This window comes from Homarus americanus, unplaced genomic scaffold (genome assembly GCF_018991925.1).
Source record: "Homarus americanus isolate GMGI-L3 unplaced genomic scaffold, GMGI_Hamer_2.0 scaffold9741, whole genome shotgun sequence".
NCBI classification, from domain to species: domain Eukaryota; kingdom Metazoa; phylum Arthropoda; class Malacostraca; order Decapoda; family Nephropidae; genus Homarus; species Homarus americanus.
In genome coordinates this window covers 73,418-143,672 of record NW_024747359.1, presented here as the reverse complement: position 1 = coordinate 143,672, position 70,255 = coordinate 73,418, and the positions used below count along the sequence as shown (strand labels likewise).

At 41.5% G+C, this 70,255-nt stretch overlaps 1 protein-coding gene across 1 annotated transcript; it reads right to left on the bottom strand.

Annotated features, from left to right (window-relative positions):
* Nucleotides 1-29,818: 29,818 nt before the first annotated feature.
* On the bottom strand, nt 29,819-45,347 carry LOC121879579 (galactose-specific cell agglutination protein gsf2-like). The gene is made up of 4 exons (XM_042386252.1): nt 45,306-45,347; nt 35,355-35,475; nt 31,821-32,350; nt 29,819-29,989 (listed from the first exon to the last, which is right to left on the bottom strand). The coding sequence occupies exons 1-4, from the start codon at nt 45,345-45,347 to the stop codon at nt 29,819-29,821; spliced, it is 864 nt and encodes a 287-aa protein (XP_042242186.1).
* Between the last annotated feature and the right edge of the window lie 24,908 nt (nt 45,348-70,255).

Sequence of the window (70,255 nt, the reverse complement as noted above, 5' to 3'; positions counted from 1 at the left end):
CTCTCTTCACACAAGCACATTTATCAAGGGTGGTTAGGTTAGGCTAGAGCATTAGGGCGGTTAATCTTCAGATGAAATAATCTCTGGTGCCTAATCAAAGTGAAATAATCTAGGGTGCCAAATCATCAGGTGAAATAACATAGGGAGCCTAATCATCAAATTAAACTCATCTAAGGTAGCTAATCATCAGGTGAAATAACATAGGGATCCTAACCATCAAATTAAACTCATCTAAGGTGGCTAATCATCTGGTGAAATAAACTGGGTGCCTAACCTTAGCGTGAACCACAACAAACCACTTCCCTACAACACCACTCATAAATTCAATAAACCAACCCTCAATAAAGTGATTGCCGCTACTGATGATGAAGAAGACCCACACCTGCAGTAATCACACAACTCCAGCTCTGAATACACCAATCACTCACTCTTTCAACTCCCAACACCATAACAACTTGAAATGATTGGCGGTGTGTGTGTGTGTGTGTGTGTGTGTGTGTGTAGAAGTGTGGGGTCACGAGTTCACTAACCTTACGTAGTCAAGTCGATATCCAGACTGAGGTGGTGGGGGTGATAACCTTCCCAGACTGAGGTAGAGAGGATGATAACCTTCCCAGACTGAGGTAGTTTATTTGTAATAGTTTCCAAGAAGCTTATCATTGTACGGTGAAGGTTGGGCTGGGTGGGGGATTGAGGGATAGGAGGGAGATTGAGGGATAGGAGAGGGATTGAGGGATTGGAGGGAGATTGAGGAATAGGAGGGAGATTGAGGGATAGGAGGGAGATTGGGGGATAGGATGGAGATTGAGGAATAGGAGGGAGATAAGAGGTGGAATAAAGGACAGAAGGGGAAAAGCAGACGTAGAAACAATAGCGACCACAGACATCATCCAGGACACCTACCTTAACTATACACAGACATATGAACACACACCCACTTACCTACTACATAAACGGGTCAATATAGACAGAAATGGGTTTAAAATATGAAACTATATAAAGTTGGTTTACAAAGGTGCCAATAAAAACGGAATGAATGGAATGAAAAAAAAAAACGTTCTGGCCACTGTCAGCACGGTACTCAGAGCCGGCCATAAAATTCTAAATGGAAAGCTCCTTTTTTTATTCTTTTACACACCTCTATGATTCCTGCCGTGTAGGGGGAGAGTTGGTGGTGTGTGTGTTTTAGTTGAGGTAGAGGATACTTGGGTGCACTGTGTGTGTATGTATGCGTGTGGCTGGGAGGGAGGGGAGGGGGAGGGAGGGAAGGGAGGGGAGGGGGAGGGAGGGGAGGAGGCCTGATTGTACTGTCTTACTTCAACACACAACAAAGACGAAAAAATTACTTCCTTTCGTCCGTGGCAAGGCTAAAGATTAACCCGTCCGTCCGTGGCAGAAGTCAGTCTTTCTTCCGTCCATGGGTGGTGCACCAGGCTGGCACCAAACACGTCTAGACATGTCTTGGCAGCCTCGCAAGGACGTGGGGAGAGGGAGAGAGAAGGAGAGGAGGGGGGTAGTTGGGAGGGGTCGGGGTATTGACGTCCTAACCTCCTCCTCTTCCTACACTTAACTGTCGAGGTCCTGCAGGGTGTCTCTACTCACTGTGTCATGAAGGTAACAGCCAACACCTTCCATTATGATTTATCTATACAATCTATTCCATCACAAACTCTCATAACATAACATAACATGGAGGCTTTACTTCACCTGTCAGCAATAAGTTATAGATATATAGACCCAACAATATAAACTCGACAAAGGGATTATACTGTGTGTGACGTATGTGCTCGTGATCATCTTCATGTTGCCGACGATTACCACTGCAGAGCCTTTATAAGAAATCAATATCACCTCGTTTTAACATCTTCATCAATGTAACTCCCTGGTTATTGTGGGATTTACAGGTTTACTAATGAATAAAACAAAAGAACATCAATGACACGAAAAATGGAATACTAAACAACAAAACAAAAGAACATCAATGACACTACCTAAAAGAAAAGAGAAGGCGTTTCATGGTGGCTGGTCCCTACAGTGTCAGTAACAGGACCAGCAACTTATCACCTAACCTGATAACGCGAGGCATTCTAACTCAAAAAAAAAAATTCTAAACTGTCGAGAACTCGTTAAACTACTAGCGATCGTCAGTTGGTAGAGGAGCAGACGAACTATCCCCACCTACCAACCTCCTCCGTCCTCCCTCCTCCATCCACTCCTACTTCCTCCTGGGGTAAGTATTTCCTCCAGGACGAACAAGAGAACGTGATTACCAACAACGAGGGAGTGACACCCAGTATTTACAACCAGATGGAGTAGGTCGGGGGTTCACTGTCTCCAACTCAACTTGAGACCTTTATTACATGATATTTTAACAGCTGCAGTTATTTAAACCCAGACGGCGTTAGCTTCACCACTACTACTGCTTATCTATCACCGTGGTAGTCGTTCACTTTAATCCATATCGTAAACCCTAGAACAGCCATTTTTGTAAAAATTATAAATAATGGACATCTAAATTATTCTGGATTGACAGTAAGTTTTCCTAAAGTTATTTCATTTATGGCCATGAATTTTAATAGTTATATATACTGTCAGTCTTCACAAAAGCAGACACATCCGTTATAGAGGACTGAACAGTACATCTCGACTACTTGTATAACTAATGGGCAGTCTCTCTTCCGGAGTATGTACACAAAGGGACCTCTACACACACACTCAGGCATACATACATACATACATACACACCAAACATGTCTAAAATCTCGCCTGACAGAACTGCATTCGTGACCTTCTCTCTCAGTCGAGTCATGGTCTTGCCCAAACACAGATACAAGTCACTCAACTGGACTAATTGACGACTTCCTACTGACTCGGCTTTGACCTCTCACTGACCTTGACCTTGATCCAAACATTCCTAAAATACCCCTACAAATACAAGACCTTCAAACACACAGACAAACATCTCTACAATAGCCTCCTGAGCTACAATACAGTACTTATCTTTTACAGTAACTAACATATACTAAAACAATGCAACATATTAAGAACATCGCGGCTTGTTAAGTACAGTAGAACAAGATCGATCGTCGACCATTACACTTGAACTCACTCTGGTATCATCCACCACCCATCCCTACCATAGTATCATCCACCACCCATCCCTACCATAGTATCATCCACCACCCATCCCTACCATAGTATCATCCACCACCCATCCCTACCATAGTATCATCCACCACCCATCCCTACCATAGTATCATCCACCACCCATCCCTACCATAGTATCATCCACCACCCATCCCTACCATATATCATCCACCACCCATCCCTACCATAGTATCATCCACCCATCCCTACCATAGTATCATCCACCACCCATCCCTACCATAGTATCATCCACCACCCATCCCTACCATAGTATCATCCACCACCCATCCCTACCATAGTATCATCACCCATACCCACACCATAATATCACCCACCTCCCCCCACCATAAGCTATAAAATAAAACGACAGTCGGCCAGAGTTTAATTGGCGTATATAAATGTTAATGCGAGAGACCCACTATTAATGCTGGGCTGATGAGTTAAGTGGTCGTTATGAAATAATTGTGGTGGTGGTGGTGGCAACGGTAGATTGGTTGTGGGTCAGGGAGTGTGGGTTAGGGTGGGGTTAGGGTGGGGTCAGGGAGTGTGGGTCGGCGGATGGTGCGAGTCAAAAAATGTGGTTCAGGGAGTGTGGGCCAGGGTGGGAGTCAAGGAGTGTGGGTCGGGGGTAGCTAGGGAGTGTGGGTCAGGGAGTGTGGATTGGGGGATACGGAGAGTCAGGGAGTGTGAACAGAGAGGTGGGAGTCAGGGAGTGTGGGTGGGGATAGAGGGAAGCCAGGGGGGTCAGGAGATGAGGGGGGGGCCAAGGGGTGTGGAGCCGGGGAGTGTGAGTCATAAGTGTACGCACAGTATATTAGTCTTCTTTCTTACTGTAGTTTTTTTTATCTTAACTCTAAATTTACTTCTCTGGTCATCAAGTCCTATTAACTGTTTTATTCTGTGTGATAAAGACGTCCGGTTACACATTATTATTACATATTTTCTAATCCTCCCCCCTAAAAAAAATCTACATCAAACGATTTTACGCCGTCAACAAATTATTACCTCGTCTTAATATTTTTTTTTTATCGCTGATGTGATAGAAAAAAATACGTCATATTCAGCTATATTTTCCTGGAGAATTTCATATCAAAGAAACGTATTGTCATTTTAAGAGCGGTCGTGATATTTGAACTGAGATGCACTGAGGAAGGAACTTTACACACACACACACACACACACACACACACACACACACACACACACACACACACACACCAGGGCATGTTTACAGTGACGGCGGCTCCATTCTTGACGAGGGGTGCTATAGCGTGGTGGGTGCCATTCAGGTGCTTGTATGTGTGTGTGTGATGGAGGAGAAGGAAGAGGAGGCAACCAGCATCATCTGTCAACACTAACGCCCACAAGTGTTGACAATGACCCACTTGGTCCATCTCGGTGTCCCCTCCTCCTCCTCCCACCCTACACCAACTCACTCCCTCTCATCCTACTACACCCCCTCACACAGCAGCCACCCCCCCGTCTTCCATAACCACCTCCTCTAATAATTTCTCTTCCCCCACCACCTCCCTCACCCCGCCACACACACACTTACTCTTACCCCAATTTAGTAAACACTGCTCCCTCGTACAAAGGGAAAGAATCAAAACCCTCTCTCCCTGTTCCTCTCCCTTTAACGTCAAAAGTTCCTCACCCTGTACCACTGTAAGATCAAAAGACCTTCTCCCTTTACCTTTACAATGAGATCAAATGCCCCCCTTCTCCCTGTCCCCTCTCTCAACCAACCTACCACTCCTCTATCTCTCCCCTCGGATCACCGTGTATTCAGCCCTCCCCTCCTACTTCTCTACGTCCATTCCACTCTACTCTCCCTTTCCTCCTCTTCCCCATCCAGTAGTCCCACTCTGTATCTAACGTGTTGGTATGATGTTTCTCTTCACAGGGGCTTTCAATAACTTTATAAATAACACCTTGAATCACCTGAACATTTGACACCCCGAGTATAATTCACTTGGAAATTAACCACCCTAACATTAAACCTATTTTAACCTCCCCACCCCCAAGTTAGGGTGGTTAATCTTCAGGAGAAATAAGCTGGGGTGTTTCATCTTCTGGTGATATGAACATTTCCTTCAATCATGAAAGGCGAAAGAGAAGAGAAGAGAGATAATGACAGCAACAGCGTACCGTATGATAACTCACCCAGACACAACATCATGATAACACACACACATCTGGGAGGGTGATGGAGGGAAGAGGAGGGTGGAGTTAACATAGGTGGAGGAAGAAGCGTTAACAAAGGAAAAGATGGAAAGGAGAGAGAAAAAAGGGAAGAGTGAAAGTGCGAGTGAGTGGGAGGGGTTAGTGATGGAGCAAGAGTAATCAAGCCTGAATTGGTGAGTGTGGAAATGAGCTCGAGTGAATATTTCATTGTGCATTTGTACACTGTTACGTATATTCACAGTATATACAAGCAATCCCTTCCTTTCTATTCGTATGACCGACCTGTAACACCCAAACAGAGGCAAGACATAAACACTATTTTCCCGCCCCCACCCCCACACACACACACACACACCATGACGCTTCCGACAGGATATACTGTACTACACTGACACGTTTATCACGGGTCATTAAGAGTTGAGTCACGACATGATAATGCTCATACAACTGTGAGAAAGTCTATATTTGTATAGCAGTCGGACGGACGTGAAATGCCAGAATACGTTTAGGCTACGAGTGGATGTCTGTCGTCGTTCTCCCAGCGAGGCATCTGTTTTCTCACACTCAAACGTTCTTGAACTTTATCTCCTTTGTTTATTTTAACCCAAGATGTTGGTTTGTTTATTGTTAATATTTTTATTTATTGTTTAATTCTTACTTGTCTTTTATTTTATCACCACGTTGTTAAATCACTTTTTTTTCTATTCCTACACTATTCTCCGTTGTGTCTTATTCAAATTATATATAAACGTCAACAGCAACAAGACTGACAACGTGTACTGTACTTAATACCGCGGATGTTCACGTCAACAAGCAAGAGGACGTCACGCAGTCACCCGGGAGACTCGACCACCCACACACACACACACCCACACACACACACACACACACACACACACACACACACACACACACTCCTCCTTTATCCCAGGAGAATGTCACCAAGAGCACGATATTCCCTCTAATAGAAATACCTTATTTTTTCACCGAATAAACCAAGATGGCAGCGATTTTCATAAATAAAATAAATCGTCTCCATCGAGCTATACCATCTTGAGAAAAGATTTCCTCTTCCGACCGGTAATTTTCCCCATACAAAATAAGTAAAATTACCATCGATCTATCTCCTCCAGGGAGAAAAAGTATACTCCTCCAGAACCATGTAATTTTTCCCCCGCCTCCGGCACCAGGTAATTTTTTCCTCCAGGATGAATAGTAGTATTATTGGTTGTCATTATACTGGGAAAAAAAGTAGCTGCTCCCCCACGCCCGGCCCAATAGATTTTGGTTCCTCTAGGATAGGACAAGGGTATCAGTAATTACCGTACTGGGAAAAAAAGGGGAGAGTTGTCCCCCCTGGCTAGCTGGTGTCAACAAGTCCTGACTACACACCTTGCCGTAGGCTGCACACTCTCATGAATAAGAAATTAGCGAGCTGGTAAATATGTCTCCCCGTACAGCGAGGACACCCTGGGGGGGTGTTGTGTTGTCTTGAGAGGCGGAGGGTGGCGTGTGGCGACCCTAGACTTTCACAATGGGCCATAGCTTCTCACAGCGGTTCGTTGATTAGATTTGGAGATCACGGATTCTCTCTCACGACACACACACACACGCATAGCACACTCCCTACCACCATGCACACACCGACACACACACACACGTGACCACCCCCACACACAAAATAAGAATTATGGCACCAAGTTAAATCAGTAAAAAAAATGGATAGACATTTTAAATATGACAAATCCTTCATTAACAAAACAACAAGGATATTTATGACAAACTATTTCAACATTTACACGCCTTTATGACCAAGATTTCAATATTTAGAGAGAGAGAGAGAGAGAGAGAGAGAGAGAGAGAGAGAGTGCTCCAAACACCCATAAAAGGTACACGTGTATTCAATGTTGTCAAGGAGAGCATAATGGAGAGACCTAGAAAATACCATAATATTTCTCGATAGTATTTTGAGTAATCATTTTTTCTTTATTTCAGTCATCATTAATAATCCCAACCTTTTAACTCTGGACCACAAACTGTTTTCTCCCGACCTTACCGCTGCCCATCACTCTACCATCAACCATAGTACAGTACAGCGTTCTACCTCACAAATTTCTAACTAGATTTTGGTATGAAATATTAAATAAATAAAAAATTAAACAGAGCCCGTCGTTTGATGTAAAATAAAATGAACCAGTGAAAAAAAAATGGGGGGAAATAAACAAAGAATAAAATTTTCCATCCCATCCTGAATTAGTGTTCCGCTTTCCAAAACATCACGACAATAGGGACATAACGTAGTTACTAGCTGCTGCAAATTACTGAATGTGACGCGAAAGTGACGGCGACTGTGATTCACATTTTAGTGTTGTAAATTGACTCGCACACTGGCCGTATACTGTCACTTGTTACTATGGTGGTGTACGCTAGTGAAGGGAGGTGTATCACTGACGCCCCCAAATTACCACGTCCAATTACCTGAAAGAATAGTGTTGTGTTAATTTAGAAGCTCTTAACACAACACAATATGAACCTAATACACCTACCATAATTAAATTTAACCAAGAATTAACTCAAATTCTTTAAGTAATATCTAATACGTGATATATTCAAGTGTTAAGATATTTAGGAAAGAAAAATAAATTCCAAAAGTAAACGATAGAAAATAACATATGGCACTTCCTGTTGCCAAAGTATGTCACAGAATGATGACATCAAGACCTTCCTGAGGAGTTGGACCACTAAGTAAAGAATAAAAATCAGGTCGGAAATTGTCACACTATACTGGAGTAAACACGAACATACATTCTCCAGGATGAAGTTCTTGCAGAAAAAACCCGGCTGAGATCATCAGTGTTTGCCTGTTTGGTCAACACACCTGCACCAGACACAGACGGCAGGGATTATATAACGTCACCTGTCCTTTTTTATTATTGTTTGGTGCGTCGTGTGTGCGCGTGTGTGTGTGTGATCACCATTATTCACCAGACGATATAGCCAAACTAACTTTCCTATATCTCCAATTGGCAACGATGGTAAATCCAGAAATACTGCTGCTGTAATATATTCAAGTGCTTCAACTGCTCCCAGGATCTTTTAAGTAACGTTCACTAAATTTTCCCACACTAAACGACAAACAACTTCACAAAATTAAGTTATTCTTGAAAATTTTCTTAGACTTAGAGTGAAGATATGAAAAAAAAACTCTGCTGGTTATGTCGCTAAGCACAAAGTTGAGGCGAAGTTCTGCGGCAAGTGGCAACCTCACAACAACGGTCCTTGACACTATTCTGTAAAGTTGAATTAAGTGACAGTCACTCTCTCGGGAATACTGCTGCTCCAGTCTCTTCTCAAATTTACCGTAATTCATAAAATGAGAGATAATTTATCTTTCGTCACTACAATAATAAAGAGTTTGGAATCAAGCGTTACATTCAGCAAACTAAAAATTCACGTTGAAAATTATCTTAAACATTAAATGCACTCCATGGTAATCTTATGAAGTCACCATATTTTTTTTCCTCAAAGAAGTTAAAAATAAATTAGTTTTAATTCCTAAGTGCTGGTAACGGGGCCATGGCACACCAGCCAACACTGTCCCGTCAACCCCCACCATGGCAGACACAACATACACACTGACTCAGCTTAAAAGCTTTATTGCACTAAACGGGTAGAAAAAAATGCTGAATATTCCTGACAAAGGTCCAACGTCTTGCCTCACCTCACCCAACTATACTGGTGACGTAATCGGGATGAGCTAAACCTGGTGATTTGTGCTACGTCAGCTAGGAGCGAAAGATGGGCATAACGTCCCTTAATAGATTTGTGATTTTAAGATATTCAGTTTACGTCTATTCTTAAATTACACAATGACTAACAAATAACAGACTACTAACACACATCACACAGGAACAATAAGCTGTAGTGAATTACTTAGCGAGTGAAGAGTGGACATGTGGTGTTGTGCCGTTCAGTCCAGAATGACTCACCGTCAGGAGGGTAGCTGACCCACACTGTACCCGCTACTCAGCAATACCGGCCGCCCAGGGGTGAACAGAGGTCATTTGGTGCACGATTTAATTGGGGTCAGACATTACACGACTCAGTCAGGGCGAGAGGAGAGGCTGGGTGACTGGTGTGGTGTGGGAGGAGACGGTGGGGGGTAAACACGGCAGGTAAGGTAAACATCACGAACCAACGGTGTAACCTACTTGTGTCTGCAGGTGACGGCCACACAGTCTGAATTTGAATCTAACACCTGATTGCTTATTACGCTTTTCAGATCACACCAAAAGATAAGGCACCCCAGCTTATATTACTTGATGATCAAACACCCTAATGCTAACCTAACGTAAACTAATCTAACCTTAACTTAATCTACCCCCCCCCCAGGTAGCGTGATCCCACCTTTCTAATAACCTCTTAAAACATGAATGTGTAGAATACTCTATATAATTATTATGATACTGATACACAAACTAATACATAATAATGCAAATCATGACAATTAAAACTCCACATAACATAATGCCTTTCACATAACGAAAAAGTAATAATTATTTTCATATAATAATATAAAATGCGTGATAAAAAATTAACCTAGTAGTAAATAATAATAATAATAATTACTGGTAAAGAAAAATAACTAACTGTTCCACAATACTCATCATGATATTCGTGACTCAGGACAACTAACTCAGCAACAAGAGAGAGGGAGGAGGAGGCCTGAGGAAGTAGACACCATACCAACATTATTTCCACTTCCTGTACTGGTTGTGACGTCACCATGATAGCCTCCCACTACATGTACTGGCTGTGACGTCACCACGATGAACTCCCACTTCCTGTACTGGCTGTGACGTCACCATGATGACCTCCCAACACGCCCTAGTAACCAAAGTATGTAACTCACTCGGCATTTCCGGGGAAGAATGATTCGGGTAGCAAAGTTGTACCCAGTGTTGTAGTGTTTAATATTTGCTGGTGGGAAAAAACTGATGGTGCTGTATTGCTGTAAAGAGTTAAAGATGGTGTCATGAAGGCACCACTCAGCTAAGCCACTGGGGGGAGGGGGTCAAATGTTTAATTGTTGTTGTAATATTTTCCTCCACTGTAAATTTATATCAAATGGTAAAACATCTATTCGTCTTTTTGCTTTTGTTTTTACTTTTATGGTACGTGTGTTAAGACAGCTTTAATACAGGAACTGTTTTAATTACACTGTCCGACGCCACACAAACATTTAATGAGTATGACTATAAAATTTCATATAATACAAGCATTCGTTTTAATCTTTTCAGTTCACGGACGTAAAAATAAAACATCACATCACCGCAAGTAACAATCATTGAGCTTAAACCATTATTGTGCGTTACTCCGGCGTGTAATAACTTATTGACACGACCACCCATTTTGTATTCTACTTGTAATAATAATAATAATAATACAGTATAATACTGTATAATAATAATAATGTATTACTGAAATCCCTCGGCAGTACAGTAGTAGAAACATTGGTGTCTGTCACAAAATAACTTTAAACGGGTGTATATTAAGACTTGTTCCAGCATATGTTAACGCAAGAGCTTCAGACGTTCTTGTCAGCCTCTGTTTCTATAGATGTTGTGGTATTAACCCTGAGTTTCTTGATATGCTTACTTGATGGTATAATGTGTTACTGCTATTCGACAACAAAGGCCTATAAGCGTGTATTCTAGATTAATAAATATACTACAGGTATCAAAAAGTTTGGAAAATGACCGTAACACACACACACACACAAACACACACAGTAGAGATGTTGTTTACCTGGGAGCGTTGTAACTGATGGGCAGCGCCTCATATGCTTCACCATACCCTACACGCACTCGTCCGTCTCTCTCCTACGGTAAATGGTCCCCCACACCTCATAAATACCCAGTAATCTCCAACCTGCTGTAGGTGGGGGACGTTCCTGACGGCGTTTTCTACAAACTAACACCAATCTTATCGAGTCTTCAGTCACCAAATTATAAACATTCATTGAAGTCAAGTTTTTGAACAATCCTTTGTTATATAACTATATACAAACGGCCATATCATCCTCGTTTCAAATAAATTACTGTTTACTTTCCTTCTCAAGACTGTAGACGAAACAGTTAAATATATGATATGAACCACAATCAATAAAAGGCCACATTAATTTTAAGACACACAACAGTGCCCTCCTCACTCTTAAGCGGCACGAGCAGGGGCAGCAGAGAAGATACAGCACTCGCCTCCTGTCCTAAGGGTCCCTGGTTCGATCTTGGGACACTGTACTGTATATGGGTACCTTGAATTTACAGTTGGGGAAGTGAACGTGGTAGAGTACAGTGCCGGCCACGTTGCCTCCTTGTGTACCAAAGACTTAGTATGGACATTCATACCTATAGAACCGATTGATATTATACCTTATCATTAACAAAATTTAAACAAGTTAAGTAGAACAGACTTACATTAAGACGAATATGATATAATTTTACATTTCTTCTTCTGTAAACAGTGTTAGGAGGAGAAGCGAGGGCAAATATTTACGACCATCCTAGATTATGTTAAGTGAAGAAAAAGTGCGAGTTACGTCAGATTAACATAAAATATGTTATGAATTATCCCGTTTTCTTTTGTCCACGTGGCTCCATGTGATAAACAAGAAAAATACTGGAGTCTTTATCTCCAGGAAGAAAGAGCCGCTTTAAACAGTGATATTCTACCTAACTTGTTCAACAACTCAGGCTCACTAGCACGATACCTTTCTCGGTAATGTTGTAATGCTGACATCCACATAATATATCACCACCCGGTATTATAAATTCATATACAAAATATCTCATAGCTCTTGGAAAAACCTCCAAATTTTAAAGAAACTATTAACTTGGAATATCATTTAAAAATAAGCCTTTAGAAATACAGCGCCTCAATTTTTTTTACACACTGCCCAATAGATTTCCGTGCAGATGTGAGAGGTGCCCCCAACAAGTGAAGATAAAATCGGACCTAAAAAGTAAATAAATAAATAAAAAAAATCACTAGATCTCAACGAAAATATATAAGGCTGTGTAAATATGTATATACAACTTTTTGAGACAGGCTGTATTCTTAATGGTTTATTTTTACACCAGCGGCTCAACTCCGTATAAAGATTCTGTGAGTAAGAGATAACACAGCTCATGTGGTCTGGCAGGCACCGTGAGCCAGGCCAAGGTGAGGCTTCCAACCTGTGACTGCCTTATCTTCAAGCCAACCGCACAATTTTATCCGCTTGGCACTAAAGTATAATAATGTTTTGCTCAGATCTATATTTGCACGTGAAGGAATGAAACTCCACTTGATGAAACACTACACATTTATTTACGATTATAATCTATCGCTTTATAAATTTTCATAACAGGCTTTATGAACTACCGTAACAGGCTTTATAAACTACCGTAACAGGCTTTATAAACTACCGTAACAGTATAAACTATCATAACAGGCTTAATAAACGACCGTAACAGGCTTTATAAACTATCATAACAGGCTTTATAAACTACCGTAAGAGTATAAACTATCATAACAGGCTTAATAAACGACCGTAACAGGCTTTATAAACTATTGTAGGCCCGTACATCAAATCGTCCATGTAATATACGACTTCTTCAACCGCCAGTGCACCAGCAAATTACGACGATGACATATATTTTCATCCGGCCGCACATTTCTGTCGAGTTTTTGCTCAGCAGCAGCAGCCCGCACATTACCTACCATCCACAACACCCGCTTCACCACCCCAGAATTTTTGAAGATAAAATGTAAATTTGAACGCCAACGTTATTAATGGCGCTTAGTGGAAGTGCCTCTGATGTTTTTATACAATATTTATTGGTTCACTTTATAGTGTGTTCTGATTTTCTTTTGTTTGTATATCGATAATCATTCATTCGTTATTATTTTTAGTTTTTATGGTAAAGAAATATGAAATGAAACGTATTAGAAAACGTGGATAAACAGGCAAAAAAAACAAACATTATTTTTTAAGGTACATTCATTATCATTACAAACACCATAACGAAACTGAAATTTATACACATTAAGATGTCAGGTGTAAAACAAACTTTGTTTACATGTAAGGCGGACAACATAGCTGCACTTGACAGGCGAGGCTTGTTATGCATAATAAGCATGAAAGGCATTTTGATCACATTTTCCATCCAGTTATGATACAAATTTTTCCAACAATGACATTTTAATGCTCCCACTGTCTATATATTCTAACATTTAACTTTACGGAATTACCCTTGTTTCTCTTCTAAAGTAGAGGGATTTAATTTTTTTTTCAGGAACTGTAAAAAAAAAAAAAAAAAAAATTTCTCTCTGATTTTTTGACCCAATTTCCAGCACAGCAGCTTAATTTATACACATTTTAACTTCATGGAAATCAAATCCACAATCAATGTTTTGAAAAAAATAAATTAAAAAATGACACAGGCAGACGGTAACCTCTACAGCCACCTGATATATATTGTATATAAACTCAATATTCACCTGATATTATTTCCGATACGATTTTTTTCTTGCAATGTAATATAATCTTCGTCAGTGCCAGTCGTCCAATTGAAAACAAATGCTGTTAAGCTTGGCGTTGTAACTAACAATACTGCTGGCAATTTAATTAAAGTAGTCAAAGTGAGCGTCAATCACTAATGCATTGGAGCGTGGCCTTTGTGATTAACTGAAAATTTCTATAATTTTGGATAATCTCATATTTGTATTATCACAAACACCCACGTCATTATGTGTAATTGGTTTTGAACATTTTAGTAACAAGTCTTATCATCATTCAATGAAAATAACATCAGTTATAATTTATTAACTCTTGAAACTTGCCAATTAAGTTTGATTTTGTGATATATTAATCACTCTGGCGAACCTCGAACTGTCTGTGCAGAGGAAGAGGCGGAGGAGTGACCACTGACCACTATCAAATACATTGAAGAACTGGCCTATTTGGTAAGAATATTGAGTGCCCATTTGATTATCTCTAAAACCAGTTTAAGTCTCCCTAAAGAGTGTTAAAATATTTATAATACTCACTCACACAATCTTAATTTCCGACCAACATCTCTCAAAATTTATCTTGGGGATTTATAAAGGATAAAGTAATTTCAGAAGAAGGTCAAAATCCGTCATAATCTTCACTTACATGTTCACAGTGGAGTCTGACTCTGGCTACAATGTATGCTAAGAGTGTGTATCACGAACTGGCAGGTAATCAGAGTATGTCAACACTGCGCATATTGATCTTCTCATGTCTGGGGTGGAGACCTACCCAGTCCTGACAGTTTTTGCTTTTGCTCCACAATGGTGTAAAAAAATACAATACTGTAATTTAGAACAACCTTGAACTCTATACATTTCTTTAAATCTGACTATATATATAATTAAGTTTTTGTTCATGGACAACTAAAAGTTTTCTTTCTTTGTTAAATATATGAAGTGTCGACGATTCCGATCTTTACTCGCTGAACAAAGAACAGATTGTATGAACCATCCTACCGAGAACTCATCACAAGTTCCTGCACAGTACTGCAATATGGAGATAACTCTACCCTCCTCCCCTCCAAAAAAATATATACTGTATATAAAAACTCACACAAAGAAAAAAAAAGGTGAAGTGAGCCAGGCAGGGTTTTAGTGTGGAGTTGGAGAGAGGCAAGAGATGGTTGGTGTGATGTTGGGAGGGCAAGAGATGGTTGGTGTGATGTTGGGAGAGGGCAAGAGAGGGCAAGAGATGGTGTGAAGAGGGCAAGATGGTTGATGTTGGCAGAGATGGTTGGTGGATGTTGGGAGGGCAAGAGATGGTTGGTGTGATGTTGGGAGAGGGCAAGATGGTTGGTGTGATGTTGGGAGAGGGCAAGAGATGGTTGGTGTGATGTTGGGAGAGGGCAAGAGTTGTGAGAGAGAGGGCAAGAGAGGGGTAGGGGGGTGGTGTTGGAGGGGTTTAATGTAAAGTTGGAGAGGTCTGTCGTGGAGTTGGTGAGGTTTGGTGAAATTGAAGAGGGCAAGAAAAAACAGTTTGGGTGTACTGTAGTTAAAAATAAAAAAGAAAGCAAGAGCTAGGTTGATACAGACTGGCAGTTCCCGTCGCTCTAAGCATTAATAAACTCCAGTCTACAATGCAATGTCGCTGGAGAAGTTTAAAAAAAAAAAAAAAAGTCACCCTCCAAAAACACAAAAAAAAGACAAATGGTTACGCTGTCGAGGTCGGCCAAAGTCCTCAAGTTTTTCTTTAACACTTTCAATATGTTTGTTTATGTTTTTGTACCCCAAGCCTGAGCTGTCTCCCCGACGTTCATCTCGCACCAGAGGGAGAAGGATATGTGAGGAGACCTGTACAACAATAAGTTATTCTAGATAGGATTTAACTTCTTGTATTAACTTTAAAACGTCATACAAGTTATAATACGCAAGTTTTTTACTAAATACTCTATCATACGTAAAGGTTAACTTGGTGTATTAACTTTAAATCATACAAGTTATCACACACAAGGTTTAACAGTAATTAATCATGGTTGTACTTTGACACAAACTCAGTGTTCAGTGATGGTCTTGTGCTATAATAATTACCAAGTGTTTGAACCTCTATCCATCCCACCTTGCTAACCTCTCTTCCCTCTCCCTACCATTCCCCCCTTGCCCTTCATAGTCCCTCTCCAACACACCCCCCCCTTTACTGTCTACCTCCAACACTCTCCCTCCATTAATTCGTACTAAGTTATATGATTCTGACTTGATACAGAATAACAAGAGTAAATAAATTTTAGTTTTATGGAAAAGTGAAGAAGATAGAATAGTTATTTCCAGAGTTACAATGAATATGAACACAGACAAAGAGTTAAAGCAGAGAAAACACATTATTGTTACATAATAGTTGATAATAAGAAGTGTTTATACGCACCGGTTAAAGACATTGTATTAAATCGCCCCCCACTTCTTTTTTTTACATAATATGAATTGTGTTTGAAGTTCCTGTAACAAGTAATTAAGGAGAGTAATTAACTCACCCGGTTTTACTACACAAAGCTGTCACCACTACTCAAAGCCACTGACTACCGCCCCACTGGTGACATCTGGACACACTGCTCTCCTCTTCACCCCCTCCTTCTTTCTTTCACCTCTAACAACAAAGAAAAAAAGTTTAGTTAAGGGAACTTTTTTCATCAGTCTAACATCAATACGGCACATCAACCGTAACCCACCACCACCGTATGTGATTTAAGTTTACCTCTCACACCGACCCTAACTTCAGCATCGCTCGGGGTTAAGATGAGCCAGCCTTTCTCTGAGCTGAGATGACTAACATATCGTAGCTAACATCATTACTTGTACAGTAGTTCGCATCAGTACTCGTCGTATAATATTAAGGTAACAACATTTATAGCTAACATAGGTACCCACAGCTAACATCAGCACCCACAGCTAACATCAGCACCCACAGCTAAATCAGCACTCACAGCTAACATCAGCACTCACAGCTAACATCAGCACCCACAGCTAACATCAGCACTCACAGCTGCTAACAGCACCCACAGCTAACATTAGCACTCACAACTAACTTCAGCACTCACAGCTAACAGCACTCCACGTACATAAACCACCAGCACTTTAATATAAGTTCAATCTCAAGGGAAAGTGGCGAGAAAGTGAACCAACTGTGATACTAACCACAGAAGCATCACTAAGAAAAACATGATGACAACGTGCAGGGTGACTGGGTGAAAATACTCCCGCGGAAAATTCCACCAACAGAGAGAGAGAGAGAGAGAGAGAGAGAGAGAGAGAGAGAGATTGAACCAGAACTCAGAGAAATCAAGCATTAGAAATACCAAAAAGATAATTATTCTAAATAGTATGATAAGTAGAAACCGTTTAAAAAAAATGGGGGATATTAAACGGTATGTTTTATGTGTGGGATGTGATCATGTGACATATGGCCTGATTGATGAGTTGACGGGAAAAAACATCACGAGTAATCAACACCAACTGGACTTTGTGTCGTCTCATCTGATGTCAACAGAGTCATGTGAAGGGTGTGAAGAGGTGGTGGTCTCATCTCTCACTTGTACATACGAGTAATAAGCCTGGTGAAGATTAAGAAAAAATAGTAATGACATGTTTAAATTTGAACGTATGGCTAACAATTGGTGACCTGAACATATAACAATATTGAGCTGATCATGCAACAAGGGTGAGCTGAATTAACAAATGTGACCTGAACGTATAAATAACAAGAGTAGCAAACACAAATATCAAGTCAACTAAAATCGGCTATTCCCGACACACAAGATGCATCATCACGAACTGGTCACTGGCTACGTTAAGACCCACTTAAAACAACAACAAAAAACATCCCCAGGAGAGAAAAACGTTATCAGTTATGTCGAGAAAAACTAGAAAACGGACCCGCCGACTAGACTAAACGCGGATCAAAAAACTCCCACTCGAGAGAAAAATATCCTCAGTCAGGTCAGGAAAATGAGGGTACTGGGTGAGTCTGACTTACTGTACGCAGCCACACAATATATATCTCGAGGAAAAACCCAGATGTAATATAAATGATTAATGCCAGTATATAAAAAGCCGACCTCCTGAAGATTATCCCCCAACTTACTCCATGTCTAAGATTAACCACTCTAACGCTAACCTAACATAAATTAACCCAACCTAACAATAACCTAACCCCAGCTTATACTAACTTCAGAGTAACAACCCTAATGCTAATCTAAACCAACCTAACGGTAATTTAACACCGGCTTATACCACCTTCAGATTAACCACTAACTCTACAGTAACCTAATCTCCCCCCTCCCAGGTAGCGTTAGGATGTTTAATCAGCAGGTGAAATAAACTGAAGAGGAATTAATCTTTAGGTACTCGAAACAAAAACAAAAGAAAACAACTGATATTAACAACCCAGAAACGTAGCGTCTTACAGCTAGACCAAGGAAGGCGGGAAAAAACTATACCATCAACAAAAACCACCCAGAGGAGGGCGGTGCGCGCGCACGCGCACCTGCCCATAACAACCTCTCTATTGTTTTAAACTGTATGTGTGTGTGTGTGTGTATATACTTAACCTGGTGCACTCGTTAAACCTTCTTACTCACAACAAACACCGAAAAGATCGTTTACATTACCCTTTACTCCGGCCTCTAGCGCACCCGTTTTTCTTACAAGTGTTGCAAAATAGGTTTGACAGGAAATCCGGTCCATTTAGAAAAAAACTGACAGGTATGAAAATATCCTTGTGTTGCTTTACTCTGCTGGTGGAAGTACACGGTAATACAGTTTAGTTTTCTCTTCCCTAATCGCTTCAGTATGACGACGACACTTAGGGATTTTTTTCTAGCTAACACCTAACGATTTTATCAAGCTGACAGCTAGCCCTTGCAGTGATGGGGTTAATGTACAGCTGTGTATCACTGTCATATATGACCTGTTTTATGATTGCACAGCATAAATGTAGTGTAAATGTCTAGAATAAATATTGTTAAAGACATTACATTATGTAAAGGTACTAAGTAACTGGGAACAATCTCCAAATTCTATCATCCATAACAGATACTTATAATATTTGTAAATATATAATAAACAGATCATGAACGTTTACTTTTATATTCTGCAGAAGAGACCAGGATCTGGATATAACTGTATTAAAAGTTCCGATGAGTTTTAATGAAAAATAAAATTACATTTACAGTATTTAAAAAAATTCCACAGATTGGCAACATTGTTCTACTTAATAAATCAACGAAACAGTTTTCATCTTAATATTTTGATGGACTGTGAATTATAATGAGACTTGAGGTGAATACCATGAAGGTGGTTGACAAGTTTAACTGTTCAGGCTGAAGTTATGAAGTGAACATTTGCCTCACCTTCTGTTATGTAAACATAAAACAAATGTTTACCTGGTGTGTGTTAGGCAGAGGTGCAGTGTTGACGTCACCAGTCTATCCTTTTTCTTCCACCATCCTACTTTCTTACTGTTTCTTCATTTGTCTTCTTTGCATCCTGAGGTGAAGTGACATAAAAATACTACCCATCTGTGTTGACTACAACACAACACAGACACCAGGACATATCCTGTAAATTTGTGTTAGTAGAACTGATCCCTAAAGCTGAACATTTAACAAGCCTGGGTTTGTCTCAGCACCTGAGGTTGGCACCGTTATGCGTTTCCAGCACTGGCGGGGCAGGTGTTAGTACAGTACAGTATGGCAGGCAGAGAACATCTAATATCCTCCCCTGACACACCAAGGCTCATGGGTCAACAAATCACAAATTTGTGGTTTATGGACCTGTAATATTTTATTTAAATTCGATTTTAATAATATATTAATCTTAACAATTAATTGCCTTCAATTTTGGATATGCAAATTTTAAAACTGCATCACAACGCAAAGTTACATTAATCAATCAACTTTCTAAAATGGTAAACTTGCATTTACCTTAACCCTTTCTTGGTGCGTCGTGGACATGTTAGTACTGTATCTCAGTCTTTGGTGCCGCAGGTAACTATAGGGTGGCACTCAGAGTTCACCCTTTAGGTGTTCTCTATATTTTGGTTGCTTATTAATTCTTGACTGGTAATTACTTCTCACCCTGAAAAACAATACAATATTAGATGCAGAATTTATTTGTGTTCGTCAAAGGGGCTGTTTTAGGAATCAAATATATGGATTGTAACTAAAACAATATATTAAGAAAAAAATCATTTCCCAGTGACAGGCTCTCATACTCATCCTACCAATGTCACTCAGTGTAAACTTACGGCTAAACTAAACATGTTTGTAACTAATGGTCAAGTCAATGACGTAGGTTAATTTAGTTGTCATAAGCTGCTAAAACCTATCAAACCTACTTCATGTAACCTTCATAGACTAAAGTCAACGAAACGAACTAAATTGGGTGAGACATCAGCTCAACACAAACTATTGTTACGGTCACTGTTGTAGAAAAAAAAAGTTTCTTCTGACCTACAGCATCTTTTTAAGTATACTACCAGCAATGAAAAGCAGGTCCCACAGACATGACTACCCGTTAGGGACAGTGTGGGATACAGCACACATACTAAGCCTTCGATACACAAAGTGACAGCATGGCCGTTGCTGCACTAGACCGCATTCACATCTTCGGTATCTATTTACAGCTAGGTGGACTGGGAGTGCCCGGGAATCGAACCACCGACCCAGGGAACAGGTGGCGAACACTGTACCACTCAACCAGCAGTAATATCACCCTGCAAAAACAACTATTATTTAACACGTTTCTGTAAATAATTTATGAAAAGGATTACTATAATAATTCTAATACGTGTCATTAACCTGTAACATGTTATGGTTCCTATGGTAGTGATAAGGCTACGTGTAACTACAGTACAACAATATTATTTCAGGTATTAGGTTACTCAGTAGAAGACTGGCGGCTTACCGTTCTTGTTTGCATCTGGTAATCACTGATGGCATGTTCTATGAATATAAAATAGGATCATTATTTCAAATTGGTTATGACAATTTACTGGAATTTTCTTAGCATTCTGATTTTCCTGTCAAATATTTACACACACACACACACACTCCCTGCAAACAAACTGTATCCGATTCAGACAAATACAAAAGGAGGTTGAAGACAAGAATATCAATAAATTAATAGAGCGACATACCTGGACTTCACCTCACACCTTCCGTATCTGTGTCAGTCAACGTGTCATCCTCATACCTCCACGCCTTAAGTTTCCACCACACACTCAACGTCACACGTATTTGTTCTGCGTTGAGTGACTGATCCACCGAGATAATTTATCTCCTCCTGCCTATAAGCGTGGTGCTGCTTGGTGTATACGATTATCTCTGTTGGTGGATCCAAACGATTTGATTAAATGTTGATATTGTTGCAGCAATTACCCTCCCCCGTCTCACTCTCTCTCAAGTAAAACAGAAATATAAACAGATCAAGAGTGAGAAACGATAGATGTTGTGTTGTCAAAGTAATAGAAACAATTGAGACACTATAATTATATGTAAATGAGGCAGATAGTCAGTCAGATCAGCAACCTGGGACTTGGTCAAAATTTTGGGATGCCATATGGCAGCAGGGTCTACCATTAGACAACACATTATACCTCCAATATCTTGCCAGGCGGTAGTACCTCCCTGTTTGATAGCTGCCTACTACCTAGACACAGCACACAATATATGGTACAACAATACAGAAATGGAATACAATACAGAAATAAACGGTTATACAATACAGTTTTACAGGCAGTATGTTAGATAATACAGGTATAGGGTACAGAATTACACGGGTATATGGTACAGAAACACACGGTAGAGATATACGACTCAATAAGACATAAATCAAACACAAGTACGACGACAGCTTTACGACTTCTGGGGAAAATCCATAAAGTGATTAATGGTACTTGTAGGATTTTTGTTGGACGTAATCAATGGCTCCTCATCCATCTTCCCCCCCCCCCCACCGATAAGGTAAATAAATGAAGCCGAACCTTTAATTACACTTTTTTTTACCAAACTTTGAAGATAAAAAGAAAAAACTGAAAGAGGGGACTAGATTTTTTACCTAACCATAACCTAACTTTCACATAATACTTTATCTAACATTCACCTAACCTAACCAAACCTAACCTAGCCAAACCAAATCAAACCCCCTCAGGTACTAGCAATACGGTGATTAATCCCCATATAAAATAAGTTTAAGTAGGGGGAAGGAAGAAGGGTGTGGGCTATCTGTCATTAATTTTATCTACTGTATATCGTCAGTTCCTTATATAAAACAAACCTAAAATACTACGACTAAATATCCTTATGAGTGACGATACATGACATTCATTAAGTGTAAAACCTAACCTAACCTAACCTAACTACTAAATTGTAATATATCTCTTTAACTGTATATCGTTAACTGGAGAAATGATTTAATGCCGTATAAATCATAGCATTGAAATCCCACTGTAGAAGATAACACACACACACACACACACACACACACACACACACACACACACACACACACACACACACACCCACACCCACCCCACACACCCACCCACCCACCCACCCACCCCACAGGTCCACAATTCCATATTTAATCCATCAGATCCAGCCTCCACCACTAATTGAGACATAATTAATTCAGTGTCCCTCATTCCTGTGTAGTAACCAAGAATTATCAAATAAAAATCGTATTCTTACTTTTAGATTTATGGGAATTCAATCCTAATTACCATGAATTCTTAATTACCAGGAGAGAGTGTGTGAGAGGGAGAGTGAGAGAGAGCAGTAGCGGCACGAAGGGTTAAAGGGAGAGGAGAAGAGGAAGAGGAAGGAAGGAAGGAAGGAAGGAAAGGAAGGGAAGGAAGGAAGGAAGGAAGGAAGGAAGGAAGGAAGGAAGGAAGGAAGGAAGGAAGGAAGGAAGGAAGGAAGGAAGGAAGGAAGGAAGGAAGGAAGGAAGGAAGGAAGGAAGGAAGGAAGGAAGGAAGGAAGGAAGGAAGAAGGAAGGAAGGAAGGAAGGAAGGAAGGAAGGAAGGAAGGAAGAAGGAAGGGAAGGAGAGGAGGGAGGGAGGGAGGGAGGGAGGGAGGAGGGGGAGGGAGGGAGGGAGGGAGGGAGGAGGGAGGATGAAGGGGAAAGGAGAGTGAGGGGGGAGGATGAGAGAGGAGGGATGGAGGGAGAGAGAGGAGAGAAAGGGAGGGATGGAGAGAGGGAGAGAGAGGAAGGAAGAAGGAAGGAAGGAAGAAGGAAGGAAGGGAGGGAGGGAGGGAGGGAGGGAGGGAGGAGTGAAATGAGGATGAAGGGGTAAAGGAGAGTGAGGGGAGGATGAGAGGAGAGAGAGGGAGAGGGATGGAGAGAGGAGGAGGGATGGAGGGGAGAGAGAGAGGAGGAGGAGGATGGAGAGAGGGAGGGAGGGATGGAGAGAGAGAGAGAGAGAGAGAGAGAGAGAGAGAGAGAGAGAGAGAGAGAGAGAGAGAGAGAGAGAGAGAGAGAGAGAGAGAGAGAGAGAGAGAGAGAAGGAAGAGTGAGGGAGGGGAAGGAAGAAGGAGAGGAGAGAGAGAGAGATGGAAGGGAAAAGAGGAGGAGGGAGGGAGCAAGAGGGAGAGGTGAAAAAGAAAATGACGAATGAAAGAAAGGAAGGAAGGAGAAAGGGAAGAGAAGAGGAGAGGGAGGGAGGGAGGGAGGGAGGGAGGGAGGGAGGGAAAGAGAGGAGAGAGAGAGAGAGAGAAGTGAGTGAGAAGGAGGGAGACAGTCTGCGGTGCGCGCTACCCACGTTAGGTTTACTGCTGCTGCGGGTTAAACTAACTACCACGTAAACTACTAAGTCCAGTCTGGAGTTTTTCCGCATCACAAACTTTACAAATGCCGAGGAAAATTAAAAGGAGAAAGTTTCGTTATTTAAATATACTCAGTGGGTCATGTAAATAATTATAATGAGGTGAAATACAGAGACTGTCATAATTATTACACAAAATTCAAAATAATATTGGGGCGTGAATGATGAAGCTAATTACAGTGTTATGATTACACAAGATGCAAAATAACATCTACTAACTCCGCTTGTTCAATCCAATAACTCATGTAACTGTGTAGGGTGTTATTGCAATAAAATTCGTTATTACCATTATCACTAACTCGTCTCCCCCTGCAACACGTAAATACTTCCTACACACTAACTATATAATAATTATCATATATATTGCATAATTATACAAACGATATAGATCTAGGCAGAAAAGGAGTATAAATTCTACTACTACTATTGGTAACTATAACTACTACTCCAACAACTACTACTACTACTACTATAACAACAACTACTACTATTACTGTACTACTAATACTACTACTAATAATAATGCAACAGTAAGAGAATTTTAATATATATTTTCATTAAAATCATCAAATAATCCAAGTAAAACTAAACAGAACGTATAACTAGGAGTCAGAGTAAACTTATTAGCACCAGGAATTACACAACTTGGAAAACTTAACAGGGAAACTTATTTGTGTAATATAAGTTTGTTAAGTAGTTCAGGTGTGGTAACCTGTCTCGGCCATCCTCCTAAGCTTCTTAATGGCAGGATTCCATTAAATATTCCCCAGACGACAAAATTTATCCCAGCCTTTATTAGTTATGTAAATACGGGCGCCTTCCTTCCCTCCATATCTGAAGTTTAGTGTGTTCCTCCCCTCCACGGCTGAAGTTTAGAAAGTTCCTACCCTCTTCAGCTGAAGTTTAGAGGGTTCCTCCCCTCCACGGCTGAAGTTTAGAAAGTTCCTCCCCTCCACAGCTGAAGCTTAGAAAGTTCCTCCCCCCACAGGTGAAGTTCAAACACGTCCTCCCCCCACAGCTAAAGTTCAGACATGTCCTCCCCACAGCTAAAGTTCAGACATGTCCTCCCCCCACCACAGCTGAAGTTCAAACACATCCTCCCCCACAGCTAAAGTTCAGACACGTCCTCCCCCCACAGCTAAAGTTCAGACACGTCCTCTCTCCACAGCTGAAATTCAGATACGTCTTCCCCACCACAGCTAAAGTTCAGACACCTTGGAAAATACCAAACGTAGGGAATTATGAGAGATTAAAGCAGTAGGAAAGACATAGTATTATGGTCAATGATGGAAGGACAGAGTCAAACATGCAACACACGTGGCTGATGAGGACCAACCAACGCAAACTATACTCTCCGGCCGAATAATCAAGGCCCGATGTTTTCTAAACTCATCCGGCAAACCTGGTACCCGACCCGATAGTAAAATTCCCTATCCGGTGCATCTCTAGTTAGGTAAGACTAAATGAAATTACTTAAATACTCCCTAACTTATTATCCCCCTCTCCCCTCCCCTAGCTTGGACATACCCCCTACCCCCTACCCCATTACAACCCCTACCCTCTTGGTGATGACAGGCGGGTTAGTGCGTAACGACCGCTCGTTAACCGGTGAAATTGGACACGTCTAGGAGGGCACAACCACCCCCTGAACCTAGTGACGAGCAACACCTATGGGAAGGGGATCGGAAGAGGGAAGGAGGAAAGGGGAGGGAAGGGGGGGGCGGAAGAGGGAAGGACGGAAGGGGAGGTATAAAAATGTATAATATATATCAACATTTCTTCACCAGCGAGGCAACTTCCTTACTGGTTCATATCTCTCTCTCTCTCACGCACACACACACCCCATTCCCGTAGACAAAAAACTAGGTGAGCCCAGCACCTGGCCAGGCTCCCAAGGGTCTAGTACACCCCCACCACAAAGCTCCCCCGCATCACCATCCCCTACCATCCACCTCACCTACACCCCCATCCTCCCCTCACCTACACCCCCATCCTCCCCCCCACATCCCCATCCCCCTCTCGCTCTACAGTACACCCTATTTTGCCCACCCTCACACTCCCATCCAGCCTACCTACTACTGTATTTCCATCCCCAGACCATTACTCACCCCTCCATTCCCATCCCTCCCTCCCTCCCATCACCCCACTCTTCCACCCTCTCTCTCCCTCTATTCTCACCCAACCCCTCCACCACTATATATCTTAAGCAGACCAATCCATCACCCACCCCATTCCTCACTAAAATGTTTGAGACGTGGTAAAAAAATCTATTAAGGTTTACTATTGCCGTAACCCCCTCCCCGGTGACTGATGTACACTGGCGACAAAATTACCCCAACACTTGGCATCTACTTCCAAGTATATGGTTGGTTTATAAATATTTACGCTGTTTTTCATCACATATTAACGTCGAAACCAGCAAATTAAGAATAACGACACGTCTTAATACAATGAAAAATGGGAAAACGTAAAATATCTGAGAAAATAAGTCATAATTTCAATCTCCCTCGTCTTTCGTTAAACGTTGGGGGAATTTTGTCCGCAACTGTACAAGACTTCACACACACACACACAATACACACACACGAAGTAACGATAAAAGTCTCACACGTCCTTGCAGCACGTGTACACTGCCCACACACACCCCCAAATTCCCCACAGAAGTATACACAAGTTTCTCAAACATAGGTAATTAAGGTAGGGGAGGAAGGTTTAGGGAGGAAGGGCTTAGGGGTAGGGGAGGAAGGTTTAGGGTAGGGGAGGAAGGTTTAGGTAGGGGAGGAAGGTTTATAGGGGGGAGTGAAGGTAGGGAGGAAGGGGGGGAGGAAGGTTTAGGGGAAAGGTTAGGGTAAGGAGGAAAGAAAGGAGGAAAGGAAGGTTTAGGGGGGAGGAAGGTTTAGGGTAGGGGAGGAAGGTTTAGGGTAGGGGAGAAGGGGAGGAAAGGGGTAGGGGAGTAAGGAGGAAGGTTAGGGGTAGGGGAGAAGGGGTAGGGAGGAAGGTTTAGGTAGGGAGGAAGGTTTAGGGCAAGGAAGGTTTAGGTGGGGGTAGGTTAGGGAGGAAAGGAAGGTTTAGGGTAAGGAGGAAAGGAAGGTTTAGGGTAAGGAGGAAAGGAAGGCTTTAAAGGGGAAAGGGAAGGTTTAGGGTGGGAAGGAGGAAAGGAAGGTTTAGGGTAAGGAGTGAAAGGAAGGTTTAGGGTAAGCAAGGAGGAAAGGAAGGTTTTAGGGTAAGGAGAAAAAGGTTTAGGTAGGAGGAAGGAAGGTTTAGGGTGAGGAGGAAAAGGAAGGTTTAGGTGAGGAGGAAAGGAAGGTTTAGGTGAGGAGGAAAGGAAGGTTTAGGGGTAAGGAGGAAAGGAAGGTTTAGGGTAAGGAGGAAAGGAAGAAAGGGTTTAGGGTAAGGGGTAAGGGAGGAAAAGGAAGGTTAGGGTAAGGAGGAAAAGGAAAGGTAAGGAGGAAAAAGGTAGGGGAGGAAGGTTTAGGGTAGGGGAGGAAGGTTTAGGGTAGGGGAGGAAGGTTTAGGGTAGGGGAGGAAGGTTTAGGGTAGGGGAGGAAGGTTTAGGGTAGGGGAGGAAGGTTTAGGGTAAGGAGGAAAGGAAGGTTTAGGGTAAGGAGGAAAGGAAGGTTTAGGGTAAGGAGGAAAGGAAGGTTTAGGGTAAGGAGGAAAGGAAGGTTTAGGGTAAGTTAGTGGCTTGCCTTACAACACACAACCTACCCTAAGCTCCCTCTCACCACAATTGGTACTACTGCTGTTGTTTTTAATGCTGTATTGGCATTACTGCTACGTGACCTTAAAGACTGTTATTACGGTCTTGAATAATGTGTCGGCATCACTGTCACCTTAATTAGAGAGACTGTCTTGTGGTAATGGTGTAGATATCGGCAGGGAATACGACAACACTGCAGTGGTCGTTCTCGTGTTGGTGTGAAAACGCTTGGCTTGGGTTCTTAAGACCACCTGGCGTCACCCGCCTCCTCCTACCACCAACATCTGGATAAAGAAAACAAACTCAGCATTCACTCCCAAACGATTACCACCACCTGTACAACAACCTTACCACCACCTGTACAGTAATGACTAGAACCACCTGTACAACAATCTATTACAATTACCTGTACTATACAACAATACAGGTAAACCCTCCCCAGTACCACCAGTTGTACACCACAGGTAAACTCACTCCAGTTTACAAGAGTCAACAAGACAGGTGGGTTGGCGTCTGGGGGGGGGGAAGGGGGGGAGGTCTGGGCCAGCTGGTCACATTCCCAGCTGTGGGTGGAAGTGAATAATTGATGTAGGAACATTTAAGTGAGCCCCTGGGACCCGTTGGGGGCTGGGGAGAGGTGGGGGAGAAGGTGAGGGGAGAGGTGGGGAGAAGAAGGTGAGGGGAGAGGTGAGGGGGGAGGTGGGGAGAAGGAAGGATGGAGGTCAGGAGGTGGGGTAGGAGAGAGAGATATATGGGAAGAGGTGGAAATGAGGAAGAAGTGTAGAATGATAGCTGAGATAAAGGGGAAGAGGAGAGAGAAGAGGAGAGAGGGGGGAAAGAGGAAGGAAGAGAGTAATAAAAAAGGAAAGGAAAGACCGGGAAGAGAAAAGAGGGAGGAGGCAAAAAAAGGGGAGAGGGAAAAATGTGGAAAAAATTAAAGCGTAAAGAGAGGTAAAGAAAGCAAGAAAGGAAAAGAAATAGGGGGAGAGATAGAGAGAGAGAGAGAGAGAGAGAGAGAGAGAGAAAAAGAAGGGACAACAAAACTTACTTCAGAAACATTAACAGCTGTTGCTACCCAAGGGAGAGGGGTAGAGGAAGAGGGGGTTGGATAGAGGGAGTAGACGAGGTGAGAGAGAGTCGAGACGTGATGAGAGACATACAGGCTGGTGATCACAGTAAGAGTTTTAACTATATACACAAACTCACATCAACGTCTTTACTCTATAGGTACTCAAACCGTTAATAAATGATTAGAGTAAGTCTGTCAGGTAGGTATAAGTCAGTCAGTCAGTCAGTCAGTCAGTCTCTCAGTCATGCCTCTCATCATCCTCACTTTTTTCTGTCTGTCTCTTTATCAATGGTAAAGAACAATTTCACATAATCGCGTCACTAACCTAGCCAACAAAAAACATTAGCATATTGACTAACAATTATATACATCCACGTATATACGATAAATCTTTACTTTTAATTAAAACAAGGAAAAAAAAGACGAGCCTTAAATTGAGGTTCAAAGCCCACAGTGTCGAGTAACTTGAGTGTAATAACAGTTAAAGGTGGATCCCACAAGCTAGCCGGCCCATTACAGGCAGTGTAGGTACAACACACTGAATTTTAATTGTGTTTAAGGAAGCAGTGTGGTCGGTACTGCACTAGACCTCTTTCACTCTCTCAACTGTAGTCAGGTAGAGTCCCCTTCACTGATGCGTTTACAGGGGCTCGTCAGGTTTTGTGCAGTGTGGCAGCCCTGTGTTTGTTTACATTCAACAGAAGGAAACTCGCTGTAGTAAACATAATATGAATTAAAGTAAAATCATATTAAAACTTTTATCTCAATGTAATGATTTATAGAATGTGTACATGATGAGCACCTGTAAACGCACTAGTGGAGGGGACTGTACAGTACACATTCACAATTAGGTGGACAGGATGCACACCACGCAGTGAACCTGAGGACGGGAGGCGAGAGCTGTAACCACTCGACCACCTCACCCTAAAATAATAGTAATAAATCAGAGAAAAATAACCAGGAATAGCTACACAAATATTGTAAATACAAAACAAAAAATATTTCCGTAAAAATACTTAAAAATGGTCTGGGTCGTAATTAGTTAGTGCGGCTGTTGGCAAGTGTGTGTCAAGAGTGTAGTGTTGGTAGGAATCTGTCGAAATAGTGTTGGCAAGCGTGTGTCAGGAGTTATGTTGGCAAGCATGTATCAAGAAAGTCATTCATGAGGCAGATGTATCCGGTGTATGACGTCACTATATCGACACTTAATACACTCCCGTCAACGTAAACAACGGCCATAACACCAGGATAACACTGAGCTTTACGAGGGACAACAGTATCATCCAACACAATGGCAGAATTATGCTTTTCGTCAGCTGGAATCCGTCAGGGGAGATAACCGAGTGATGTCAGTGGAAGATGGCCCAGTGATGTCAGTGGAAGATGGCCCAGTGATGCCAGTGGAAGATGGACCAGTGATGTCAGAAGATGGCCCAAAAATGTCAGATGGAAGGGATAATGAAGTTGAGGAAGACCCTGAGACCTTCAGATGGGAATATAAAGGTGATCATGTGAAGAAGTCCCCCAACCTACCCCAGCTTATTTCACCTTATGGTTAATCACCCTAACTTAACCTAGCCCAACCTAAACTAACCTAACCTAAGCCTCGAACATCAGAGACGACACATGAAGCCTCGCATATCAAACACAACACATGGAGCCTTAAATAGGACAGGAAAGGCGTGAAAGTCCTGAACAGAGAGCATCTGGAATACACTGAATAGATTCCTCGACCCAGAAAACACGGAGGTTACGAACTTAAAATTAGAAATATTGAGTAAAACGTATATTTCCAGTGGAGCATTAAGTAGCAATTTTAATTTTTTCCTTGCAAATCAGATTCCGCAAGGTTGATTTTTTTTGGAGGGGGTCTACTGGGTCCCCCCTGAAGCAAATTAAAACTTAAAAAAAATTGTCTCGGTTCGATGCAGATTCTCTTGGATTATTAAAATAGAACAAGGGGAAGATGGTGCCCTGGAGGTGAGGTGAGGTGAGGCGAAGGTGGGGGATGGGGTGGAGACTGGTGGGGAGGGGGGGGAGAGACTGGGTGGAGGGAGGGAATATACACGGAACTACGTCATTATAAGCTGAGAGCACCGACATGTGGGTGGGTGACCTGCCACACCCCCGGGGATCACTCGTCTTTGTTGTTGTGCTGTGAACCCGAGACTTGTACACAGCCCCGCCCCGCCCATATGATAGTCGTTACCGAATCTGAATCCCCAGGAGGCAGTGAGAAACAGGCCCTGAGGGACTACTGAGGGGAGGAGACAATCCTTCACGGCACAAGATGATGTTCTAGCACCCACCATCATCAGTAGAGAGGAGGGGGAGTTGACAGAGGTAGTTGGAGGAAAACGGGATACTAGCTTACAGAATACGACAATTAGTTCCTTTCTGATGCACCACGCAAAAAACCTTTTACCCGACGCACTCTGTAATCCATCCATTCATTATTGATTTTAACACTAGTAAAGGCACAAACACCACAGAGGGTTTAGCCTCTACATCTAACATTTTCTGCTTCTGTAAGAAAATTTTAAGGATCACCTGAAGGAGAGGTTAAGTTAGATTAGAATCATGATGGGTTGTTTAGTCATTAGGTTAAATATTTTTTGGGGAAAGGCTAATCTTCAGATGATCCCTAACTTCAATGTGCAAACCAGATTTCCTATACATGGTTGGTATAATTTTCTTGATGCTGCACACATGTCGTTGTAATTCCTTACTGTAAAAAACTTGATGCTGACTGAAACCAATTGCCCCCGGTCGTGTCTGACATGACCCAACTAATTTCTGGGAGAGGAAGGTTTAAATTTGAGACAAGTTGACACTGTCCTGCCTGACGTTATTGGAACAGGAGCATGCGATTAGACACCCCAGCCTGTTTCGCCTGATGATTAAACGCCCTAACCTAAGCCATCCTAACCTCCACCCCGCAAATAAATTTCGGGTGGTTAATCTTTAGGTGAAATAAGCTGGGGTGTAGATTCATGTGACCCTTAGACTAAATAACCAACAAGCAAAAGGCATCTCTCGACTGCTTGAATGACCCCATGAGAACGAACTGTATAGTGACGTAATCAAGCAAACAATTTTAATTGGTTCTGCTGACGACGTGAATGAGTGAGAGAATTTACATATACTTGATAAGACTTAATTAACCCCGCCACCCATCTGACCTTCACTACTACTGCCTGACTGGTGCTGCTGACCTGTCACTGATACTTGTGATGCTGACGTATGACTGGTGCTGCTGACCTGTCACTGATACTTGTGACTTGTGTTGCTGACGTATGACTGGTGCTGCTGACCTGTGCTGCTGACCTGTCACTGATACTTGTGACTTGTGTTGCTGATGTATGACTGGTGCTGCTGACCTGTGCTGCTGATCTGTCACTGATACTTGTGACTTGTGTTGCTGACGTATGACTGGTGTTGCTGGCCTGTGCTGCTGATCTGTCACTGATACTTGTGACTTGTGTTGCTGACGTGTGACTGGTGCTGCTGACCTGTGCTGCTGATCTGTCACTGATACTTGTGACTTGTGTTGCTGACGTATGACTGGTGTTGCTGACCTGTGCTGCTGATCTGTCACTGATACTTGTGACTTGTGTTTGTATGACTGGCCTGTGTGCTGCTGACTGTACTTGTGACTGTGTGCTGCTGACCTGTGCTGCTGTTGATCTGTCACTGATACTTGTGACTTGTGTTGCTGACGTATGACTGGTGCTGCTGACCTGTGCTGCTGACCTGTCACTGATACTTGTGACTTGTGTTGCTGACGTATGACTGGTGCTGCTGACCTGTGACTGGTGCTCACTCTCGACTTCACTTCTAACAGCTGAAATAAAACAACAATTAGTGAGTCTGTAAGAGGAACTCCTAGTAAAATGTGTTGTCGTCTGATACAAGAAACCACTTTACTCGTGTTAACAATTACCGACTCACGTGAAAAGCAGACACCCCAGCTTATTTCACCTGATGATAAAAGATCCTAAAGCTAACCTTACCTAACCCCCCCCCTTAAGGTTGTTTAATCACCAGGTGAAATAAGCTGGGTGCCTATTCTTCACGTAATCCCAATAACTTGACCCAAGTACGGCCAGCTGTAAAACACATCATGAACAGAAGTCATTTACTGTACAAAAACAGTGAGCTGACAAACGCAGGAGGAAGCATTAAGTCATGGTCTCATTTGGTGAGAGACTGCCCAGCGCCCGGTTGTTGGGCCGAGACGACCCTGGATAGAAACCTCGTTAAGGATCTGCAGCTGCGTCTGGATCTCTACTGGAATTGAACTTTAATATTCCCCCGCCTCATCACATCCCACTTAACAACTCCACACCACTCCTGGCCAATACTCGTGGCTGTTCTTGTCTCCTCCAGATTTACGAGTATATATTTTTCAGGTTGTTTTTGTTATAGCTAAGCCTCAACGGACTCACAGGACTAATGAGTAACTGAATTCTCTCAATAATGAACAAACAAGGACGCACATTATACGTAACGAAAAGACGAAAATATATGTACCGGATATAAATTACTCCTTTGTGTCTTTTTTTCCCCACCTAATGCATGATGGCTTGAGGCGCGCGCACACACACACACACACACTTCCCTTCATTTTTGTCATATACTTAGTGCTGTATCAGATAGATCTGCCAAGACTCCGCCCTTCCACAACAAGGTCCCTTATCTCTCGCTGCACACAGCCAATATCACCCACCAGCAGCGCGTCCTGTCCCCCAAAACATCATTTGACGTTACGCTAGCCACTCATTCACACACACTGATGCTTCCTGGTTGTCCACCCCCCCCCCCTTCCCTCACTTCTAGCAGATCCTTCCACCCATCCTTCTGTCTCCTTGGTCTTCCTCTCTCTCCTTCCTGCCATACGCGTTTGAATTTTACAGTTTTCTAATCTTTCACTCCCCATTCTCCTTATATGACAGTCCACCAGAGGAGACCCCGAATGAATACAGTTATATGAATTTCTTCCACTGGACTACTTACAAAATTCTTACATACATGCAAGTTTACAGGATGTGCCCAAACGTATTCTTCCTATGCAACCGTGTCTACACTTTCCACTGTGGTATGTGTGAAGGTAAGATCTATATCCTCATGACCCCAGATGTTGCCTTAAAATAATGTCTATATATTCAATATTGGCTGCACATCCATATGTAATTCTTTTACCGAGGACCCCCTCCCTCCCTCCAAAACAAAATCAACTTAATGTAACAGTGATACATGCATACTAATGATAAGTCGTATTTCACACTCTAATAAATTACCACCGTGAATTTCAAGGCAGATGAAGCAATAATTACTGCCAGAAATTTGGCACGAGTCATGATCCCAAACTTTCTCTTGATCTCCAACAGAAAACGGAGGCAGCGACGCCCTCAGGCATCAGCTCCTCCTTAATGACTTAAACTTCTTGATGTAATCTCATTTCCCCTAAATCGTATCACTTCTCTATATCTCATTCCTCGAAATTAAAGATACACTAAAAGTTAAGTAACGACCCATGGAATCCATTTATGCCAGTTTATAGGTAATGTTGGAAGGATAAAGTAGTAATAAACTAATATTCTGGATGTGTTTATACCTTTAATTTCCGCTGATGACCGCTAGATGGTGTAGCGGAGGTTGTAAAACAAGTGCAGAGCGCTGACTAGGGTGAACACTTCCCCTAGTCTCCCTCCCATACTCCTCGGTAATCACCAGCCTCCTCCTACCTCTGTGGGGTATGTTTGGGAGATGCTGTGACTATGAGGGCGTAGGTGAGTGTGAGGTTGTGTGCAAGTAAATCATAATAAAATTACCTTTATTTTCTCTCGGCGGCCAGTCTTCCTTATAAACTTAACAACGCCACCTTCAGAAGCGAGATACCTGCTCCAAGAACTAAGGATAGTAACCATCCCAGCCTCGATTCCTGGAGAGATCTCGCCTCGTACGGTCCCTCAGACTAGGGTACTCGACCAGCAAGTGATTAATAGCCAAAGCGACCAGGCAGCCATCGCATACTGGCTGAGTGCTCCTGGGTCACCAGATGGCCATGTGTCAGCCGAAATTGGCATTGCAAAATCTGGCCAGAACTGTTTCCCATCTCCGTGGCATTTGGTAAAATTTTATACCTCCAGGGGCGAATGTCCATTATAATCACCCAGAGCATGTTTGGGCAAGCAGTAGCATCCCAACAACACTGCCAGGTACTACATATGGCACTCGCCTTGGGAAACATATGCCATACACACATACCGGTACAGATTGTGTGAACAGCTGTCAATACTCAACATACTGTAAGGAAACAATCAAACCTTACCACCACAGTATTCTATAAAACAAAATCACTAGACAGTTAAAATCATTTAGGTTGGGTTAGTGGTAAATCTTAAAAGTGTATTAAGCAGGGAAGGAGGCTAAAATTCAGGTGAAATGTAGACAAAAAAGTCACAGAAAAAAGTGTAATAATAAAATCCCACAAATTAAACACCAAAAAAAATGAATAAAATTATAAATAAATAAATGAATTTTCCTTACAAATGTCTGGAAATAAAAACAAAAAAACGAACGATTATAATCTACCAACGAAACTTGAAAAAAAAATTTGTAGCAACGTCAATAAAAAAAGAAAAATACTCCCAACTTTCCTCTTTCATCGTCTCCACCCCCAAAAAATAAAAAAACACACATCTCACAAAACGAGGCAAAATACAAAATAAATATAAAAAAAAAAATATATATATATATATATATATATATATATATATATATATATATATATATATATATATATATATATATATATATATATATATATATATATATATATATACACAAATTTTCTTTTGACTCTTCGTAAGGGTTTGTGCTGAGCGAATATAACAAGCCAAGTGGTCGGGGACCTTCACTCGCTTCTGCTGAATGAGACTTTGAGAGCTGCTGCTGAATACCCCCCTGGAATTTATAGTCGTGCACACCATTAGTCAAATGAGAGTCTTAACGCTTTAAAACCCAACGCTGAAATGTTTTTAAAGATTTTCGGGCGGGCGTGTTTTTCAACGCCTTGGGAGGGTTTTAACAATGAGAATAATACAAGATACCCGAAAAGAGGTTGTTCATTTTGGCTTGTGGAATAATGGTTTTGTGTGTGTGTGTGTGTGTGTGTGTGTGTGTGTGTGTGTGTGGAGGACGACCTTCACTCCTAGTCCTCCTCCATCATCACAGGCTGGTTGCTCAAGTAATTCGTTTACGGATAATCCCTTACCAGAAGACCAGCCTGGAAGTCAGAGCCAGGTCAGGGTCAAGGCTGGCTGATGGTGAAGTCGTGTGAGATGTGATGGTAGGCGCCACGCAACTAGCTGGCTCACATGCAACGGGTGGCGGGAGGGAACTCGAGGCAGTGAACCCTAATAAAGGCGGGCGTCTTCCTCATCCGTCTTGCGTAAATGGCCTAGGAATAATAGATTATGGCCATCAATTAATGGCTGGACTGTGGCAAGTCATGTATCCTGGTGATGAGCGGTCCAGGCCACCACCACCTGCCTGACGACGATAATAACCTGCCTGTAGTGTAGATACAATACAAACTAACCGCAAGGACAAGGTAAATCTATACAACTTTACGTTTCTCAGAATGAGAAAGATGGCGATTATTTTTTTTCAGAGATCCAACCAAACTTGCCTGACCTAACAGAGGTGATTCAAAGTCATCTAGCTAACGTCAGCGTGAATGAAGTTAGGTCAAATCATGTTGTGACGACATTAACTAGGAGACGTCTTAAGTTAGATTGGCTTCATGTCACTGCAGTCAGAGCCAACCCAACAATGTGAGTCACTCAACATCACTTACTTAGATCAGTTCAGGTTAGGTTCACCGAGGCCGGATTATACTGTTTGACGTCATAGCCAGACCTGGTCCTGAAGGTTAATTTGTTTGCAGTCTTTCCCCTGCGGGTCAGGAGGACTACGGCCACACCTCCCCGCCATCAACTTCCTCCACCACCACAATTTACTAGCGTGATGGTGACCAAGAGTCTGCCAGCAGCCACCACACCACCGCTGCCTCTGATAAAACCATTGTACGTTGATATAAATTGTACCCCGTGATAAAAGGCAATATTTCATGGAGGCTGAGAACTTTCTACCACTAAGGAATTTTGTTTTTAAAATTATGTAGCTACGTAAGAAGAAGGATGGAAGTAATGGAGGTGTGAGAACGTTAAGGATCAGCCTCATCATTCACCTCCTCCCTTCCTCACACTTCTCGTCTACGGAACTTCCTCTTATACATAACTTCTTAAATCATACATCTCCGACATTCTTACCCATCGAGCACTAAGCAAAACTAACTTCAATATATACAACTTCAGCATAGACAACCTCAGCATAGACAACCTCAGTTTAGACAACCTCAGTATAGACAACCTCAGCATAGGCAACCTCAGTATAGACAACCTCAGTATAGACAACCTCAGCATAGGCAACCTCAGTATAGACAACCTCAGTAACAAGTACCTGTCTGCAACACCAAGTAGCATCAAGTAAACAGCTATAAGAAATGAACAAACCTCCTGCAACAAAGACCTTTTAACTTTCGCGAATAAACCACATTAATAAAGCAACTGTAGGAACTACTGTAGATAAGGGCATAAATCGTATTACCTTTTCTAGATTTTTCCTCCTCCCAGCTTATTTAACTTAAAAGATTAACCACCCTAACGCAAACCTAACCTAACCTCATCATCCCCCCAACAATGGTGTGAGGGCGGTTAATCTTTAGGTGGAATAAGCTAAGAGAGATAGAGTGAATCCTCAGGTGATGCCCGAACTCCTTTGGTACGACTTTAAACACATACACTAGTTTCCCCTAGTAGGAATCAACTCCACTAGTGTTACGTTTTCTTTTAAGCACTCGTGTTCCGTTTTCCTTTATTCATTAGGAGGATTGAATATTAAGCTGTATTCTTCTTCAACACAGCTAAAGAAGTCACGGTTCTTGGTTTTCTTTCTTACATATTAACAATAAACATTAATTTGTAAATCATTCCACGCAATCCTTAAATTTTAAGTCTTCGATGTTACACCCACACACTCCCACACATCCACACACACTCCCACACATCCACACACATTCCCACACATCCACACACATTCCTACATATCCACACCTACATTTTATATATATCACACAACTACCAACACAAAAACAGTAAAACCATAAAAATTCTAGTCACTCAAAACACACACACACAAAAACGCAACCACTCACCCACCCACCCACCCACATACAAGTGCATGGGGAGGGTGGGGGTTATCGATAACGGATACAGCGTGACCTTGACCTAACGAGTAAACAGGAGAGAGCAAACTGGTACAAGTACACACCTGACCCGAAAAATTATCTCACACACACGCACACATACTGAGTGAGCTTCAAATGACTTCTTGTTTTTCGGCTGAGTAAAGACAAGAGTCGTATGTCTGGTTTTTGATGGAACGCATTTTAAAAGATTCGTGTTGTAGACTTGACAAACATTGCTTCCTTGCTTGTTTGTTGACACATCGCCAACACCAAAGCAGCGAAGCACTGGCAGTTTGAAAGACCATTTTAACGATGTATTGGAGGTTTAAATGACCTTTTTAGCGATGCATTGGAAGGGCGAAAGACCATTATAACGACGTGTTGTAAGTCAAACACCTTAAAGGTGATGCACTAGCAGACCAAAAGACCTTGTTAGTGATGTACCGTAAGTTTGAAAGATCTGAAAATTGCAGTCCAGATGATAAAGGAACTGAAACCACGAACCTTTTTCGTTTAATGATAAAGAACTTTCAATATAATCGTACAATTGAAACACTGAATCACTGTGTATAATCAAAACTATCTCAAGATGATAAAAACAAATGCAATATTCAATGTTTGGTCTCAATATAAACAACTATCATGTTGGTGGAGAAAATTAAATATAGGAGTTTTTTTGCATCACAATAAACTGTCAAGATTATAAAGAATATGTAACCCTGAACTTAATTCATGGAGAAAATTAAACTATCCTCCAGCCACACAGATTCAATGACAAAGTACTGTGTGTGTGTGTGATTTATAAAGTACTCTGGTTTCTAACATACTTTGTGCACTTCTGTCAACACTTTCATATGGGTCAGTGATCTATACCTTTCTTTAGCTCTTTCTATTTTACCAGAATGAGTAGCATCTTGGTAGAATTGCTTGTGCCAAGTTGCACCCTTATCCCCTACAAAACAATGCCATTGTACTCCAACTTCAAAGGCTTTAATGCGAGTATTTGAGATTACGGCAAATAATGTACTAATCAACAAATACAACTGAAGAAAAAACCTCCTATTTTAAACTACAAAAAATGACCATGAGTGAAATCTGCACAATACTCGTGGCTGCTCACTTCTCAGGAGAAAGTCAATCTCTAGCAGTAGCCATCAGTTATACAACTCAGAAGAAACAATAAACCACACACTGTTTTTTACGGGCTACTAGCTGTCTAATAAACTTCTATGGAAAGTTCCTTCGTTGGAAGTTAGAACAAATATTTGTCCAATATTGTTCCTGATATTTCATTTCTGCGAGTTCTGCCGTCAGGACAGGCTGATCAAAGACGTCTCGGGGGGGACTGAATACTCCAAGTTAACCATTGTCAACAGTGAAGATAAGGCAGCTCCCCATAAACGTATAACCTGAGTTTATAATAAGAATCATTTATATTCCTTTGGACTTGGGCTATCTCGGGATATTTGCATAATAAATTTATTTTTAAAATCCTAATTTCCAAAACAGGTTCTTAATCGAAGTAAATAAGTAAGAAAATAAATAAATAAGAATATAAATATGAAGTAAAATATATCATCAGTTCTTGGTTCAGGTAACAAGCCAGCAGTTTCCTCAGTGCCAGACACCATCAGTCATCACGGCCACCTCCACTACCGATCACTGGCTGTCGGAAGTCATGGAACTGCTGATAATCAGCTCATAAAATTTTACGAGATGATATCCCGGCACAAAGGTTGTCAGACGAGCGGCAGGAGGATGAGTTGGGTTGATGTGTGGGGAACCTTGGGGAATTCTCTATCGCTGGATCCTGGTTGTGCCTCCACACACGAGTCAACACCCTAGTCACCATTATGTCCTCTTTAACACGGGACAGAGCGCCGGTTAAGTCTCCACCATGTACTTCCCTCTATAGTTGTGATTATTATGTAAACGCCATCTTTGCAAGTAAAGAAAACTAAAAACTCAACTAATAAAAAAAAGCTACCGTATACACATAATAAAAGAAGCTTAGCACACCATATCAAATTATTCTCTAAGCTTGAAAAACTGTCCAAAAGGGTAGCATGGGTACAGTACTGAGACCCTTGTATACAGTGTTTATATAAAGGCGACCCTCGGTGTGCCTTGTGTCATTTCCAGCTGGCCTGTGACCCTTCTTAGTATTCATTGCTAAGGTGTCAAGTTTTCTACGTTTTCCGGTGATTTCTATGGTTTCTCGGGGGTTCTATGAATACGAATAGGGTCCCTGACATAGGCTCCTGGTTTTTCATTCCCGAGTTACAATGTTTCCTAATAGTTTCTTGAGGTTTCCAGTAGAGTTGAATATGTGTAGCATCGGGTCTTTGTGTACTGTGGTCCTTCCTGTTGTTCACTGCCAGTATGTACGAAGTTCTCAACGTTGTCTGCTTACTCACACTCACCGGGTCGCGACAATGGCCTACAGTATAGAGTCCGTGCCATCTGCATCTACAGTAATTTTCGGAAACTTATGTCCACACAATAACTCGTACGGAAGAAACTACAGTATTCACACGTGGCTGATAAATTCAACATTCTAACCCCTAAAAAAAGCTACGTGTTTTTAAAGTCAATAGATGAAGCTTAGGTTCCGAACGCAGCGGCACCACCAGTATAGTGAACTGCCGCCGGTCAGGTGTATTTGATTTGAATGTTTTATTTTGTTCACTTTGTTTTGGGTGGTTGGGGAGATCCGTACGATAGTTAACACTGTAGTTCTGGAGTTAAATACCTTTAAAAGACTAACCACTATTTCACCTAAAGATTAACTACCCCAAAATTAACCTAACCTAACCACCCAATTAGCTTTAGGGTGTTTAATCAGCAGGTGAAATAAACTGGGTGAGCTAATCATCAGGTGAGCCCCTATTAACATTTCAATTTCCGTTCTGACCAGAGAGCGACATGTGCGCACCGAGGATATACAGTGAGGTGAGGGTGAGGCAGAGTCGCAGGGTAGAAGGCAGTTAAGGAGAGAGAGTTGTACCCTTCACAACTACTGGAATGGCTATTTTAAGTCAACTTTTCTCGGATCACCGTAAGTTTAGCCTCCCCCCACCTTATTACACGTTAATGTTGACTACCCAAATGGTAACTAAACTTAACCAAATCTTGTCTAACCTAACCTTATCTAATCTAATCTAACCTAACTCTATCTAGCCTATTCTAACTTCATCTAACTCAACATAACCCTAACCTAACTTTATCTCGCCAAATCTAACCTAAGCTGAGCTAACCTAACCTGACTCTAACCGAACAAAACCAACACAAACCATAGGGGGATGAGGTCACAGAGAACCCCAGTACAGATCAAAGTGGGATGATCGCCATACAGTACAATATAGGTCCTGGTACAGTACTATATTATGAGAAACAAAGGCTCGCCCCGGGAGGAACTGAGGCCAAGAAGTTGAACAACTCAACTTTTCAAGACAAACACCAACTTTTCGTTTTTGATAAACAGTAGTCCTGCTCTGAACTCTTTTCCTCTGTGTGTTCCTAAAATAATCTAAAATTAATAAATAACTTAGAAATACTGCAGAATAAATATATGTGCAGTAATAGACTAATAATAATGACAATGGTAACTGTATTAATAACTGTAATTATTAACAATACCGTGGTAACATAATTAATAAAATAAGCTATTACGAACAATAGCAATACTAATATGAAAATAATGAAAACAATAATAAATAATATTTATTTCCGAGAACTAGGTGCAAACGGTGTGTGTGTCCATCACAGAATGTTATGGACTCCATGGTCATGCAGGTTGTTCCTGGAACACTACCTGGTGCAGGCGAGGCTGACGCACCAGGAAGGCCAGTGGAGGCAGGGAGGGAGTGAGGTAGACACGGAGAAAGCCGCGTCACCATAGCAACGCGGCCCGCTCCAACCACCCAAACACAGACACAACCAACTACATATGTGGACATACACAACTACATATCTACACACACAAAACCAACTAATTCGTGGACACATACTCTTAGGCGGACATACGCACGACGAAGCTTACTCACGCATGCAGATACGAGGTCACCGCTACTTGTATATTATTTGTCAATCAAGAGACCCATTCCCCAATTATGCAACTGTATATGTTCTGCCTTCCGGCGGTATTCTTTAGCTAAAGTTGAGGACAGTTTGCGAGCTATTCGGTGACTAACACAACTAAAATGCTGTGCCAAGGATCAATGACTGGCCTCTGAGGAAGGCACCGCAAGACCCTGACCACCTTCACGTGGATATCAATAGCCTCCAGGTGAGGTCAGATGCAGGGTTTCATCCAGACCAATGTTGTGTATGACGAGGAGTACTGGCAGGACTAATTAAACTAAAAATAAGAGAAAGGGAAGAAGACCTTCGTGTGACAGCTGACAGCACACACACAGTTGTTAGACCATATGAACAACAAAGTCAACAAGAGGCACCACATGATGGTGATGCAGCCATCATTCACTTACTCAGACGGAAACAAAGTCTAACTGTTGTAAAAGGTCCTGGTCGGACCACACTTACAATATGCAAATGCAATTTGGTGTTCCACAAGAGAAAGGGCATCCGCGTGACTGAAAGTTTTCAGGGGAAAACAACAAAACTGGAACCTGGGCTGAGGAACTTGAGCTATGAAGGCTGCCCGAGGAAGCTGAATATTCCATCAACAGTTTACCAGCAGACTACGTGAGAATATGACCAAGACGTTCAAAACGATGCAAGGAATACATCGAGACTCAATTCACACAACGACATCACCAGAGGTCTCTTTGAAATTGTCCAAGAAGTTTGTTCAGAACAAACGGAGGCATAACTAACCACTTCGTAATGAGTAACTGTGGACATTTGGAACAGCTTACCTGAGCAGATAAGCCGGGGTACATCTCCAAACGTGGTAATCATCGGAAGACTGCTGGGATAAACACTTGGCAGCTCAACATGTTCATAACTACACAGTCTTGGGTGTGTTATAGCGTCTCTGGTCCTTGCAATTCATATATGGTCTAGAAGTGGATGAATACGTGGATATACAGCTCTGATACTTTCCTGCAAAAAAAACATAGTATAAGTACACGATCAGCCTATCACAAGTACACTCAACAACCCTCCTCACACCGGGAGCGGCCATCAGCTAGTATATGGCTGGATGGTGCTCCTGACATGTTAACAAAACTAACTCCGCCAACCAAACCAAACTTCACCAAATTTAACTTAAACTAACATTACTTATGAAAGAATGCTAAGATTTGGCAAGGATGTTCAGTTTAGGTATGGAAAGTCAGGTTAGCTGGGAATGATTGGGGTTCAGCTATTCACAGACCAGATACAAGACGTTCCCTCACCACACCCTCCTCCCCCCACCCACCTTTGATGTTTGACAACTGTGATCTCTTGAAAAGTGTCATCTACATCACAAAGGAAATTTATACGCCAAGTTTTATCCCATTACATCTCGTTTTAGGATTTGGCCCTGGTTGACAACAGCCCTGGACAACACACACGCGAACGGATACTTAACATTATTAAAACTGAATGTACACAGTATTCCCTCACAATTATTATTACCATTATATCCAGTTCCTGTAACTTTGTATATGCATATTTGGAATAATTAGGCTACAATATATTTTATCCTGAATGTTATTAATAATATTACTATTAATATCATTCGCTATTACAGGATTATATCTGTTATTGTTATCATCAGCAATAATGTTACTCCTAGCTTTTTCTATATTTATCTACCTAATTTACCTCATGACCGCCTCTAGTGGGTGGCCGATAGGTAAATAAAGTATACTGTATTGGTAAATTTTGACACTGCTAGGATTAACAATAATGTTAATGATAATAACAATAGTAGATGGTATAAATAACAAATAATGATACTAAAAATAATAATAGTAGTAATAATAAAAATAAAAGTAATAATATCACCATCCAAATTTATTACTATTTATCATTAATCAAAATCATTTACGTGGGTTAATATAAATTACAAATAAATAAAAACTAATGAAAACTGATAAAACTTTAAGTGGAAAGTTAATGCAAACTAAACGAGTGTGGAGACGGAGGGAGAGACGCATGCTAAATATCTAAAGTGTTGTGTTGCAATAGTTATTATGTCAATGTTGCAATGGTTCTATGTTACACGAGTTCTGATATGTTATGTTATTAGTTATGTATTGCAACCGCTATCTTGTGCTATAATATTCCTTGGGAACATTACACTACACAGCACAGCACAACACAACACACAACAATACACACAACACAACACACAAACTCTAAGCACAACTCAAACAATACACACTACATAACACTACACAACACACACACACAACACTACACAACACACACAACAATGTCAACACACTACACAACACACAAATGCACATAATACAACACGCACACACAACAAAACACATAACAATGAACACAACACAACACACAAATACACAGAACACAACACACACACAAAACACATAACAATGAACACTGCACAGCACACATACAATACACAGAACACAACACACACACATAATCGTCTTAGCGGGAACACCAACCATTGTGCGGCTGTAAGTAACCTCTGACCTTAGTGTCTCTCCGAAACTAAAATACTTTCCCTTTAAATGTCCACTTTGTGTGGTCACTAAATAATACATTATTTATATACACTATTGACACACTGCTGACAGACAGACATACAGACAGTCAGAGACAAAAGACATCAACACTTGAATTAAACTGCAAGAAATACCTATGACAGCTCAATTATTATTATTATTACCGTATTTTTATTATTTAATTATTATTAGTAATTTTATCATTATTATTTAATTATTAGTAGTAATTTTATCATTATTATTTTCATCATTATTCTGGGTTTTCAAAATGTCAACAGCAAGGAGTTACAAACAGGACAAAATCAACATAAAACTTAATTTCATACCATGATGGTGACTGAGTGCCATAAGCCTGATGATCCGTGTGTTGGGGGGGGTGGCAGTGCGGGTATACTGTCCACTCTTAGTAACTTAATCCTTCGTTACATAGAAAGGCTGTGTGGATGGCTTTGCACAGTACTCGACTACTTTCACTCCCTCAACTGTAAAGTCGTCAATGTAAAAAATAAGCTGAGGTGGCTAATCTTCAGGTGATCAAACAAAACAAAATTGAAAGATATGTTGAACGGGAGGCCCAGAATCTACAGAGGCAGTTCACTTTTAACACTCAACCAATCCCCAATTCTCACTACAGTACCTTGAAAATGACACCCCCCCCTCTTCCCTCGCACTCCCGTTAGATAATTGCAATCAAACTTCCTGGTGACAAGCGAGAAAGTTTCGAGGTGTGAATATTCATGGTAGGAGCTGCTGCGTCTAATACAAGATTACCGGCGGCTGAGAATGACGACATCTCGGCGGGTATCAGTGTAATCTAACCACCCTCGACTTACACATTCATAAGCATTTGCATATCCGTGATGAGACTGCGGCATGTTGTGGAGGTGGTTCAGGAGGAGGCGGGTTCGCTTTGCTCGCCGTGTTCCACCCCTGATTATCTAATTTCAAGACCAGTGGGCCACATTTCAACACCTTTAGTTATAAAAAATCTAAGTTCAAAATAAATGTTCGATGGGTGACCCAAAAGGCCAAAACACCCGGTGACCACTAGTACTCACCATCCACCTCTCTTGTCAGGTACAGCCTCGTCCTTCACCTCATCCTCTTCCACTCTGTATACACTTGAACCTCAGTCTAGGTGAATCCCAGCCAGGTCTACGATGTCACAGTCTCTTGCAAATTTCTTGATATCATGAAGCAAGACGGTTGGCGATGTACTCTTGCCGGCTTGTTGATGTTGTTGACATAGTTTTCTGTAATTTAACAACTACGGCATTTAAGCACACACAATAAATTAGCTCAAACGCTAGATTGCAGGTTCAGAAATTTAGTTTACGCACCCGTGCTAAATAAATTCACACGCACGATGATAAGTTTAAAAAATTCAGCCGAGGCAAAACTTCACGTGTTCGGTCAGAAAATGGCGGTACTGAATTGGGCATTCCAAGTTGGGCAAGAACGGGCGTCTTCGTAATGAAAATTAAACCAGAATATGGAGCCAATGATTTATATCCAAAGCAAATTATTTACTTTTATGAGTGAGGATTTTTTTTAAACTTGTGTCATAATAGTCAGTTTTTTTTAATGGCTGAAGAGGGATAACGTGAGGTGACGAGCTGCAGATATAAACAGTCAAGCTTGAAGCGCAACACAGCCTTCACTCCTACACTATATTATCTTTTCTGTCATATTCCATTTTTTTACACTTAGGGCAATATATATACGATAAAATAATAAAATAAAACCAAAATAACGTAAATATGCAAATGGGTTTGAGTAAATTAGAAGCCTCCCACTTGGAATAATTAAATTGTGTGTATGCAATGAATTTATGTATATTGAAATATTAAAACGTTATAGTAACTCTCAACTTTTAATATTCGCTAAACTTTTTTTTTATTTGTTCATTTAGTATCTATTTTATTCTTATCATTAGTTCGTGTGAAGGCAAGCTCTCTTTATATCCCTGAACACGATCAACTCCATACAAGATTACTATAAAATTTTGTCTTACATTGTCGAATTTCATTGACAATATAACCATTTCCACCGACACAATAACACAAGCAACCCGAGATACGGGATTACGCCTTTGTTTGTTTATTAAACATATATGTATTAGAGTGTTATTAGAGATACACAGGCCGGCTCCATCACCCCGTAGCCAACCTGAAGAGTCTTTGATTAACGTTGGGGTGGTTAATCTTAAAATGAAATAATCTGGGAGGGGCAAATAATTATCTTCAGATGATGCATTTATTTTTCATAGATTATTTTATGGTATTAGTAACTCATACATCTCTTTCTAAATATCCATGTGGAAATAAAAATTATTCTTAGATAGTGAGCCAGAGTGATTCTTGATGGGAGGGAGACCAGTAAGTGTTTGTTTAATTTTTCACGATCAGCCGAGTGATGCAGGAATATCAACTTGCCAAAAGAGGAAAGTGTGTTCGTCTCGCACCTTACACCATTTAATTAAAACACTGTTACGCCTAAACATGTATACTTGCTCTGATGTTTCTGAGTAAATTAATTTTTTAACCGGAATAAACTAGTGTGTTCAGTAATATAACCGATTTAAGAGCTGTTTTCATAATAATATATCGTATTACAGCTTGGTCACTCAAGAGGTAAAAAATAAAAAAATTTCTAATTGATAAAACAGGTTTCACGCCTATTGGCTATTACCCAATTATACTTTCTCACAAAACAACTTTTTAAAACCGATTGAAAAATAGAAGCTCCCGTAAAAAGTATATGCCTGACCTTAACTATGTGACGGTACACTGGACACAGGCTCAAGCGGCGTCGGAGTGAAGTTTCTAAAATGCTGTTGTGTGCCAAAGCAGCTCATTTACACGTTGGAAAATTATCTTTAACAGTATATAGTTGCCCCAGGCTAGGGTAAAGCCGCTCGACATTCTGGTCTACGCAAATCTTAGCCCACCCTCCACGAAGACTGTTTTTATACATCAATTACATACAGTAAATTAAAAATAAATACCGATACTTTCAAAACAGATTATAAAAAAAAAAAAAAAAAAAAAATATATATATATATATATATATATATATATATATATATATATATATATATATATATATATATATATATATATATATATATATATATATATATATAGTCTATTTAATGACTATTATATACTTACAATAAAATTACGAGAGTAGGTCTGAAAATATCCTTAGGTTGGCGATAAGTGTGACAGCCAACACCACCACACTTGCTCTTAATTAATGTATCGTCGTCTGCCGGCCTCTTGATTCTCACTTACTCTGCAAAATATAAATCAACACAGTTATCTTTGAGTAACTTTGTCTGTCTGTCTGTATGTATGTATATATGTATGCATGTATGTATGTATATATGTATGCATGTATGTATGTATGTATGTATGTATGTATGTATGTATGTATGTATGTATGCATGTATGTATGTATGTATGTATGTATGTATGTATGTATGTATGTATGTATGTATGTATGTATAATAGTGTTTTGATATGAATAGTGTCAATCATTATTGCAGTTCTGGAAATTCATCAAGACCCAACCCTTTCCATCCCCTTAATCCCCCCTTATATCCCTCTCCCTTAGCCCTTAAGTCCTCTTCTCATCCCTCTTACCCGATAACGCCCCCCCCCCTATAACCTCCCTCCCCTCTACCTCTCTGGATTAGCTTCGTTGCCTAATTAAACTTTCTTGCTCGGCTGACTCCGCCCAGATATAGTTCACCTTTCATCATCTTCTTCTCTATTCCCCTTTCCTTCTTTCCTTCCTTCCATTCATTGTCATCCTCCTCTTCCTTCGTATCCGGCTCTTCCCTTTTCTTCTACTTTTTCCTCCCTGCCCCCCCTCTTCCTCCTCCTCTTCCTCTTTCCTCCACCTCCTTCCAATTCATCTCATCTTCCTTTTCTGTCATTCACACACACACACACACACACACACACACACACACACACACACACACACACCTGTATTAGACCCATCCCAGTTAACGATGTCCATTATATCCAGGGATCGTTTAAGAGGGGTTGGGACTCTTAGGTTCAGGGTAACAAACTCATACTTCAAGATCCTGTACGGTTATTAAATGTCTCTTGACCTCTGAAAGTGTATAAGCCATCGTCCATCATCTTAGGGGTTAAACTATATAAAATTCTCAAAGTTACATCTCCAAGTTATTTGATCCTCGTAACTCCTATACTTTAAGTAACTCGAAGTATATAGGAATTATAAATTATAGACTGCGGCATAAGTCGTAAAGGCGTTAATAATAAAAAAACAAAACAAGTATAACGCGGAAAATAAAAGTAATAAAATATTTGTACAATAATGGCGCAGTGCTGTGGTGTCCATTGGCTTGTGGTATATAGAATCTTAATGGTACGTAATATTATAAGACACGGACATAAAATATAGTAAAACCTCTAGTTAACGAACTGTATGGAGAGGAAAATTCGTTATATCGAGGGTCTGTTAGATGTGAAAACTCCATATAACGAACGATAGAGATGCAAGCCCGTTATATCGCTACTGAGACTACTGAGAGGTTACTGAGACTACTGAGAGGCTACTGAGACTACTGAGAGGTTACTGAGAGGCTACTGAGACTACTGAGACTACTGAGAGGCTACTTAGACTACTGAGAGGCTACTGAGACTACCGAGAGGCTACTGAGACTACTGAGACTACTGAGAGGTTACTGAGAGGCTACTGAGACTACTGAGAGATTACTGAGACTACCGAGAGGCTACTGAGACTACTGAGACTACTGAGAGGCTACTTAGACTACTGAGAGGCTACTGAGACTACTGAGAGGCTACTGAGACTACTGAGAGTTTACTGAGACTACTGAGAGACTTAAGCTGTCATGGTCATTGTTTTTAGCCCCTGGAGAATGATGATGTAAGTGTGGGGGATGAGGTTAAAATGGAACCACACCTTATCTACGAGTCACGCCCACACCTCACCCACCAGACACGCCCACACTTCACCCACTAGACACGCCCACACTTCACCCACCAGACACGCCCACACTTCACCCACCAGACACGCCCACACTTCACCCACCAGACACGCCCACTCCTGGCCAGCCTCCACCACTTGGCCGTCCTTAAGACAGCATCAGTGCCCCACGCGTCTGGCTGGCGGCCTTACCGATGACTCACCATGGCGGAGGAGGGAAACCCCAGCTCCTATCGGGGACGAAGCTGGGGGGCGTGCGGGGGTGTAGTGAGCAGAAGGGAAGCCCGGGTGGTGAAGGTGGAGACTGCAGGGGAGAGATGCCTCGGGCCTCTGGGGGGAACAAGACGGGAACAACATCACCAGAGGCACAAATCACCATATCTCGTGAGGGTGAAGACGCCCTGGGGGGATGAACTGTAAACTCCACGGGATTTCTACTGACTACTTCCACTAAGTCTTCCTACTCATAACTATCATGTGTAAGAAAGTAGTTATGTATTTTATCTTCCAGTGTCGTTTAGAAAAGATATCGTTATGGACTTATTATCGTGATCAACCTAAACAAACCTTCATCAGTACATAAAAAAGATACTGACGTCCAGTTAGTGCGCATCACCACATAACAAAACACAACAACTCCCAAAAGACAAACAGTGGCAGGAAAATGTGAGGAAAAAAAGGTTCACCATATAGAAATTGTCGTAACTCAACAGCGTATGATTTATGTAAGTACCGCCGCGGGTTTTGTACTTGATAATCCAGCAGTGTTTAGCGACCAGTGAGTCTTGCCTCGGGCTACTGACTGCACCAAGGAGGGAGCCGCGTTAAGTAACTCTCGTATATATTACTGAACTCACCCTAATCTCACCAACCAAGCTTCATCTTACCAACCTAAGCTGATCTTACTAAACTTAAGCTTACAGAACTTAACCTCATCCAAACTAACTTCTAACCTCAAGAAAGAAAGAAAAACGAGCTGAAAGAAGAAATTTAAGAGCTGGTTGAATTTTGTCCAACTTTATACATCTTCTTTACACTCACACACACACACACGCACACACACACACACACACACACACTCACACACACACTCACACAGGCTTAGGACATCGTGTAGTGATCTCGTTATGGTGTGGAAAAATTACTGGAGGTAAAGGTGTTGTTGATCATCTCTTGTGGTGACGTCAGATGCGTTCCCTCCCCTTCCCTCCCAACCATTATGACGTCACTGGATCACCCTCCCTCCCTCCCTCCCTCCTCTACCTCCTCTCCTACTTTAACCCATGACTCTCACCTCTCCCACTCCTCGTCCCCCTCTCCCATTCCCTCTCACTCCAGTCCCTCTCTTTTATCCTTCTAGCCTCTCCCATCTTGTGGTTATTTGAGCTCCCTGCCCACTCGATTCAACCATTTCCCCTTTCCCACTCACTCCTCGGCCATTTCCCCCAGTCCCTCTCACTACTCCATCACCCCTCCCACCCCCCGTCACTAGTCCATCATCCCCTCCACCCCCCTCACTACTCCATCATCCCTCCCACTCTCCTCACCCTCCCAGTCCCCCTAACTACTCCCTCACCCCTCCCACTCACCCCCCTCACCCCTCTCACTCCCCTCACTCTCCATCACCCCCTCTCACTCCCCTCACCCCTCCTCTCACTCTGACTTATGACTGTAACTTTAATTCCATCGACCAAATGAACTGAAAAAATATATTGAAGCGATTTATCACAACAATGAAAATAAAACTCCCGTAAAAATATATAGAGATAATTATAATATGATCGTTGACAGAAAAACTTGGCCATTACATGTCTGTCCGTTACTCCAGCTGTGGTTCACTGTATCATATGTTACTAATAATTCATAAACAATAATAGGTATGTAAATAACAACACAGCTATTTAAACAACAACTATCTATGGTTAGGTTAGGTTAGGTTAGTGGCTGCGACGTTAATAAAGTAAAACACAGAGATAATTAATAGCCACCACTTGGCCGTCAAGCTCCAGGTAATTAGTAACGTTAATCCTCATGAATATTGAACAGCTCAGAGACAGACTAATATACACCCATTTATGATAATAGTCAACCATTAATCCCGATCACCTGAAGATTACCTCCCGCCACCTGAAAATGAAACACCCAAATGCTAACCTACCCATACATAACCTAACCTAACCAAACCTAGCATAACCTAACCTAACCAAACCTAACTGGATCTAACCTAACTGGACCAGACCTAACCTAACCTATCTCACGCTAATCATTAATTAAAAAAAAGCTGTAGGGAGACTAATCTTCAGGTGATCCCCTCTCTAAATAAAAACTCTTGAATATTGTTGAAGATTTAAATAACCATAAAATTTAATCAAGATCTCAGATATAGCATAAATATTTCGTTATCTTATATACTAATTCTGATATATTATTCTTAAACAAACAAACAAAATAGATATAAAAAATGGAGTGGTTTAAAGTTTGGATATTTTTTGTGGTGTTACTAAGCAAATATTTTAGTTACGCTCAATAATATACTGAACGGTACCTTCATCTTCTGGCTATATTATTCACACTTTATCACAAGGTTACCATTTATCTATTGCGGATGACATGTACTACCCTTTATAGCCTGCTGTCATTAGTCTTCTTTTATTCTCTATCCTTCACGCCTGTCCGGACGTGATAGGTGAGTAAAAATCGAACAGTCTACCCTGTAAACCAACAAAGAAAACGGGTATTGAACATCACCGACAGTCTAACAAGAACTGTCCACGAAATCAAATAACCGTTGATTATTATTCCTATATGGACTCTAATAATTAATAAACACTATATTCCACACTAGTTATTCTAAAAGATAAAAATGTAACCTAGTATAATTATTATTACCCCTGAGGCCCGACAACTGAGCAAGTCCATCAGAGGTTGGTAGATGTTTCCCGCGTGTTGTAACAAAGCCTTGTGGCGCCTGAATGTCTGCCTCCAGTAATAAACTGTCGAGCGAACCAGGCAAAGCGAAACTGTACAGCACTTACCAAGGCCGTGTGTGTGTGTGTGTGTGTGCCTCTTTCAGCAACTAAGCATGGAACAGAAGAGGAGAGGGGGGGAGGGCGGTGGTGTGTAATAGTAACTAGTAACCAAACACACGTACGAGTTACCATCACATTATCTGGCAGACTAAACAAATCTACAACTATTTCGTCAGATCACATGAGGATTAGCACCCTAGCTTAATTCACCTGATTACCTAACCAAACCTAACCTAACCCCAAAACCCAACTTAGCCTTGCCACAAAACCTAACCTAACCTCAGAACGAGACTACAACAATTACCAACCACCAGGAGTACAGTACTGAAGAGCCCCTCCACCCTCACTACACTCCTCCTCCACCAGGAACCGATAATACACTCAACGGCTTAAAAGGGCGGACGGTAGATTGAAGACGTGTTCGCGACTACCAACAGCGGTGTTCAGTCAGCTGGTACTTGGGAGGGGGGAGAGGGAGGGAAGGGGAGGGGGGAGAGGAAGGGGAAGGGGAGGGGGGAGAGGAAGGGAAGGGGGAGAGGTAGGGAAGGGGAGGGGGGAGGTGGTCAATTTTTCCCCCATTTATCTCAACACTTAAAAATTTGTTGGGAGATGGATAATATTTTCATGGATTTTTACTTAAGTTTTGGGGGGAAAAATATTTGTGAGATATATATAGTTTTGGTATCGTGATTCTTCCCTCCCCTGTTTCCCTTCTTTCTCTTTGATTTTCCTTTCCCTCTCTTTCTTTTTTTTATCTCTCTTTCAATTTCCCCTCTTTCTCTGTCCTTTCTTTACTCCTTCCTCCTCCCCTCGTCTCTCCTTCCTTTATCCTCTCCTTCACATTTCAATTCCTTTTCCTCCTTCTCTCATCTGTCATTCACACACCAATCCTTTCTTTCTTTCTCTCTTGTCTCTCCCTCTCTCTAATCTTTCTCTCCCTCTCCTCACACTCATCACTCCCATTCTTCATTTTTCTTCTTTCTTCCCTTTCTCCCCTCTCCTCTCTCTCCACCTTTCATTTTCCTCCCACAACCACCACTGTCTCCTCACCTCTCACCATCACCCCCCCCACCCTCACCTTCCTCCCCCAACCACCAATCTACCCCCTCCTCACCCCTCCACCCCCACACCACCAACCACTCCGACCTCTACACTCAGAATACATTACATTCAGTACATTACGAGACCTTTGTAACCCTGTCTGTCATATTGGCTTTGTTTAGGTGTGCTTGTTTTTATTGTGATTGTTTTTTGTTTCGTGTGTGTTTGTTTGTGTTTACGTGTGTGCTTGGTTGTATACTTGTGTGCACGCTCGTTTTTCAGTGAACACGTCTATACCTTCACACACATATATACGTACAGTACAATTTCCCCACGACTGTTAAAACACCAATGATAACACAAAAGTCATCAATAGCAACACAAGAGTCATCATTAGCAACACAAGAGGCACCAATAGCAACACAACTGTCACCATTAGCAACACAAGATTCATCATTAGCAACAGAAGAGTCATCATTAGCAACACAAGAGGCACCAATAGCAACACAACTGTCACCATTAGCAACAGAAGAGTCATCATTAGCAACACAAGAGTCACCAGTAGGACCACAAAGAATCACCCCAAGAACCAACCGCCATCAACCTTAAGTAATCTCATTCCTCCCCTAATCCAGAACCCTTGAAAAGACAGCCAAGGAAAAGGTCGCTCTAACTCTATTACGAGGAGGCGGCGGCCCTCTCTTACTGTATATACCTTTGAAGTCCAACACGCTGACTCTATGTTGACGGAGGTAAAGCGGCCCTACACGATCAATATTGAAGAAAAACACATTATATTGAAGGAATCAAAATTGCATCATAGTGAGTGTTTTATTGCATCAGTATGTCTGCTACCTTCGCCGCAGCAACGTGTACTCCCGTCAACATTAAGGACGATGAACGGAGATTCCTAGCATTACATTATATGAGGATTTACCTGCTCACTGTGGAATGTGATATCGGATGAATACACCGACAGACAAAAGAAGAACAATGCCCAAATGCTGTATCATCCAGGAGCATAATTTTGTTTATATCATGTGGTTCACTGACTTATATCCTTTAACAAACTTTCTGAACACAATAACCTAACGCAACGGCTATACATGCCATATCTGTGTCCGCTGTATTACCTCTATGATATTGAGCCGTGTAGGGGGGTGTGGATATTGCCCGGTAATAATGAGTCAATATACTGTATCAATGATTTCTATAAGGCAACAGTTCAAATATGGTGTTAGTTAGTTAGTTAGTTAGTTAGTTAGTTTAGTTAGTTAGTTAGTTAGTTAGTTAGTTAGTTAGTTAGTTAGTTAGTTAGTTAGTTAGTTAGTTAGTTAGTTAGTTAGTTAGTTAGTTAGTTAGTTTAGTTAGTTTAGTTTGTTAGATACTTACTTAAATCATGACTACTAATTGTTATCTGAAGGCAGTGACGTGTAAATAACTTAAAATATAGTGTTTGTTTCAGGATACTTAATTACAGCACGAATTCCAAATGTTATATAAAGGTCTATAAGAGTGTAACAAGACCAGGTTAGGTTAGGTTAGGTTAGGTTAGTACTCACACTCTGCAAGGCTACTATTCCTTCACACCTTTCTACATCTATAAACTCCAATTCCTTCTTTTATAGAATATCTCGTCTGATAAACGGTGCCTCTCGAGACCAGGAATTCCTTTTTATACATTAGCGTCAAAGATGTTCCTGGTAGGAGTGACCATTCATCTCTATAGCTCAGACGGCGTGTGTTCCAGCCCATCACATCTTCACCACTCAGCCGCCGCCACGGGAGTAATGTGATCCCAGGCTCCACTACTTAACATTTTTTTTTCTAAAGGAAACTGAGGCGGTTTATAAAAAGTAAATACGACACTAATGCGAGACATTTCAGTTCCCAAATTGAGCTAAGTTTGTTCATAAAAAAAGGAAGACTAAGTTAAACTCTCTGAGGAATAATGGTCTACAACTCTGCACCATTATAAGACAATTAGCAGTTGGTGTTGACTTTCCGACAGTGCAACACCTTAACTTAGGCGGGACAATAACCGTGTCCGGGAACACTGAGTCTCTCACAAACATCCAAAAATTCATATATCTTTATTTCCTAGACAAATTGAAGGGTGAGTTTGTCTCGCTGGATTCCCCACAAACCCTCTGCTACATTTACTCAACTGCCGTAAACTGGCAATCCAAATTATTCTGTAATCAAACTTAGGTGGCAAACTTTCCTGTTCTTGCTAATTGGTTAGTCATGGCCGCGCTCTGTTGCCAACAAGATGGGCCGCCAAGCTCCGCCTCAGGCACTGAATCCCGACAGCTATTAATTATATTGTGTAAACAAATCAAAACAGTCAGTTGTGACCAGTGAAACAATCTTTAACATGCGAATTAATGTCCTTTCTAAATTTTGGATGAATTTAATTATCATAAAAATTATTGGAGATGATAACAAGTAAAAGAAAGTTATGTTTTTCTTCTTTTTTTACTGAAGCGTTACACCAAAATTGAATATTCGACTCACACATCGTGGGCACATATTTCCCTCCTTGCACATGCGCTGAGATATTGTTGTTGTTGAGAAGGAGACAGCTGCTGTGTTTCCCGCCACGCCGTCCCCATAGTTAGGGAAGACAGGACCCGGAACCCCCAAGCTCCCTCACCCCTACAGACTCCTGGGACTATTTCCGCTCGGACCAGCAGGACCACACACGTCACTTCCTGCCTCTCGAGATGTTATTATCCATTTCTAGACCAACTCTTCAAGCGTCAATAAAAAACCACATATCATTCAGAATAACCGAATATTTTGAAATCGCATCATTAATAGTCGTTGGTGATAAATAAAGGTACAATATTAGTGAATGAGTAAAACTTGGAGAGCCCAGTCGGTCGTTTAGGCTCATGTACGTGTTAGGCCGCCCCCCTAGTCGTGGCCTCATGTAATATTCATGGTGAGGGCCTATGGGGCCTTGGTAAGGGGATTTGTCTTCCTGCTCCTCTTAAGAATGTAGACGAGATTAAAGATCCCAATTCTCGAGCTCTTTGTAAGCGTAATTTTGGTATGTGCACACGGTGAGATACGGGTATTTCTGTACAGTGGTGGGGGCTGCTTGTGAATATCAAAGCTTAGGGATTCCATTCCAGAGTCCGTGTGGTAGAACTGTTCACGTTAGTATTATCCCAGTGCTTTGTACGCTGGTGGTGAGCATCACACGGAGGGGTATGAGGCAGCCACTGTAATAAGCCTGAAGTAAACTGTATGATAATCTACCCAATAGATACGCCACACTTACCTCCCACACCCACCCACTTCAACTACCATTGAATTAATTTGCTCTTCATTTAACTATATACAGTAAAATACATTAAATAATCAATCAAATATTAAAAATCAAACTCCGAACGAACGTAACTTACAGTGATTCACATTATCTATCACAATAAATTAGGGTGTAATAAATGTCACGTCGAAGGAAGACGGGGGTGGGGTGGGGTGGGGTGGGGTGGGGTGGGGTGGGGTGGGGTGGGTGGTGTGTCTCAAACCAATATGAATCTCTACACATATCATAAATCGTCTCCCTCTCACGTCTATATTATTCAGCATATAATTCTATCCCCTCTCTAGCGCCACCACCACCACAGGCAATACCAGTGAAATTCAATCATAAATCTTCAAGTTTTAACAAAAGGTTGGACCCAGACTCCCTATATAAGCGAGTCCTTTCCCCTTTATGGATTTCATTTCCCAGGATATCGAGTACCATAATAAACCTCCCCAGGCCGCTGAGTAGACAAGCCAGCTAGCAGCGTTTCTCTTAATGGACTGTGGAAACCTGATATATAAATGCGTGCAGGAGCTTCATGACAACGAACACTTGACTTGGTGCGCACTTCCTACCGGATACACTCAGCCACTGAACCAGATGATCAAAGAGGGAAGAGTGAGGGGGTTCTCTCTCTCTCTCTCTCTCTCTCTCTCTCTCTCTCTCTCTCTGTTACCTGTGTAAGCAATTGCAAGGAGAATTAACTCGATTTTTGCCGTTATCTGTGATGGTGAACTATATGAACAATACCTGGACTAATTTCACTAGATATTTAGCCAACACTACTTTACTGACACTCGGACTAGGCGCTACTTTACCGCTGATGAAATACCGCTGTCATCTGTGGGCTGGGTGTTGGGGCCTTCACCTTCTCGATCCGGTGCAGAAAAAGGCCTCAGAATAGTCAACAATACTGATCTTACCAAAAAATTTCCATCATCGTACATTCGCAGAGATAGCATCGCTTTCCCCGTCTACAGATATTTGCAGCCAGTGTTCCTGACGAGCTCCACTCAACACCGCCACCACCACGCACCCTTAATCGGCTTACGAGGGCATCTGGGAGGACCCACACTGGAGAACCTCTGCTAACAGGAACTTATTTATACCCCGGACAGGCACCCTATGACAGTCCCTACCTCAGAGTATTTTTTTCCCTATCATATAACCTCTATCAGTTAAAATCCTCTTTCAAATACTTTCAAGTCTTAGGCAAGGGGAAGACTCGGTGAACAGATGTGATACTGACACTCATCTGATTCCTTCCTGTGCTCTCTGTTTGCTGGGGGAATAAAACCTGTGACAGTGAACTAAAATTCACCTGTGTACCGGGGTGTAACGTCAGCCGAGAAACAATGTAAAATAATCCTTGAGAGTTCCATGGGAGTAAACCAACACTAAGTCAACAACATACACGGCTCATGACTTGCATTAAAGTTGTCTATAAGTATACTCGTGTGTATGAGAATGTCTGTGTAAAGGATGGGTGGCCGGTAGGGCAGGGTGGTAGATGGGTGGCAGGTAGGGCAGGGTGGTAGATGGGTGGCAGGTAGGGCAGGGTGGTAGATGGGTGGCAGGTAGGGCAGGGTGGTGGATGGGTGCAGGTAGGGCAGGGTGGTGGATGGGTGGCAGGTAGGGCAGGGTGGTGGATGGGTGGCAGGTAGGGCAGGGTGGTAGATGGGTGGCAGGTAGGGCAGGTGGTAGATGGGTGGCAGGTAGGGCAGGGTGGTAGATGGGTAGCAGGTGGGGCAGGTGGTGGATGGGTGGCAGGTAGGGGCAGGGTGGTGGATGGGTGGCAGGTAGGGCAGGGTGGTGGATGGGTGGCAGGTAGGGCAGGGTGGTGGATGGGTGGGTAGGGCAGGGCAGGGTGGTAGATGGGTGGCAGGTAGGGCAGGTGGCAGGTAGGGCAGGGTGGTGGATGGGTGGCAGGTAGGGCAGATGGGTGGCAGCCGCTGAGGTCACGAGGGGTCGGTCGATCTCCCGTCTATCAGGCAGGGATAATTGGCCGCCCGTGTTTGGGGGATTGTGTGGTGGTGATCACGATTGATTGTTTACCGGGAAGGCGCTCTAACACCACCACGACTACCACCACTATTAGGACTACCACCACCATTACAACTATCAGGACTACCACCATCCCGACAACCACCATCAGGACTACCACCACCCCATTACTATACTACCGCCACCACCATTACTATACTACCACCACCATCAAGACTACCACCACCACCACGACTACCACCACCACGACTACAACTACTATCATCAGAACCACTACCACTATCAGGATCGCCACACTACCATCATCAAGTAACTTAATCAAATAGAGGAGGAGGAGATAGAAATAACAATTAAGAAAATCCAGAGAGAGAGAGAGAGAGAGAGAGAGAGAGAGAGAGCGCATACTCCTCCTGGGAATAAGACAGAGCACCACCAAGAGTTAAAATCTGTGGCGATCCTTTCAAGGAGACAAGGAAGAAGGAGGAGGACCGAGGGAGGAGAGGGAGGGATGGAGGGAAGGGAGGGAGGGGCGGGGCACATGCATCGTCAGGGCGGGTCCCCAATAGAACTTGGTGCTTGCTTCCCCTCCCTCCCGCCATCCTAGCCTCACCCTCCTGGAATATCAAAGAAGGCAATTTACCGAGCGCCCCGGAAGTTTTGTGAGGACCATCCCGACCAAATTCATGCTGCAAGCTAAAGATGGCGCATGTCGGCGGCGGTGAGCACCTAGCTTTGTCACCTGGTACACGTGATTGTGTATATCTGTGTTACCTGGTACACGTGAATGTGTATACCTGTGTTACCTGGTACACGTGATTGTGTATACTTGGTATACTTGTTTGTATATACTTGGCAGCGGAATACAATATTTGACACACACACACACAGCATCAAGCCGCCCCTGAACCCCTAACACGTCGCCTTACTGGAGGGACAGTGAATCAGTAACTTCCTGCCTCAACATGCGAAAATCCCAATTCAGTGGCAATTTTTCAGGCAGAATGGAATGTTGTGTGAGCGAAATGTTCCCCTGGCGACCATTCAGTTCCCGAAATGTCCGTTTTACTGCCAGGGATTATGATTGAACGTCTCCCTCATTATCCTGCGGCCGCTCTCTCGGTGTTAGAACGTTGCAGCGACTGTTCAGGAGCGCATTTAAGAGTCCAAAAGAATAAGTTCCATGGATTTGGTTTCAATCTGAGAAGCCTTTTAGAGCATGGGTGACCAACACAGACTCGTGAATTATATACGTTTTCTTGGATCACCTGTAGATTAGTCCCCAGTTTAATTTACCTTGAGACTAACCACCTTAATGCTAAACTAACCTAACCTAACCTAGTCTAACTTAACCAAACAGCCCAGGTGACTCGTTATAATATGCGTTTACAGCAGACTGAAAAATAATCTTCTAATCACCAAAATAATGTTCGTGTGTTGTTTACTATAATTAAAGAGGAGGACTAACCGTTGCTACCTCTCTGCCTGACGCGAGTGTATAGACCTTGCGACGTGTTCACACCTTAGTACCGACAGTGTGTAGACGTTAATTACACCAGTTTTACTTAGCGAGATTGGTTTATGAACGAGAGAGTTTATGAAGTTAGTAAGTCCTTCTTCCTTTACTAAGTTTTGAGAAAAGTTTGTTCATAAGCTGTGTAAAGACGGAGCCTAAAGGAAGCACAGGAGTAACTCTCTCTCTCTCTCTCTCTCTCTCTCTCTCTCTCTCTCTCTCTCTCTCTCTCTCTTTCTCTCGACGGTTTATTGAAAGAGCTTGGCAGCCAGAAGGCTGAAAATCATATTTGGGGAATGGGTTACGAATTACAAATAATATACTCATATAGTAACTTAGATGGGGATAATACATTCAACTAGTGAATATTGAACATGTTATTGATAATTTTACAATGGTTGGGACTGGGCTGTTCTTATGATCAGTGTGGGCTGGATGTGTCGAACAGCAAATCTGTGTGTGTGTCGGGGATGTGTGTGTGTGTGTGTGTGTGTGTGTGTGTAACGTTAACCCGAAACTCGTCAACTCAAATTATCTGACAATCTTGGCTGCATTGATTTAACTGATAGACAACATCATTACAACTCCTATGTGTCGGTGTCCTTATGTTATAGACTACAAGACAATCACTTGGCCAGTTGAAGGGCCTTGTGTGAATATCGAGGGTACCATTACAATACATCCTAATGATGCTGCCAGAAAAAAGAAAAATTGTGTACGACGACACGACCGTCAACCTAAAATAGCAACATAATTATTTACAAAATGTTTTTTAATTGTAATTGAGAATATTTTGAAGTTCATGTACAGGTTAATTAAAAAAATACAATTTAAGTCACCACAATGGACGTCCGTAGATGCAAAGGTTATGCATTATTGATTGTTTGGTTTTACGAAAATATTCATTATATATTTAAAAACGGTTTAAACAATACATAGAAGCTATTCACTGGAAAACTGCATTTTTTTAACTCCACCAATTAAATCTAAGTTACAATTCCTAGGTTTGGTTTGGCTGTCATGCAACATCAAGGGCATCTTCGGTCCTCTGAAAAGTTTCAGTGTATCTGGTAACAGTTTAATCTGATGTTTGGCAGATGTTTCAAGAGCAGCTCGTAAACTACTGGTACAATAAGCTATGGAAGCTAGCTTTCGTACCTAAACTAAATATTTATCACCTAACAAAACGACTGTAGTTAATACGGACGAATATAGATGAATGAGGCAGGTTTCTTTTATTAAGGCAAGATGATTTTTTTTAAATAAGACACCGTGAGCAAACTTTCACCCAAACTTTTACCAGATACATTACACAACCATTATGAAAAGAAAATGGTTCCAGACCATAAAATTTTACAAACTTGGTGCAGTTACTGTAAGTTTGTGACACATGTGACCCCATACTGACGCTCGTTAAAGCCAAGTTGCCCAGTAGCTTTGGTGACTCCTGTAAAGCCAGATCACCGGCCGTGTCAACTTGGCATCATAAGTCTGGCTGGGGTTAACTCACTATAAGACTGGAGGACGAACCTTTGATAAACTTCTTATTGTTTACATCTTCCTGGTCCACACGCTCTACCCTCAACGAAATGTGGGAAAACTACTTAAGCGTATGTGTGAGTGTCTATGTTCAGTACTACGTGTAATAACCAGTCTTCAGTGAGGTATCGTGAGGTATATAGTAAACTAGCTCACTAAACCATAAGTACCGTTCTATCCTCCCATCACGACCACTTTCTCGCTCACAAACTTTTCCATCAGTCAGTCAGATGAGGGTAAGCCACCTCCTTTAGCTCCCGGGTGACCGTATATATACAGTGAGACACCCTCCACTTTATAAGCAGGCCCAGAGTCAAGAAAACAGGTCGAAAGGGAAAATTATGCTAATCCAACAGTCCTTAGCCTCCTCTAACCCCAAACACATCTACAAAGATCCTAACCATTGACTTCGTAAATTAGAAACAAGTGAAAAAAAATGAATTGCGGTGTTTGCTAAGCCTTGGTATACAAGTCCCTCAAACCCACTGAAAAAAAAAATAATCTGTGTATTTCTCAGCTGTGATGTTATTAGAATCTACTTATATTATATGTTATGCCTCCTTTTAACAGTTTTTTCTTGCTGTGTTCCTTATCCATCCAGAGTAATGTCCATGGTCCAAATTCCCAAAAAGTTCTTACCAATAATATCCATCGAAGATATAAGAGTACAACACACTCATCGACACGCTATAGCACACAATTATCATACAGAACCGCACTAAAGATTCTGTATGTTAAGTTTGTCACCTAACTGATGCTAAGTGAAAGTATTTACCCGAGATTCTAAACCTATTGTGTTATTTTAGTGTCAGTTCATGAAGTAAATTTGTATCTTCAACTTCAGTCAACCAGTTAAAGAGTGGCACTAATATCGGCCCATAAAGGTGGCACTAAGATTGCCACTCCTATGAACCAATCTCTGTGCCACCCTTATGAACCAATCTCTGTGCCACTCCTATGAACCAATCTCTGTGCCACTCCTATGAACCAATCTCTGTGCCACTCCTATGAACCAATCTCTGTGCCACTCCTATGAACCAATCTCTGTGCCACTCCTATGAACCAATCTCTGTGCCACTCCTATGAACCAATCTCTGTGCCACTCCTATGAACCAATCTCTGTGCCACTCCTATGAACCAATCTCTGTGCCACTCCTATGAACCAATCTCTGTGCCACTCCTATGAACCAATCTCTGTGCCACTCCTATGAACCAATCTTAGTATCGCACAGTCGTACATTTCTCACTTAGGAGGAGAGTTCATCGTACGGGCTTTAAGAGAATCAGGATCCAGTCTTGAGTAGAGGGGATGAGAAGGTGATACTGATAACGTGATTGGCTGAGGGGTTTTAGCATAATTGTTTTCTATGGTCTGAAGTGGTGGTCGGAATCTTACCCTGCGTGATTTATACGTTATTTTAGTGTAAATGGCTACACTTGTGCTATAAATAATATACTATTTTAGATATTCTTGTCATTCAGGATACCTTAACTTCGTGCATCATAAAGGCTATCAATAAATGGTACTACAACTTGGAGGAATGGATACTTCAAACTGATGGAAGAATTACTGTCGAAAACGTACCGGTATCAACTGTAAGCTTGTGACAATTCAAATATTATCAAACCATGGAAAATATCTAAGAGAAAAATAATAGGGAAATGTTCCTATAAAAGTTTGGGAACGAGTAATTATTACTAATGGATAGCAGTAGAGAGGGAGGGAGGGAGGGAACCCGACAACGCCCTCCTGATTGATTACGTCAGCAGCAAGGCTTTTAAGGAATGACCCACAGTGTTTCCATGTTTGGTTTTGTAAACTCTGCTTAAGTGGAATGATATCCGAAATACCGGTATGTATCCAATGAGTGTCGTAACAAAAAATAGAAACTGACAAAAATCATCAAAAGAAGTAAAGATTGCCGGTGTATAAATCGCTTTTATTTATTCTAGGTGAAGTGAATATTCTTCACCCTACAACTGACTGAAAATGTCTGAAGGCAATGCCATAAGAACATTGAGTTTAATTTAGATAATTGAAACAAGATCTGAGCGCTTGAGGCTTATAAGTCCTACTATATACTAAGTAGCTACGTCATATGCTGATGCAAAATAGATCTTTAAACAAACCTGCGTTGTGTTAACCTGCTGGAACATAAGGCATTCAGTACTATAAAACATTAATCGATGTTTTACGATTACTGATACAATTTTCAAATTCGATAACCACAACAAATTTGATGCAGTTTCTCATAAGGAAATTTACTGAAACACTGAAGTAAAACATAAGACCAAGCATAAAATATAACAAAGAATATCATGACATATGAGTTATTATAAACATACCACGAATTACACCACCACGTTTCACTGGTGTGTGTGTGTGAACCAAGGGCGGGGCTGGGTCAAGGCTCAGCGTCAGTGGCCTGGAGCTTCGTGTAAACATTTGGCTGGTTATTGTGTCACGTGCCCCCTTAGCCCCCTACACTTAACAATTAGTGGTGGTAAAGTGATCAGCCCACGGGGAGCACGAAGGGATACACGGTGATCCAGGAGGGAAAAAAAGAGAAACGATCTGATGTCTGAGCAGACAGATGGGGCGCAGCGAGCACAAACAGGGGATATGGCGGGAAAAACTCGAGGAAGGGGAGGAAGGAGGAATAGGGTCCAGGAATATATGAAATTATAGAGACAGGGGGAGTTTCACGGTCGAAGTGGATTGCGTATTAGGGTAAGGATGAGGTAGGGAATTAAGGGCCTGTGTTATAAGGGATGTGTGCAAGGGAGGGACTGATTGGAAAGGAAAGCCAAGAAGACGACTCGACCCTATAGTACAGGGTTTCGATATATATTACGTGCCATGGTTCTCTGAGGTAAAAAAAAAAAGTGATTACCCAAACATCCAAAACAGGTTAATAATATAGCAAACGAAAACAATTTAAACACAACAGAAATTTAAAATAAAATATATATACTGTATATACTAGCCATGTTCACACCTTATCATTAATCACGAACAATATAGTGAGACAATATATTCATAAACGAAGGATATATTTCACACACGTAGAAACCATTACCGGGAAAGAATATTTTGTTATCAAATTAATGACTTACAGTATTCAGGAGACGAACATTCTAGGCGCATAGTTCAATCCCATTTGGAATATCTTAGTTCTTTCTATTCAAAGTGTTTGAAAATTGTCGCGGGAATCAGTGTTATGACGCTATAAAAGATGGCATAAGCGTGAAACTTAAATTCGCCTCTTCACAACTTTGATAACCAAGTTGGCAAGAGAGGAATCTTTTAAGAGGATCAAGAAGATGGACAAACTACCTCACCCAACCATCCCCAAACACCATCTCGCGGTTATCTTTCCACACGCATGCTAAACAAACCCAGATACATTAGTTATAATTATTTATATCTGCTAAAGTTCGTTTTCACATAAGCTACAGGTTTGAAAATTATCACTGTTAACATTAGGGCACATGAAAAACTGAGCTCTACCTATTTAAACCTAAGCTAGATTCAGATCTGTGGATGTTGCTTAAATAATATTTAGACTACTGAGGGGGGAAATATAGTGTGAAGGTTGAAAACACTTATCAATATGGTGATCTGTGCTGAGGAAATTAGAAGAAGTTTCGGCCTATGTCCTTGACTTCCTTTGTCAACATCCTTACGTCGGAAAGTATCGACTTGTGACGTATCGTATCTGTGACCACCATCTGTGACCACCATTACTGAGGTTGGTAGGTCTCTCTCGTTCTCTCTGATCAGTCCCAAGGTGCACATCGTATACTAGTTTTCAAATCATAAGCCCATTTGAAACTAGAACACAGGTATCATTCAATATTAAAAGAAAAGGCGATTACATCTCACCAAATAGATATAACAGTTACAAATCAATCACACGCTAGAAATGTTACACTCACAAACAACAGCCAGGCAGCAACACCAAGTTCAACGTACCAAAGAGTCAAATGAGAGTTACAGACCTACCACAACCTACATCACAACAGATAATTTCAAAGCGTAACGAAGCCTATCAGCCGTTGTAAAATCACACTCATACCTTTGCAAAACAAGTTACCCACATCCATACCACGGTGGCTTCCCTCCATCTTGTCTGCATCACCACGAGAGTTCCAGCAACATGACCTGTGTAGTAATTCCTCAACCCTTCCCCGTCTTATCCATTAATATTCATCCTCGCCGCCTCCGGACCCTCACCACGCCCCCTCACTGTTCAGATAAAGGCTTTTCCAATGACGTCCGGGAGCAGTTCGTTCATTTCTGGAGCTCGTGATTTGTTCTCGCACCAATAACGAATTAAGATACCTGCAATTCCTGGTTACAATAATAAAATATATAAGAACACGTTTAACTAAAGTGGTTTTTTTCTTGGTAAGGAAAAAGTAGCTTGTAATGGGACGACTTTTGTACTGTTTTATTTATGGTATCAAGAAACGGTAATTATTGATGACTGACCCGCCGGCGATTCTTCATAGAAAACGATTATACAAACGCAGCAATTTCACTGTTTTATAGTGGACACTCGTAGTTTGTGTAAATGTGTTAAAAAGTAGTGATTTATAATTTTAACCTCATCTAACATTAGTTGATAAGAAAACAAGCTGCAGAAGCGATGTTAGAAAACCAACCTAACCAAAGAATCAATCAGTCGTCAATATTAGCCAAAGTAATATTCAAACACACTCATTAGGTTAATACGTGAACGTCAACAAAGGAAATTAGCAGCGACTAGACAAGGCAGTTTCCCTAAAGGACACTTGAGTCTCCCCTACCCAAAGTAAAAGCAAACAATGGGGAGCACGAGCCTAATCGCTGAGGCGGAAGGGCGACAGGTGATGACAACGAGCCTAGCACAAACACCAGACCCCGGCATCCTGCTCTGTTTTAGTTTTCCTATCTGTTTTCCTCACAAATATGATAACTTTTATCTTTAATTTATAGTGTTATTATAAGTATTTCAGTAATGACGGTACTGAAATATATTAAGAATATGGGAAGGAGTCCACAGTGAAGTCCTTGATGGCCTTCAGTATTCCTCCATACTAGTGTCAGACTGGCGCCCATCAGTGTTACCCCCCCCCCCTGACACCCGCACGCGGCCACTCACCGGGGAATTGCAACAAAAGGTTAAAAAAAAAAAACCGAGTCAAAATTCCTGACGCAGAAAGATGACACGTAATTTTCGACAAGCTCCTTCGTACTTAGTTGGTGTTGGGGTGTCTTACTGGGTTTGGCAAGTTGTAAATAGGTATAGTACTATAGACTCGTACTCCACTTATTTCTACCGCTCAACATTGCGTTTCTTTGTGCGTCAATTCGTGATGTAGGTTTTTGAAAGCCCTTAAAATCCTGTAAGCATCATTTGGACTGAACAGATTACTTGGAAATGACGCTATTTCATGATCACGTGAAGAAAAATGGGCGGGAACCGTGGGGGATGTGGATATTTTTCCGTTTTATAATAGAAGGATGACATTGCTTCTGCACTGTATACTTTATTGTTTAATTCAGTATTTTCACTGCCGCGCATGTGTATTTTAGGAGCAGTCAATGGTTTCGGAAAGAAAATTAAGTTTGTTTTCTTTACATGTAAGAAATTTTGCTTAATTTCGTCAATAAATGGTAAAAATACAGGCAAGTAAAAGACGTAAAGTTTGTGTTCAACAAACAAAACAAGTGTAATGAAAAATGAACATATTTCTCGTTCACCTTCGTCGACCATAAAGGCTCACAATCACCCCAGGTGGGTCAAAACCCTTGATCTGGGGAGATTAACTTGATTTGAAAGTGTCGAGGGTAGATCGTGGCTCAAGTGGTGATTACCGTCATTCTGGTCTATTCAGTTTTGGGGCATTAATCGGAAACGGCACGAGAGTCGAGACCATTGGCTCAGCTGTTATTAGTGAGATCAACACATGTTTGTACAGCGTCCAGTCTACGTTTTCTATAATGCCTTGGATATAACACTTATGCAAATGTTTATGCCCTAATATATCTTTTCAGTTTCGAAGTTATATTATTCTCCCTAAAATATCATTGCGCGTGTTGTCACTGTATCACTGAGCAATTAACCTGGAAATAAATTTAATCTCTTCTACCGCCCAGGCCATTTGCGTAGTTCCAATATTTATAACACGTTGGGCGTCTCTTTCTCCAATAACATAAAACGCAAACATAGATTATATACAAGTTTCAATTATCACTTTAAATAAAACGTCATAAAAATCAAGTTCCAATGAACACAGCACTAAATAACTCGAAGGCTGACATAAGATAGTGGCTTGAAACTAACCTTAGACGTCTACCAGCAATTACGATTTCATAAATCTACCTGTAGGTTCCCTATAAATTTCATGCAACAAAGATTATTTTTATGTTTTCAAGATTTTATCCACGTGTACTGTGTCAAACCAGCATTCTAGTGGGCTCAAGTGAGGGTCAGTGACAAACAAAACTCAGTCTAGATCAAAAGCCTCTTTCTTAAATTTCCTTTGTTTATCCTAGCCCTATCTAGCTACTTAATTTCTGTTATCTTAATCATGACATTAGTATGTATTGCATTAACATGAACATATACAAATATAGAGGTGTATGGTATGCAAATCCACACACACACACAGGAACCACTCTACTCCCGAACATTATTATGCTAATGCTGGATGTAAGTCAAAAGTGGAAGCTATAGAGGGTTTTCGTTTGAATCAATTTAGTTCTTTAGTGTTCTATTCATTGCTTTTTAAACCAGCTGAGATTTACGAGATTGACGTTAGTAAGGGACGAATGTGGTGGTAATGTAAGTTACCTCTCTCTCTCTCTCTCTCTCTCTCTCTCTCTCTCTCTCTCTCTCTCTCTCTCTCTCTCTCTGCGGTGGACGACTCAGTAGCTACCCAAAGAAGATACTGTACTTAACGATCGACGCCTGAGCAGCTCTTGTTTTAGGCCTAGTACTCATTTACGCTGGAAAGCGACCGAAATTAAGATAAGACATGCATTGAATTCTTTAACTTGTCAGACTTGAAATTAGGGACGATTGAAACCAGTACAGATACTGCTGCACACAGTGTAGTTACATACGATATGAGTCAATGACAATGACAAGAATTGATACGCAGTATAGCTAGCTAAGGTGGCGACAAGTGATGAGTGGAGCTGGAACAAGTTACAGTCTGGAGGATGAAACTAGACAACTAGTAAGTTGTGACAACCGAATCCTGGACAGGTCAGGACGTGCGTGAAAATGACCCATCGGCTGAGCCAGGCTTAGGAAGCCATCTGGAATGGTCTTGGAAATTGCAGATACCTTCCCGGGCAGGGTCCAGCCTTTCAGGCAGAGGAACGACACAGAGGTAAAACATATAACGTATACGATGGTCAGAAAATCGATACAGCGAACTCTGGCAGTATGTGGTGAAACCACTGTGACGTCATCGCGCGGAAACTTAATTACTGAGACGTCACTCAGTGACGTCATTGTGATTATATAAAAAGAGAAAACTAGGAAAATATCTTCCATTTTATAAAACATTGCGCTACAAATATTTTAGCCACTTCTAACTGTTTAATATCATTGTGTTAGATTTTATTTGTTCTTTACTGAGTGTTGATATAAACCATATGTTTAACACTCGATTTGTCATTCTCTTCTAATCCTTATGAGTCAAACTGAAAAAATGGTATAAATGTGACACCCATCTGCAAATTAGTTATTTGCGTATTCATCAGAGTAGAGTAGCCCTATGTTGGAATCTCCGGAATTCCCCCTCCAACCCTGGTAAGGCCATGACCCTTTTATTAATGAATAAACTAATGTACCAGAGTTTATTGACTGGTTCACTGGAATTTCACGAATTTTGATTAACCATGGTTGGTGTTGTCAGGTAGTGGCAACCACCAACAAGTATCACTATTAGGCCCCATATTTTCCTATACAGTTTACTATAATCCTCCGCAGTGTTTGCCATGTCCATAACTGCACAGGAAAAAACACCTTTCATTCTCTATTCAATAATGTAACTTCCTAACAAAACCAATGGCCCCTCGGGCGCTCTCAGCCACCCATCATAAGTGAGATTGAACTCCGTTTGCTTCCCTGTTGGGTGCTTTACCGTAATGCTTTGAGCTTTGGCTTACACTTACACGGGATGTATGGGGGTGACCAATAAACTAGCCCCCGTGCTGCGTAGGGCGAATCTGAATGTGCCTTCCACCTAAGGAATGAAGATTCGTCCCCCCTGCCTATTTCACTTTAAGAGTAACCACCCTAACAATAAAGTAACCTAACATAACCCAACACAACATAATCTAAATTACGG

Bases quoted from the DNA above. Each gene is read 5' to 3' on its own strand.
- LOC121879579 (XM_042386252.1), bottom strand. From the start codon at position 45,347: ATGCCGCAGTCTCATCACGGATATGCAAATGCTTATGAATGT. The intron at 35,476-45,305 runs GTAAGTCGAGGG...TATAAATTCCAG, and splicing joins ATGCAAATGCTTATGAATGT to GGGGGTATTCAGCAGCAGCT. The intron at 29,990-31,820 runs GTCAGCAGCACC...TCCCATCTGAAG, and splicing joins GTGACAGGTCAGCAGCACAG to GTCTCAGGGTCTTCCTCAAC.